The sequence below is a fragment of the Marmota flaviventris genome, chromosome 9, assembly GCF_047511675.1.
Source record: "Marmota flaviventris isolate mMarFla1 chromosome 9, mMarFla1.hap1, whole genome shotgun sequence".
Classification (NCBI taxonomy): domain Eukaryota; kingdom Metazoa; phylum Chordata; class Mammalia; order Rodentia; family Sciuridae; genus Marmota; species Marmota flaviventris.
Genome location: NC_092506.1, coordinates 9,052,284 through 9,122,259, shown reverse-complemented (window position 1 = coordinate 9,122,259; position 69,976 = coordinate 9,052,284). Strand labels below are relative to the sequence as shown.

Genomic DNA, 69,976 nt, shown 5'->3' with positions numbered 1-69,976 from the left:
AAAAATTGATAAGAGACAATTATGAAGAAATTCTGCTATGACACCTGCAGGATTTGTTAGTAATATTTTAACTTATAGTGAAGGTGGTGTTCAAAAGGATGTTTGGCGATTAATTGCTGCCTCAGAATTCTTACATTTTACAGACAAACCTTTACCAAAATTTGTTGGCAAGAACTGTAAAGAGGGATCTTGCTATGGCTTATGAGCCTGTGTCCAATCTCCTTATGTTTTAATTATTGGAAATGTAAAGGTTAAATGGATAAATGACAGATATATTGTTACTTGTAATAAATTTAACCTAACCAATCGTATTACTAGGTATAATGGAGGAAAAGGAGTGCTGATACTACATCAGCCCTCTTTCGTTTTATTGCCTGCTAATATTTCAGAGCCATGGTATGCTGATACTGGTTTACAAGTCTTGCAGCAAATTCATGCCCAGTTAGCAAGACCTAAACGTGCTATTGGAGTTATAATTGTTGGTGTTTTGGCGCTAGTCTCCTTTATTGCCTCAACTGTCTGCGTCTCTGTCATTGTCTCAAAATATTCAGCATGCAAAATTTCTTAATAATTTAGCTCAAAATACTTCCAAGGCTCTGCGTAATCAAGTAAATATTGATGAAAGGATTGAGACTAAATTAAACGCCTTAGAGGTGACTGTTATAGACATAGGTAATGAACTTTCAGCCTTAAAATTTAAGGAAAGGCTTAAATGCCATGCTAATTATAAGTATGTTTGTGTTACAGCTGCCAAGTACAATGCTTCTCTCTGGGATTGGGAGAAGGTTAAAAACCATTTGTTAGGTATTTGGCAAAATAGTAATAATAGCTTGGATACTCTGGAACTTCATCACCATATCCAAGACATTCAAAATTATAGAGCTGATTTTTCATATCCTTCTTCTTTGGCAAACCAAATATTGAAGGAGTTGAATGGATTCAACCCTGGAAATATTCTTAAACACTCGGCCTGGTACATTATTGGATTATTCTCCTTGCTGTTAATTCTCTTTTGTGTTATAATTATAGGATGGCGAGTCTTCGGAACAAGAATACAGAAACTCCAAAGAGTGAACCGCTGCCTCATTTTTAAGAATAGAAAGGGGGAATATGTGGAGAGCCATCCTCTTGTGTGACTGGGCGACTCCCGGTTTGGGTCTGAGGCTTTTGGCTGTGTCGGAACTTTCCCGGCCCTCTCCTGATGAGAGAACCCGTCCGTGTGGGGGTGTGACTGACCACTGACCCCAGGAGCCCAATCACTGACCCTGACCTTGGAGTGTGGCCCCCCTCAACCTTCATTGGATGGAATTCTCCCCTGAATTTCTTGTTCCCCAATAAAAGGCTACTCCCTGGTGTGCTCGCTCTCTCTCTCCTGGTAGCCCTGAGTAATCCTTGCTGCCCTATGGGTGGTTCGAGGTTGGAGCCAGAGAGGGGAGCCATCTCGGACCTGGTCATAGAAAAAGGTAACTGAGTCTGTGTGTTTTATTTCGATCTCTGCTAGCTAACTTTTATGCCAAGAACCTCATTAATGAAACCAATGCGCAGGCCGCATGGTGGAGGGTGTATCCTGCTGCCTCAGTATCCTGCTGCCTCAGGCATGCCCGCTCCTTGAGTTCCCGTTGAGTTCTCACAGGATTCAGAGAGTATTTGGGATTCAGAGCCCGGTGGAAGCGTGGATTTTCCTAGAACGTGGATTTTGCCCAGAACGTGTATGTAGAGTGCCAGTGTGAGTTCGGGAATAAAGAGTTGCTGTTTGAATCTACTAGGCTGTGAGTGGCTCGTGATTTTGTATAGTTATATATTCCGGACATTAATCCCTCTAGGAGGAGTAGCTGGCAAAGATTCTCTCCCTTTCTGTAGGCTCTCTTTTCATGCTTTTAATTGTTCCTTTTTGTGAATAACCTTTTTAATTTGATTCCATTCCACTTATTGATTGTTGGATTTGTTTTTTGAGATTTAGGGTTTTGCTAAGGAAGTTGCTGCCTGCTCCAATATATTGGAGTGGTGACTTTATGTATTCCTCCAACAGTTGCAGTTTCTGGTCTAATTCCTAGGCATCAGATCCACTTTGAGTTGACATTTGTCAGGGTGAAAAGTAAGCATGAATATGAATATCCAGTTTTCATCAGCAGCATTTGTTTAAAAGATCATCATTTCTTCAACCTATGTTTTTAGCACTTTTTGAGTATCAGATGACTATACGTCTGTGTGGTTTTGTCTTTATATCTTCTATTCTGTTCCATTGGTGTCTTAGTTAGCTTTTTTTACTACTGTGACTAAAGACCTGACCAGAACAATTGTAGAAGAGGGAAAATTTGTTTAGGGTTCATAGTTTCAGAGGTCTCTGGCTGGACCTTATACAGCAAGGTCCAGTCCTCAGGGCTCCATAAGAGGCAGAACATCATGGTGGAAGAGTGTGATGGAGGGAAGCAGTTCACATGATAATCAGTAAGCAGAGAAAGACTGCACTTGCCAGATACAAAATATATACCCCAAAGACATGGTGTCCCCAATGACCCTCCTCCTCAAGCCACACCCTACCTGTTTCCATTTTCACTCAGATAGTCCCATCAGAGGATTAATCCACTAACTGGATTGAGGCTCTCATACCTTAATAATTTCTCCTCTAAACATGCTTGCATTGTCTTACACATGAGCTTTTGGGGGACAACTAATTTCTAAACCATAACATTCCACACCTGACCCCCAAAAGCTCATGTTCATCTCATCATGAAAAATACATTTAGTCCATTTCCAAGAGTTCCCATAGTCTGAAAAATTCAAGCTGCCCAAAATTGCAAGTCAAAAATCTCCTCTGATACTCAGGGTAAGCTCATATCATGAGCTCCGATAAAAAATTAAAAGCAATGAACAAGTATCCAAAATATAAATGTACAGGGAGTTCAGGAAGTCTGGAATCCAGTTGGGCAAACAAGTCCTGTAGTTCCACATCTGGCATCTGGGGCACATGGCATGGTGTTCTGTCCAAAGGGCTTGTTTAACTCCAATATGTGGCCTTGTTGATTGTAGCCCACGTGGCCTTTCTGGTTGGTTTGACTCACCTCGATTGCTGCAGCCTTTCTCAGTGGATATTCCATAGTGCTGGAATTTCTTATTCTTGATGGTCTCCACTACAGCTTTTGCCTCTTCCTCACATCTTTATGCATTGCTCTCTCAAGGGGTCCTGCAGAGACTGTGACCCTGCTGCACTGTGTCTGGACTCCCAGGCCTTCATTTGAAATCTTTTTTTTTCTTGGAACAGCATATTTATTCTTCTACTTCTTAGTGAAAATATTGCATTGCCCATTATTAGACAGCTTAGCCTTCTTATTAATAAAATATAGAGAACATTTAGAATGAGCTATAATTTTGAAACATAAAATATCAAGACTCTAACAAAAAAGAAATGATGATTCTGAAAACATATAGTTATGTCCAGATTATCATCACAATATAAATAATACTATAAGCCATAAAATTCAGAGGGCAAAAGATATCCAGGCACAAGTGCCCCAAAAACCCTAGGAAAATCTCATTTCCATCAATAAATCTAGTGTGTATTGGGGTCTTTTTATTTTTTTTATTGGTTGTTCAAAACATTACAAAGCTCATGACATATCATCTTTCATACATTTGATTCAAGTGGGTTATGAACTCCCATTTTTACCCCAAATACACATTTGAAATCTTGATGGAGGCTTTCATGACCTTCAGCATGTTACATTCCTGCAGACCCAGGTGGTTGACACCAAGGTCTTCCACCATCTTGAGCAGTAGCCAAGCCTCCAGGGATGCTGGCTGCAGCAGCCTCTGAGTGCCTGGATAGATTAGTCTGTTGAAAAAACTAAGGGAACCCCACTGGTCTCTTCTCAAGAGAATTTTGAGACTTTCTTGAGTCTGAGATGGATATGACCTTGCCAATACCTGAAATTCCCTGAAGCCATATTTCTTATTGTCTCTGGGAAAAGGTTTTAGCATTTCTTTAGTGGAGGTAATATCTTTCACAGCTGTAACTTGTATAGACCCAGTTTTTCCCACCTTTCAAGACAAAAGTTTTTCAAATCTTTCTGCTCTGCTTTATGCTCCTTATTATCACAATAAATTTGTTTAAAAGCCAGCAACATGAATGCCACCACCCAAACTCTATGCTGCCTGGATATTTCTATCACCATATTAGGAAGTCCATTCCTTTTAAATCAGCCTCATAGACATGGGCAAAATGCAGACAACTTCTCGGACAGAACATAACACAAATGGCCTCTACTGCAAATTCCAATACAGCTCTCTTTCTCTGAACCCTCTTGAGCCCTCTCTTTACAATCCATGGTCATATTGGCATTCTGGTGTTCTGAGCTCCCATCAGAATTAGCCATTAAGCTTTGCTTACAACAATCTAAAACATTTCCAGCTTGCACTGTTAAACATCTCAAATTCCTACTCAATAATTTTCTGAAATTTCATAATTTTCAGAAAGTCCCAAAAACTTCCAAATCACATGGTCACAGAAACCGCCCCCCTTCTCAGTACCAATTTTTGTTTTAGCCAACTTTTTTTCTACTGTGACTGAAAGACCTGACAAGAACAAATTTAGAAGAGAAAAAGATTTTCTGGGTCTCACAGTTTCAGAGGTCTCTATCCAAAGATAGCAAGCTCCATTCATCAGGGCTCAAGGTGGGCACAATATCATGGCAGAAGAATATTGTGGAAATAATCAGCACAGATGATAATCAAGAAGCAGAGAGAGACTCCACTTGCCATATACAAAATATATACCCCAAAGGCAGGACCCCAATGTTCCACCTCCTCCAGCGACAAAATACTCACCTTCAGTTTACATTTAGTTAATCCCATCAGGGGATTAATTCACCTATTGGGTTAAGACTCTCATAAATCTTAACTCTATCATTTCTCCTCTAAACGTTCTTACAGTGGGTCACACATGTGCTCTGGGGGGACACATAATATCTAGACCATAATAATTGGTCATCATGTCTGGTTTTTGATGGCAATATTCCTTCATGATAAAAACTCAGAGCAAAGTAGGTATAGATTGAACTTACCCCAATACCATAAGGTCCAGGTGTACAAGCCAACTACTCAGATAAGACTGAATCAGGAAATGTTGAAATCTTTTCCTGTAAGACCTGAAGTAAAAAAAATGTTCAATGTCCAATCCCCACACTTTTATTTAACTAGTGTTCAAATTCAGAATCATAGAAATTATGAGGATATAAGTTGGGAAGTAATACTCAAAATGTGCCTATGTCCTCATAAACAAATATACAGCAAAACCAAGAGTCTACACCAAAAAAAGGTCTTAGAACTGATAAACCAATGCTGTGTATTATGTTTTTTGTTTGTTTGTTTGTTTGGTTATCTTCTGGTACTGAGGATGGAACCCAGGTGCACTTAACCACTAAGTCACATACCCAGCCTGGTTTTTTTAAAGCTTTTTATTTTGAGACAGGATTTCACTAAGCTGATTAGGGCTTTGCTAAGTTGCTGAGGCTGGCTTTGAACTTGTGACGCTCCTGACTCAGCCTCTCAAGTTGCTGGTAATAAACCAGTTTTGTGAATGACAGGAGACACATGATACACACACACACACACACACACACACACACACATATAATGATCGAGATTGGGGGTCTTTGATGACCTCATGGCTGTGACATGCCTGGTACCTGAAAATGTTTCTGTGCATTCTGTGCAAGGGCACAGGGCACAGTTGCTATGGTAACACCCTGCCTAATGAGGCTCTGTGCAAGAGTCTTATCAGCTTTGACCTTGATTTCAGGCACATAGCTCCCTAGGAATAGAGGAATTCCCATGCTAGACAATCACAATGTTTCACCAACTTTGCTACTCCTGAGCTTGCCTGTTTAACAGTAAATTTGAAAAATGGATTTCTTGAGCACTACACAAAGCTTTTAACATTATGCATTGTGGAAAAACTGTATAGGTGTTTCTATTTCTGTAACTTTCCTGAATACAAAGAATAATGCTTGCATAATCTTTAACCTGATAATGAGTTACACATGAATAAAGATTGCTGGTATAATTCTTGAGATCTGCTTCTCCATCAGAGAGCAGCACTCCACCTGACCCCAGCTTTATTTTCAAAATTTTCATGTGTTAGTCTTCATTTTACTAATCCCCCTTTGACCTTCACTAGAACTACAAGTTTATTGTTGCCTATATTCTTGATGATTGCCATTCTGACAGGAGTGAGATAATATCTTAGAGTAGTATTGGTTTGCATTTCTCTAATTGCTAGAGATGTTGAACATCCTTTCATATATTTGTTGACAAATTGTATTTTTCCTTCTGTGAAGTGTCTGTTCAGTTCCTTAGCCCATTTATTGATTGGGTTATTTGTTTTTGTTTTTGGTTGTTTTTGGTTTGTTGTTGTTGTTTGTTTGTTTGTTTGTTTTGTTTTTTGGTGTTAAGTTTTTTGAGTTCTTTATATATCATAGAGATTAATGCTTTATTGGAGGTGCGTGTGGTAAAGATTTTCTCCCAATCTGTAGGCGCTCTCACTATTGATTGTTTCCTTTTTGGAGAAGAAGCTTTTTAATTTTAATTCATCCCACTTATTGATTCTTCATTTTACTTCTTGTGCTTTAGGAGTCTTGTTAAGGAAGTCAGATTGGAGGCCTACATGGTGAAGGTTTGGGCCTATTTTTCCTTCTATTAGGTGCAGGGACTCTGTTCTAGTGCTTAAGTCTTTGATCCACTTTGAGTTCACTTCTGTGCAGGATTACGGTTAGAGGTTTAATTTCATTTTGCTAAGTATGGATTTCCAGTTTTCCCAGCACCATTTGTTGAATAGGCTCTCTTTTCTCCAGTAAATGGTTTTGTCACCTTTGTCTAGTATGACATAACCATATTTATGTGGGTTTGTCTCTGTGTTCTCTATTCTGTACCATTGGCCTACAACTCTATTTTGGTGCCAATACCATGCCATTTTTGTTACTGTAGCTCTGTAGTATAGTTTAAGTTCTGGTATTGTGATGTCTCCTGCCTCACTTTTCTTGCTCAGGATTGCTTTACTCTTCTGGGTCTCTTATTTTTCTAAATGAATTTCATGATTGATTTTTCTATTTCTACGAGGAATGACACTGGGATTTTAATAGGAATTGCATTGAGTCTGTTTAACACTTTTGGTAGTATGGCCATTTTGGCAATATTAATTTTGTCTATCCAGGAGTATGGGAGATCTTTCCATCTCCTGAAGTTTTCTTCAATTCTTTTCTTTAATGTTCTGTAGTTTTCATTGGAGAGGTCTTTCACCTCTTTTGTTAGATTGATTCCCAGGTTTTGTTTGTTTGTTTTAGGCTATTGTGAATGGAGCAGTTTTCCTAATTTTTTTCCAGTGGATTCATTGTCCTCCTATTCTCTATCACTGCTCCACACCCCCCACACACACACACACACAATACATATATATGTATGTATTCTGTGTGTGTCTCCTGTCATTTACAAAACTGGTTTATTACCAGCAACTTGAGAGGATGAGTCAGGAGGGTCACAAGTTCAAAGCCAGCCTCAGCAAATTAGCAAAGCCTTAATCAGCTGTTGTATATAAATGTGTTTGATTTATGGGTATTGATTTTATATACTGCTACTTTGTTGAATTTATGTATTAGTTTTAGAAGTTTTCTGGTAGAAATTTTTAGATTTTCTATATATAGAATCATGTCATCAGCAAATGGTGATTGTTTGGGTTCTTCTTTATCTATTTGTATTCCTTTAATTTCTTTCTTCTGTCTAATTGATCTGGCTAGATTTTCAAGGATGATATTGAAGAGAAGTGGTGAAAGAGGACATCCTGTTACAGTTTGAGACTACACTTTTGAACAAGAAATAGAAATTAGAAAAAATGAGAGGAAATATTAAAAACTCCTAGAACCAAACAAGAATAATGATACAACATATCAACTATCTGGGACAATTAGAATGCAGTTCTACAAATATATATGTATATGTATTAAGTGCCTACATTTAAAATACAGAAATATCCCAATAAGAAAAATCTAATGTTATATCTGAAGGCCATAGACAATGAGGATTAAACCAATTCTATATCCACTAGATGATAGGAAATAATTAAAATATAAATCAATGAAGTAGAAAAATGGGGAAAAAAAGTAATTCAATAGATCAATGTAACATAGAGTTGGTTCTTTGAAAAAATAAACAAGACTGATAAAATCTTAGCCAATTTAAGTATAAGAAAAAAAGAAAAGAGCCATATCAACAAAACTAGAGCAGAATGCAGAGATGTAAATACAGACATTTCTGAAATACAGAGGACTATTAGGGACTATTTTGAAAACATATTTTTCTATTCAGAAATCTAAAAGGTTTTGACCAATTTCTAGAAATATGTGACTTACCCAAATCAAGCCAAGACTGCATAGAAAAGCTAATTTAAAAAAACAAGGAGATTGAAGCAACAAGAAAAACCTTTGTGACAAAATTTTTAGACCATTTGGACTTGGGGCTGAAATCTATGAGATCTTTAAAGAAGAAATATTCTCAATTCTCTCCAAATTGTTTCATGAAGTAGAAAAGTGGGTAACATTTACAAATTTATTCCATGAATCCAGTATCACCCTAATACCAAAATCAGATAAGAATAAATCAAAGAACAAAAACTGTAGACCTACATCCTTGATGTATCTCATAGCAGATAAGATGAACTTCAAGCCAAAATTAACCAGAAGAGACAGAGAATTTTATTTCATACTCCTTAAGGGATGTACAGATTCAATGCAATCTCAATCAAAACGCCAATGACATTCTTCACAGAACTAGAGAAAACAGTCCTAAAATTCATATGGAAATAAAAGACCAAGAATGGCCAAAGCAATTTTGAACAATAAGAGCAATGCTGGAAGCATCACAATGCCCTTCAAATTATATTACAAAGGTATAGTAACAATACCAGCATGGAACTGGCAAAGAAATAGACATGAAAACAAATTAGACAAAATAGAAGACACAGTGACAAATCCACATATAGTCATGATCCTTGTTCAAAAATGCTGAACACATACAGTGGAGAAAAGATAGCCTTTTGAATAAGTGGTGCTGGGAAACGTGGATGTTCATATGTAGAAGAATGAAATTAGATTGCTACTTCTCATTCATAATAGTCAACTCAAAGTGACTCAAGGATACCGAAATTAGACCAGAAACTCAGTAACTGCTTGAAGAAAACATGAGGTCAACATGCCAATATATTGACTCCTACAGCATAAGGGGAAAAAAAGAATCAATAAAAGGGTTGGTATGAAATTTAAAAAGTTTTGCAGAGCCACATGAAACAATAATATGAATAGAGAGATTTTAAAATGGGAGAAAGTATTTGCCAGATACTCTTGTGACAGGGAATTAATATTCATAATACATAAAGTTTCAAGGATGATATTGAAGAAAAGTGGTGAAAAAGAACAAAAAAACTTAACATCAGAAAAATGTATAATCAATAAATGAGCAAAAAACCTCAACAGACATTTCTCAAAAGAAGAAATACAAATACATAAAAAAATCAATATCCTTAGCAATTATGGCAATGCAAATCAATACTACACTGGGATTTCATCTCATTCCACTTAGAATGGAAATCATCAGTATACAAATAATAATGAATGTTGATGATGATATGGGGGAAATGTACACTTATACAATGTAGGTATAACTGCAAATTCATACAATCACTATGGACAGCAGTGTGGAAATTCCTCAAAAGACTTGAAATGGAATCACCAGGTGACTCAGATATTCCACTCTTTGGTATGTACCCACAAGAACTAAAGTCAGCATACTATAGTAATACATGCATACCCATATTTATGGCAACACAATTCATAAAATTCATAATATCCAAGTTATGGAACCATCCTAGGTGTCATCAACAGATAAATAGATAATGAAAATATGGTATGTATGTGTATATATATATATATATATATATATATATATATATATATATATATATATAGAGAGAGAGAGAGAGAGAGAGAGAGAGAGAGAGAGAGAGAGAGCAATCACTATGCCATATATTTGTATGTATAGATTCTCAAAGAAATGCCCAAAAGAAAAGATTTGGGTGATTTTCAACTTTGGAGATGATATTGGATGAGACAAAAGAAATTTCCTCCACAGCTATTTAGTGAAGGAGGAGTACTAATTATCATGTTGAAATGACTCTCAGGCTGAAATGTAGGCAACCTGGACACCTTACAGCATTTGTTCCATGGCTCTTCTCCCGTTCTTCTCTTTAGAAAACCTTAACACACACACACACACACACACACACACACACACACACACTATATATATATATATATATATATATATATATATATATATATATATATATATATTTTTTTTTTTTTTTTTTTTACTTAGACAAAATAAGTGAATTATGTTCTTTGCTGATAAATGAATGGAACTGAAGAGCATCAAGCTAGTGAAATAAACCAGACTTAGATGACCAGGGGTCAAATGTTTTCTGTCAAATACAGAAATGGGAGAGGAAAAAAAAGGAATAGAAAGGGGATCTCACATAAATATAAACAATCCCAATAGAGCAGTGGAAGGAAATCTAAAAGTAAAGCAAGGGGAGGTGGGTACTAGGAAATGAAATCAACCAAATTATGGTATTGCCATGATAAAGGCACCACAATTAATCCATTTTATATATATAATTATAATCATTGATTAAAATACAATTAAAGAAAGCTGGGGCTGTAGCTTAGGGGCAGAATGCTTGAATGGCATGTGTGGGGCACTGGGTTCGACCCTGAGCACTGCATAAGAAATAAATAAAGGCATGTTGTCCATCTACAACTATAAAATAATTTTTTTAAAAAAATACAATTGAAGAGAGATCAGTAGAGAAGAGAAAGGGGAACAGGGTGATGGAATAGGGAATGGAGAGGAGGAGAAACTGGGAAAAAATACTGATCAAATTATGCTCTGTGCATGTATGTGTATGTCACAATGAATCCCAGTATTGTATATAATTATAATTAATTTTAAAAAAATTAAAATTGTACATTTTAGTTTGACCCTGCCAGTTTCTATTTTAGGGACCTGAGAAATTAATATTATTTTTAGTACAATTTATGGTAACCACCCACTGTTATCTCTATGCCTGTACTTTTTTGAAGATTGAAATTACATAGTGACTATGAAGTTGCTTAGTGAAAATTGAAAGTATTGAATAAATATAAAACAATGAAACAATAAAAACACTTTCCATCACACAGGAAAGAATTTGAAGTTTAGATAGCAATAACTATGCCATGTACTTGTGTGTATAACTTTGCAAAGAAATGCTCAAAGATAATATTTGGGTGATTTTCAAATTTGGAGGTGATATTCGATGGGACAAAGAAAAATTTCCATCCATAGCTATTTAATGAAGGAGCATCACTGTTCATCATGTTAAAAATGAAGGCAGCCTGGACACCTTACACCATTTGTTCCATGAATCTTCTTCCTTTCCTCTCTTTAGAAAGCCTTAAAACAGGCTTTGATATTCCTCCTCCCAAAAGGCTGGCTCAGTGGAGGAGACCTATTTAGTGAGGAATGTCTCTCAGAGAGATGATTACAGAGAGTGAGATGAGTTCAGGCCGACAAGAGGGTGTACCCTGTGGTGCACTCATACATAATGTCATTCATCCTCATAACAAATTTGCAAACTGGTGATGTTACTGTACCCATTACATAGATGAGAGTGTCCAGGCAGACTGAGCTGCTTGTGTATCCAGATTCCATCACAATGACAGGAGCAGGAGTGCTTCCAGTCTGCATGGATCCTTCAGTAAGCAAAACTATTTTGGGGATGCTTAAGTTAGGAAAATAACACTTTATGAACAAGCATTTCTTATGCCTCACAAGGAACTTGGAAAGTTTTGAAAAGCCAAGTTTTCCTCCTGCTCCAGTGCTGAGTGTCATAGTCAATGTGTATCCAACCAAGAGGGGAGTTAATAGGACTCCATGTCTGTCACCCCAGCTGTACAGTGGTACTGCATGAAAGTATCATTTCCCATTTGCCCAGGTATCATACTAGGCAACGTGACAGTAGGTTTCTTGCCTTAATTGAGCAAGTGGTAGGTATCAGATTGAAGGACAATGAAGGTGATGTGGAAAATACCATGTGAGAATTGACTACATTTCCATCATCTTTGATCAGGTGGGTGTCAGAGTCAGCTCAGTGGCTCATTACCAACAACAAAGCTGAGAAGGGCTTACAGGAATTTTAAAAGGTTGCACAGAAATGGAATGAAGACTTCTGCAGATGCCCTAACCATGGAGGTGAGCAGGATGGAAGGTGCTTATGAGACAGGGAAGACATAGCTGGACATACTATTAATTTGTATCTAAAGAAGCAATGTGCTGTTGCTGAAAAGACTGGACATGATTTTATTCAGAGGCAAAGGGCCCCAATTTTTTCTTCCTTGCTCCTCAAATCTGTATTTGAAAGTGTTCCAGGTGATTTTGAAGATTGTCTTCCCATTTTAAAATCAAATTGGTTTTATTATTTTTTGTTGTTGTTGTTTTTCCATTCATTGTTGGTTATTGAATCATTTGAGTGATCATACATGTTGGAGAATTGCTGCCACGGACCAGCATGGGCAGCTGAACTTAAGGTCACTCATGTGAATTTCCAGGGACACCAAATAAAACATAGACACATACTTTACCTTTAAACAAGCTTCAGGACAACTTCTTCACTCTCAGCCTCAGGCCCCCCAAATGGGAGAGCAAGAGAAAGTCATGAGAGGCTGGCAAGGGAGAGCGAGCATGTTCAGCAGTGGGCTTTTATTGGGGGGACCCTTGTTCTTAGAAAGTTCCACCCAAAAAAAGGCCAGAAGGGGCAAGGTTACAAGGGACAGGTGAGTGTAATTCAACCCAAGGGGCATCACCTACATCTGAAGACACACCCTCAACTTCCTGAACCAGAACAATGCCCAGATCTCTACAAAAGGTAGTGATAGTCAAAGCCTCTCCCTTCAGGATGGAAGGCACATGTCATTTAGAATGGCTCCCCACATTCCCCTTTTCTTTGAAAAAGCAGGAGATGGGTCACTCAAGTCCCCAAATCCTTGTTTTGAAGGCTTTTGATTACAACATAAGAGAGAATTAGTAGCAAAAAGGACAATACAAGGATCTAACATGCAGAATGCTTAAGCATGTTTCCAGGATTAAAGCTATTCAATTCTTTAAGTATTAGATCAGCTAAAGAAGTAGGATCTGAAAAATCAATCTTACTTTTTTGTATATCTTGAATATGATGATGGAGCTCCAAAAGATCCAAGCTGTTATTATTATTTTGCCAAATGCCCAACAAATGGTTTTTAACCTTCTACCAATTCCATTGGGAAGCATGGTATTTGGCAGCAGTAACACACACATACTTATAGCTAGCGTGACTTAAGCCTCTCCTTGAACTTCAAACCTGAAAGTTCATTACCAATATTTATGACAGTTGCCTCTAAGGCATTTAGCTTAGTCTCAATCCTTTCAATATTTATTTGATTATGAAGAGCCCTGGAAGTATTCTGAGCCAAATTATTAAGAAAATTTGCGTGCTGAATATTTTGAGATATGGCCACTGATGCTGTGACCATTGAAGCAATAAAGGAAACTGAGGCAACAACTCCCACTATTACAAGTCCAAGAGCACACTTAAGTCTCACTAGCTGGGCGTGTATTTGCTGTAAGACTTGAAAACTGGCATCAGCATACCATGGCTCTGAAATATTAGCTGGCAATAAGGCAAAAGAGTGCTGATGAAGTATCAGCATTCCTTTCCCTCTATTATATCTGGTGATACAGTAAGTTAATTTACATTTATTACACGTTACAAGATACCTATCATCTTTCCTTTTAACTTTTACATTTCCAGTAATTAAAACATAAGGAGATTGAACACAGGCCTGTAAGCCATAACAAGAATGTTTCTTACAGTTTTTGCCTACAAAGTCTGGTAAAGGTTTGTCAGTAAAATGTAGAATTCTAAGGCAGCAATTAAGCACCAGACATGTTTCTGAATGCCACGTTTGCTGAAGGTCAACATGTTACTAACAAATCCTCCAGAGGTCATGGCAACACCTTTGCATAATTGCTTTTTGTCAATTCTAGGAGATCAGTCCAAAAAGTACCCACCATTTCTAGACACCTTATGCTGTACTGGGAAAGTATTTATACAATACATCCACTTAGGAAAGGTGCCAATTTCTATTGCAGAATGATTAGGACAATAAGGTATTAGTGGACATTCTGCTGAAAGGACTGGCTTGTTATGATACAGTCCCATTTTAATAACTGATCTGATGTAAGGCTTTGAGTTCCCAGCAACAGTAAAATTTGCTGATCTAGGTCCCCCAATTGCTGTCTTTTCCTTAAAGGACACTTTTAGACAGCCAGAATGTTTATCTTTAGACCAACACAAAGGTAATTGAATAATTATAGCCAGAATAATTAAATGCAGTCACATGGATGGGAGTAATATGGGTGTGTGTAAATCTTCCCACATATATAAGTCATTAATAAATACTGAGATGAATTCTCTAGTCCACACTGCTGAGTGTACTAAAGGTGTATCTGGAAAATATGTCCAAAAGTTTCTCCCTGATTCCATTTACCTGACAGCTCAATAGAGCTAATACTGCAGCAAGTATCATTGTTGGAGTAACAACATTTGTGCAGCCTGCAGCATAAATCTCCTCAGGTCCTTCCATGTTGGTTGCTTCCTCATTTGGCCTCTCTGGGCCATCTTTCTTCTTCTCTTCCTTCAAGAGTTCTTTTTGAGGGAAGTCAGGTCTGGCATCTCTGGGTCGATCTTCAGTCATTTGAATCTTGGTTCTATTTCCTCCATGCCTGATGAAGCATTCAGGTACCCAAATGGGATGAAAAGCACCTTCTGGCAAAATACAAGCATGACCTCTACCCCACATAATCACTGGATCTGGTCTTTTCCATTGACCAGATCTGCACAGTCATACAAAGACATTTGTTGACAAACAGCAACCAATTTATCAATCTTATCATTGCCTGATGTTAGAGGCCCTGGAAGATTAGTGTGGACCCATATGTGGCCTATAAAACATTGGTGCTTTCACATTTGCACCATGCTTTGTAGGGTATGAAACAAATTGAATAACTTTTGTGGTGCTGTATACCCAATAATTGAAGTTTCAATATATTTTGTAATTCCAATTTCATATAAGCTGTCAGAATAAATATTGATGGGTTGATTTGTAAAATGACTTAAAGCATAAATTAGAGCTTGTAGTTCTGCTCACTGGGTAGAAGCATATGAGGTTTATATTACCTCTGTATGAGCATGACTATAAAACATGTTTTACCTGAGCTTAGATCAGTGAATTCTGTTAGTGCACTATCTATTGATTGTGCATGTACAATCCTTGGAAATATAAATGAGTTACCAATGCAAATTGAATAATTTCATCATGAGGATAATGATTCTCTGACTAGGAAAATTAGCAAATTTGCCAAAAATTAGAAGTTTGAAAAATCCAATCATTCTGTTGAACAGAAAATTGAATGATTATAATATTAGGTTCTGCTCCAACTAGCTGTAAAACTCTTGTTCTGCCCTTTATCACTAATTGAGAAACAAAATCATAAAAATGAGTTGATGACTTTTGAGGAGAGTGGGCTAAATGAATCCACTCAATAACTCCCAATGTTTGCCATATCTCCCCTGTAGGAGCATAAACAGTTGGAAATATTAATAAATATATCAGCTCGTGTGAATTAATTCTAGTAATTTGAGCATTCTTATTGCAATTTTAACTTTCCTTAAAGCCATTCTCACTTCTTCTGTGAGCTAACAAGAAGTTGGAAAAGGATCTCCCTGTAATGTCTGGAATAAAGGACTTAAATCTGAAGAAGTTAGCTAAAGATGGCCTCAGCCAATCAATATCTCCTAATAATTTTTTTAAATCCTTAAAGGTGTGTAGCTCCTTGACTCTCATTTGTAAGTTTTGAGGACGGATGGTATGTCCTTCAATCACATGACCTAGATATTGAAAAGGAAATGTCTTTTGCAACTTCTGATATGCAATGCACAAACCCATTGCTGTGAATGAAGTCTCTAATTGGGCAGAAATTTTTAAGAGTACATTTGAATTAGCATCAGCTAAAAGTATGTCATCCATAAAATGAATAATATATGCATCAGGGAATTTTTTTATCACAGGCATAATACCCTGTGCCACAAAATTTTGACATAGGGCAGTACTATTATACATTCCCTGAGGCAACAATTTCCAGCAATGTCTTTTAACTGGTTCTTTAAAATTAATTGCTGGGACACTAAACGCAAACTCTTTACACCCATCTGGGTGCAAAGGAAAAAACAATCTTGTAAATCTACTACTGTCAAATAATAATCTAAAGGAATAGCTGCAGGAGAAGGCAGCCCAGATTTAAGGCTCCCATGGGCTTTATAACAAGATTAATAGCTCTAAGGTCTTATAATAATCTCCAATTACCAGATTGTTTTCTTAATTACAAAGATGGACGTGTTTCAAGGGCTGAGTGTAGGCTCTAAATGACCAGCCTGAAGTTGTTCCTCAACTAACATGTGAGCTATTTAAGTTTTTACTCTGTTAGGGGACACTGACTCATACAGATTGGCTCTTCTGTGAGCCAGTTAATTTTTTCTGTTGTTGTTTAGGACAGGGAAAATATCAGGGGCCCTACCAAAAATTTTGGCTGGGGGCATTAATTAATCTCTGTTGGGGAGATTTATTTATAGGTAGGTACACTATCTGTTAATTTCCTCACTTCCCTAGGAATAAAACTTTGATTAAGACCCTCAAATGACATGATAGAATTTGGAGTTACTGATAATAATATAACCCCCCTCTTTGTCATTAAAGAGAGTGGGTGTCGACTCATTCTGGCTGCTTCCTGCTGAGATGGGGCAGTATGGGAGAAAGAGAGGAGGGAAGTAAAGAGCCCCCACAGGAGGTCAGAGAAGACCAATATCAATGAAGGTTCCTAGCCACCACAGATCCATGATATTGTCAGTCCATTTGGCATAGGTCTCAACTGGAGGTATCATCAGTAGCCAGGAGTTGGTAATTTCTGAGAAGAAGCTGGTTAAAAGCTTGACTTGAAATTTTACCCACCTGAATCTGAATGAACTTTATGATAGGGGGAAGGAACAGGCACAGGGAGTTTTTGTTCTTATAGCCCAAATCCAATGGGGTCTCTGGGTCTGCAAGCTGCCTTGTTGGCCCAAGGGGGGTTAAGTGTTCAAGCCTGAGTGGGGTGTACAGTGTTCAGCCTTGAGCAGGGGCTTGGGCATTTGGGCTTGAAGCAAACAGGTGATATAGAACCAGACAGAGGGTTTGAGAAGCCAGGTCATTCTGCAGCTAACTTTGTTTGGCATGACCTGCAGACCAGCCTGTCCTGCACCTAACACCCTCAATTCAACTCTTCATTACTAGTCCAATCTAGCTCCCTCCCCTCTCTATTAAGGCTGCTCTTCAAACTTTTTCCTGAGTGTACCAACTTGCTTCTCTCTTTGCTTTTCTGGAAGGCAGCCAAGGGAGGACAGTGGTCCATTGTTACCATATTTCCCTTTGAGAGCAGTCAGATCTCTCCAGGTTTTATGTGAAACACCTCAACTTTAAATACTGATACTTGAAATTCTTACAAAACTGGGAGGGTAAACAAAACACCCATGTTCCTCCTTAGGCCCAAAAGGCAACTGGTAAAGTGCTCTCTTATGATCACACTTATTCAGGGGTCACCATGCTCTGGACACCTAAGTGGTTTGTCAGAAGGACAACACACAATGGTCCCACTACTGGCCAGACAAGCAAGTAGGGGGTCTGTAAGGAGGAGAAGGGGGTCTGGCTGGAGGGGGCCCTTAGGGTCACTTGCCTTGAATCTTCAGACACAGGGCAAAGAGAGGACCCAAGAGGGGCCAGAAATGAGGGGGAGCATTTACAAGAGTACTTGATGACAGGTGATGATCGTTGGCTCTTCTGATGAAGGTGTAGGAGTGCCAGGCTTAAGCCTGGAAATGTGAATCCATGGGGTAAGTTGGTTATTAGATAGCTTGAGTTTGGCTGCCAAGGGAGTGCACATCACCTGAGCAGGACACTCACATTTTGGTTTTAGAGGGGGGCTTTTCCCCCGGTGGGCAATAGTAAACAAGTTGACCAGGTGTTAAGGAGGTAGAGTTTTGAAAGAGACTGGGATCAGGAAGGAACCAGTCTTGATAGCACCAGAGTTCAGAGCGAAGATGGAAGAGGAGGGGCAGGGCATAGGCTTTGGAGATGGGTAGGCGTTCTGTAGACAGTTCGGGAGGAACGAGGGGATGGCCATACATGACTTCGTAAGATGAGAGATTAGAAGGCTTCTTTGGCAAGGATCTAATGCTCAATAAAGCAAGGGGAGAGCAAGGGGAGCATCTTTACCCAGTGAACTTGGTGAGCTTGGTGAGGGTCTCTTTAAGGGACTGATTGGTCCTTTCAACTTTTCCAGAAGCCTGGGGGTGGTAAGGGCAATGGAAATGCCAAGGGAGTGATAGCGTGTGAGCCAGTCCCTGAGTTACCTGCGAGGTGAATTCTGGGCCATTGTCTGATTGGATAGAAGTGGGCATCCCTAAACGGGGGATTATGTGAGTTAACTGCCATGGAGGCCTGCTTGTTAGAAGTGGGAAAGGCTTGTTTTTTACTCAGGGAATGTTGGTGAAATCAATCTGCCAGTCTGCAGCTGGGGTATGACCGCGGCCTGATGAGAAGGGAAAGGTTTAGGTTTTAATGGAGTATTGGTATTGGTTCTCTGGCAGTCTGACAAGCGGAAGTGATCTGTTGTAGGAGGGTCTTATCGCATGGGGAAAGGGTGAAAAAGGAGGCAAGGAAAGTTAGTGAGACTCTGTGGACTAGAATGGAATAGAGAGTGAAGAAACTGGAAGAGTTGTTGGGGATCTTTGAGCCAATCCCCAGTGGTAATGAAGAGTAGCGGAGAGGAGGTAAAGCTCTGTAGGGCGGCTGATTGAGCCGCTTGATTTGCCTTGGAATTCCCCATAGTAGTAAGGGAGGAGTCAGTTTGATGGGCCTTGCAATGGATTATTCCCAGTTGAGAAGGCAGCCTGGAGACTCGTAGTAGGCCAGAAATAAGTGTGGAATTAATGACTGCCATCCCTCTGGTGGTCAATAGCCCTCTTTCTTCCAAATGGCTGCATGGGAGATCTGTATATAGGGAGAGGGTTTTTCCCTCTGCTAGCTCGCATGCTCTTGTGGCAGCTATGAGTTCAGCTTGTTGGTTGGTGGTATTGGGTGGGAGAGGTTTTGCCTCTATGACGGATGAGAGGAAAACGACAGCATACCCCACCACTTTAACCCCTTCGTGTATAATGGAGCTACCATCTGAGAACCAGACGATGCCCAAAGAGGGTAAGGGTCCCGCAGAAATGGTGGTAGGGCAGGGTAAAATTGTCTCTGATACCTCCAGGCATTTGTGGATGGGATCTTGTGAGGGAGAAGATGGGAGGAGGGATGCAGGGTTTAATGGAGAGCAGGGCTGAAAAGATATGGAGGGATTTTCAAGGAGAGAAAAGGAGGGATAGAACCCTGGAAGGGGGAAGTGACTGTAGCCCCTTGTAAATTAGAAAATCCTTTAGATGGTGAGGAGATTAGATGGTTATCAGGGAGCCAAAGGTAAGCTTGTGAGCTTCTTTCTGGAGGTCATGGGCCGCTGCTAGGGCTCTGAGGCATGGGGGCCAGCCCCTGTTGGTGGGGTCAAACTGTTTGGATAGGTAGGCCACTAGTGCAAATGTGGGGCCATATTCCTGACCCAGAATGCCCAGACTTTGTCCCTGTTTTTACATAGAGGTGAAGGGTTGGGAGAGGTCGGAGAGATGCAGGGTGGGTGCCCAGAGGAGAGCCTTTTTAAAGGGCTTCCCTACTGCTGAGAGTAGGGGTTCATCTTGGGGGCCCTTGGCCAGATTATATAGAAATCCAGGCCCTGAAGTACCCAGCCAAACCCAAGAAGGAGAGTCATCTTTAGTCTTTGGTGTAGGTATAGACACAATAAGCTGTTTTCTGCCTACTGTAATGGCCTTTTTCCCTTGAGAGATAGAGAACCCTAGATACATGCTATTTGGGCCTTTTGTGAAGAGGCCCGATATCCCTTTAAGGCCAAGAAATTAAGTAGGAGAACTGTGTCATCTGTTGAGCGCCCTTTGTCAGGCTAGAAGAATTTGTAGAGGTTTGCAAGAAGTGCAGAGAGCAGGATTGGATTGGAGCAAGAAGAAAGCCTAGAAGAGATCCCTTAGAATGGAGGGATCCAGGGACCCAAAAAAGGGCCATCTGCTTTGGTTGTCTAAGGTATAAGTGGGCCAGGCCGGGGTGCTATATTTGATCCAAGAGGCATTGTAGGGGAGAGTCAACCAGCAGAAAGGACACATTATCCTTGTAAGGAGGAGGGAAGAGGACACAGAGAAGGAGGAAACTGATTTATTGGCAAAGAGGTGTCCCCGCTAGAGCCAAAAAATCAGGAGTGCCTAAGTGGCAGGTTCGCGCTACAGAGATTGGTCGTCACCGAATCCTGACAGTCGAAGCTCTCATCCTGGACAGAGCCGGAGCTGTGGGAGACCTTAGCCAAGGCTTTTCGGGACCCCTCCTGGAGAGGCAGGATACTCCCAGGGCTGGAAAGAGGGGAGAGGAAGGGATGGGTAAGTGTCTCTCTAGCTGCCGAGTTTTAAAGGTGAGAGGACTAGGACTTTCAATCTGCCCAAGGAAGGAGTCCCTGAGGACCACCATAGCCTTAAAGGCTATGGTGGGGTGCTTTCCTCCCTGCAGGTGGGCAAAGAGATTTGCTGGATGATAAAGGCTGTGGTGGGGTGCTTTTCTCTCTGCAGGTGGGCAAAGATATTTGCTGCATGATAATCAACATATTGCAAGAGGGTGGATTCAGAGCACTGGGGGTGAAAAGATTGGAGGTCGGAGGCCAAGGTTTGTCCAAAGAGGTGTGGACTATCTCAAAATCCCTGAGAAAGGACAGTCCAGGTTAAAGGCAAAAAGATATCCTTTAAATCTATGACCGAGAAGTGGGTGGCAGTGTGGGGGATCTGAGCAGCAGGGGTATGGTTTGGGAACCAAAGGATGTATGGGCCTAATGGAGGTGTTGATGCGTAGTAGATAGGATCCATTGGGCTTTTCTACTGCTAGTATGGGAGTAAGGGGAATGAGCAGCATGGAGGTACCCCTTGCTAAGAAGGTCCTGAATAATAGGTTGTAGGCTCAGAAGAGCTTTTGTGGACAGGGCGTATTGAGCCTGATTGGGAAATGTGTTAGGATCTTTGAGATGAATGTTAACTGGTGGGCAGGAAATGGTGGAGGGGGTGTGGGTATCCCATACAATCTGGTCAACCAGGTTAGTATGGTATTTCATGTCAGCCTCACAAGTGGAGCAGAATGGCCAGTCTTCTGCCAAAAGGGCCAGAAAAGATAAACAGGCTGATTCTGGGGCCTGAATGATGCCAGGAGCCTGGATGTTGATTGTTGTATTGAATTTAGAGAGAATATCTCGTCCGAGCAAAGGAACTGGACATTGGGGCATAACTAGGAACGTCTGACAGAATGGGAAGTTGTCTATGGAACAGAGTAATAGGGGAGTCTTTCTTGGATATATGGTCTTTCCTCCTACCCCGACAATAGGAGTGGTGGACGGCACTGTTTGCTCCCAGAATTCTGTCAGGACTGAGAAGGTAGCCCGGGTGTCAAGGAGAAAGTCAACCTTGTGTCCATCCACCTGAATTCGCACCCTGGGTTTCTGTCTATTGACCATTTATGGCTGGCGACAAGGACCCAAGGCTCCATCAATTGATTGCCATGCCCAGAAGGTCGGAGGGTTCCCTGGCCATAGGCCTCCTATGGGATCTAGGACAGTCAGAGCCCCAATGACTTGTTGTTGACATTTAGGGCATGGAGTACGTGGAGTGCATGGTGCAGGGCATGCCCTGGCCCAATGTCCCTCCTTGCCACACTTGAAGCAGGCACCCACGGGAGTTTTCAGTGATGGGCGGTGACCCAAGGAAGCACCCTGAAGGACCTGGGCGAGCATAAAAACCTTAAAGGCTACCGCCGAGATCTCAGTCTGGGGGGCATGGGGGTGGCAGGGCCTTGTTTGAGCTTTTTTAGTTTGGCCCAGATGTCAGGGTGGCTCTGCAAGACAAAATATGTCATAAGGACATGATGGCCATCTGGGGCTTTGGGAGTTTGATCTGGGGCAGCAAGTGGCCCCAGAGGGTGATTGAGATTAACTTGGTGAGTTTCATCCACATGGGCTCTGGCAAGTTCCCAGACTCTGGTATGTTCCTCAAGAAGGAGAGTATTAGCCAATAACATATAAGTGAGGCTATAAGCCTGGAGGACCCACTGAAACTCTCTTATGTAAGTGGTGGGATTTGTGGTGAATGAGCCCAACATTCGCTTGAGTTGCATGGGGTCATTCATAGAGAATGGGACATGTACCAGGATAATGCCCTCAGGTACAGCAACCTCTCTTAAAAGGGCCATGGTTTGTGGGACTAGGGGCGGGACCTAGTTTGGGGGGAGATAAAGGTGTTGGCCGAGTCAGGGGGGGCACCTGAGGGGCTGGATGGAGCTGACAAGGGAGGTCTGAAGGGAGGGGGTTCATCTGCCTAATAGGTAGGGGTGAGAATGAAGAAGAGAAAAAGCCTCAACATCTCCTTCCACTTTTTTGAGCACTCACAGAAGGTAAACAGATCTCTGAGAATTGTTGGATCTAGGGATCCTCCTGGGGGCCATTGACTTTGATTGTCTAATTGATAGTAAGGCCAATCTTGTGTGCAGAATTTAATAAGGGGGAGTCTGCAGGGAGGGAAGAAGAGGCCCCCATAGGTCAGGAGAGGGACAAGCGTGGTTGAGAGAGAGAGAGAGAGAGGAGAGTGCTTGTTCTTCCACCCCTCAGGACCCCTCACTCATGAACCGGGTTCCAGAGAGTCCACTGTGACCATGAAGGTCATGGTGAGGTGCATTCTCTCCTCCAGATTGGGCGTCAAAAGTTTGCCAGACAATCACGGTCAAAGCCACTGCGTAGCCCACCTGAAGTTGGATACACCCAGTTAGGAGAAAGTTTGAAGAGCAGCCTTAATAGAGAGGGGAGGGAGCTAGATTGGACTAGTAATGAAGAGTGGAATTGAGGGTGTTAGGTGCAGGACAGGCTGGTCTGCAGGTCATGCCAAACAAAGTTAGCTGCAGAATGACCTGGCTTCTCAAACCCTCTGTCTGGTTCTATATCACCTGTTTGCTTCAAGCCCAAATGCCCAAGCCCCTGCTCAAGGCTGAACACTGTACCCCCCGCTCAGGGTTGAACACTTAACCCCCTTGGGCCAACAAGGCAGCTTGCAGACCCAGAGACCCCATTGGATTTGGGCTATAAAAACAAAAACTCCCTGTGCCTGTTCCTTCCCCCGATCATAAAGTTCATTCAGATTCAGGTGGGTAAAATTTCAAATCAAGCTTTTAACCAGCTTCTCCTCAGAAATTACCAACTCCTGGCTACTGATGATACCTCCAGTTGAGACCTATGCCAAATGGACTGACAATATCATGGATCTGTGGTGGCTAGGAACCTTCATTGATATTGGTCTTCTCTGCCCTCCTGTGGGGGCTCCTTACTTCCCTCCTCTCTTTCTCCCATACTGCCCCATCTCAGCAGGAAGCAGCCAGAATGAGTCGACACCCACTCTCATTTAATAACAAAGAGGGGGGAATGTTGGGAGTCGCCCCTGCTCCAAAGACTATCTTTCCCATCCCCCAAGAAGAGCCATCCAATGGTGAGCCCTGCTGGCTCACATGATCCTGCTGTCCAATGGTGAGCCCTGCTGGCTCACATGATCCTGCTGTCCAATGGTGAGCCCTGCTGGATCACATGATCCTGCCATCCAATTGTGAGCCCTGCTGGCTCAACATGATCCTTACCCACCAATCAGACTAGCCCTGCTGGCTCACCTGATCCTTACCCACCAATCAAAAAGCACCCCATGCCAACTGTCAAACCACCCCTGGCTCTATAAATATGCAGAGCTGTTCCTCAATAAACGGGCATTTTCTCCGACAATGAGCCTTGTTCGTTCTTTCAGCAGGTGCAATATATAAAGGCCAGCTTTGGGGCCAAAATATACAAGAAAAAACAGATTTATCTGCCCCAGTATCTACAATACCTCAAAATTTTTTATAATTGATTTTAAGTTCTAGTAAGGGGTGCTCCTGCTGGATTAACTGAGTCTAGTACACTTGGTCTGGGGACTGGGAAGTTAAGGTCTAAGCAGGCTGTCTGCAGAATGGCAAGGCAAATGTACTAACTGTGCCAGTACGTCTTTTGCAGAGAGCCAAATGGCATTTTCTGATTGCACAGTGATTTTTAATCTCATCTCTAAAATCTGAATCAATAGCCTCTGGCATTACCTGGATTCCATCTTTTAAATTATTTTTGTCCCAAAATTACCTGGGGGTAATGGTCCATGGACTCAAGTAGGAACTCCCTGTGGTCCCATTTCAGGTGTTAAATTTACCACCATGGCTGGTCATAAAAGTACCATCTGGAGGAAGCTGGTTGGTAATAGTGAATATCCGCCATGACCCCTCTTCCTGTGCATACTCCAGAGCCCCCATTGTTTGTTGGGCCGGGGGTAGCCCCTGCCCCACCCCATTTTTTGGCCCTGAAGGACTCAGGCTGCTGCCATATCTGTTCCCATCCCCCCTCACCATGCAGCTTTCTGTCTGGGAGCACCACCAGCGCAAACTGGGAGAGGTCTTTGCCCTACTGTGCCAAATGCCCAGTCCTGCCACAATTGAAACACTGCCCTCAAGAACAGGGTCTCTGGGATTGGGGCTGGAGTAACTGTTTTAAAGCCGCAGCGAGCATAAAACCTTGTAATTGTGTGGGACCAACATCTGCACAAAGGCGAATGAACTCAAAAACTGTCCCTTTCTTCTGATGGGGTTGGAGGATGTCCTGACAAACTTTATTGACATCTTCAAATGCTAGCTATTTGTCTGTGAACTCACAGGTGTCTGAGTCTCCAATGGATTTGTTTGCTGCCCAGTACAGGCGTGCTATGAAATCAGAGAATTGTTGTTCTGATCCCTGTTTAATCTGACTAAAATCCAATTTAGACTGATCCCAGGAAGATATTTGGTGCCACGCCCTTTTGGCACATGCAGTGATCTGATCAAAAATGGCTAGATGATAATTCAATCATATTTTTAGGTCTGTAAATTGCCCAGTTACCATTAACATCTCTAAAGGGGCATCAAAAGCCTTGCCTCCTATTCCTCTCAGCCTGTTTGGTGCAATCATCAGTTCAGTGAGATCACCAAAGGAGATAATCACTCCCGGAAAGGCAAGCTTTTGCCATACAAAACCAGTCATTTTGGGGTAAAGGCTCGTGGAATAATGAATCAAGCAGACTTGCTCCTGCCATAGGTGTTGAACAAGCATGATTACAGAAGAAGAATCCAGCAGGTTGCAGCTATTAACAGAGATAAAAAGAAACATCTTAGGAAGGAGTTGCTGCTCCACAGCCACTGTGGAAATCACCATGGAAATTACTCAAAAGACTAGTGATGGAACCATCACCACAGATTCAGCTACCACTCCTCGGTATTTATCCTGAAGAATTAAAGTCATCATGCTACAGTGAGACTTGCATACCTATGTTTATAGCAGCACAATTCACAATAACCAAACAACGGGACCAGCCTAGGTGTCCATCAAGAGATGAATGAATAATGAAAATATGGTAGGGAGAGAGAGAAAGAGAGAGGGAGGGAGGGAGGAGTAAAGAAGAGTAGAGGTTTATTCAGCCATAAAGAAAAATGAAATTATGTTATTTTCAGGAAAATGAATGGAACTTAAAGACACCATTGTGTCAGAAGGTCAAGGGTCCTATGTTTTCTGTCATATAAGGAAGATAGAGAGGAAAAAGGAAAAGAAAGTTGTAAGGGAAGGATGGGGGTACCATGAAAACTGAACAGAGATCAGTAGAATAGAGGAAAGGGGCCAGGGGAGTGAGGAAAAGAGAGAAAGGGGAAACACTGGGAAATTATATTGGCCAAATTATATTGTTATATCGTGTGCATGTATGAATATGCAAAAAAAAACCATCGTTATGTGCAACTATAATTCACCAATAAAAATATGGAAAAAATAAATTAAAAAAATAAAGTGTCATGTCAATGGTATAGTTTAGTAGCTATCTAAACATAACTTTTGTTCATGTTTCTTTTTCTTTAATTTACTCACTAAACAATTAGTCACATAAAATATTATTATGTTAGGCTGTAACCAAAGGATCAAAGTTCAAACTGTAAAGTAGAATAAAAACTGTTGATTAAATAGCTGCACTTTGTAAAATATTTGTTTTATTTTTTACTGGCAATATGTCTACAAAATTAATTTAAAAGACTTTTCTTCACTGTCTACTGATTTTATTATTATTATTTATTTCACCTCATGATGAGTACTGGAAATAATTTTGTCACATAGAGGATTAAAATATGAAGTACTTCAGGAGGCAGATGCACTAGCTGCCCCTGTAAAATTGATTAATTAATAACAGAAGGGACCTGAGCATGATTCCCGGCAGCACTCTGGCTTAAACATTTCCCTGCACAAAGGTTAGGGAGCAGCAGAGTACAGCCAGCCAGCCCTGTACTGGAGAGAGCGTGACAACAAACCCAAACCACCAAGGCATCCAGTAAGTCAAGAGAACTTTTGAAGAAGTGAGGACTGAGAGTTTCTGAATCTTGAGGCCCCCTAGTGGAACACTGTAGGAACTACACCCTTGGCAGTTCAGCCAGATGACGGGTGGACCAACGGAGACCAGACAGAGTGAGTTATACTGAGGCAGGGGGCTAGTGAGGACAGACTCTGCCTTCTTCCTGTGTCCATTAGATACCACCCTCAGGGAAAATAAAGAGAAGGAAATATTCTGGAACGCCTAAATTTAAACTTGAAATAGCTGAGGGTACCAAAACTTGTGTGATGCAGGACTGGGGCTCTAATGAAGGTGAAGCTATATTTTTTCTAAGTTACATGTTTTGTACAGTCTAGTTACTCGTCTTTAAAGAAAATTCCTTCTGCTACTCATAGGCTGTTGAGTAAAATCCAAACACCTCCCAAAATGGAAACTGTCTTCATATGTGCTTCCAGAATCTCATAATAATGTAAATAATGTAGTACTGTCAGTGAAGGACAGGCAACACCATGGTTTTCCCTCATGTGGAAAAGGAGTCTTTTTCATCAGTGAATCCCCAGAAGCTAACAAAGTGCCCAGGGAGTAGTAGGTGTGGACACTGTGGTGTGCTGTGCACATTTGTGGTGAGCTGCCTGCTCCCCACTGCCTTCAGGACTGAAGGAGACTAAGAGGATTAGTAGCTCAGTCCTCTCTGAGAGGGCTGCCCCCCCCCATTCTTTCACTTCCTGCATCAATAGAATAATAAATGGAGGGCTGTCGAGATCTGGGCCTCCTGTCTCCATTCAGGCAACACCACGGAGCCTTCACGATGCTGAGCTCCCGTAGGTTGGCTTAGGCCTTTCTCTGTGCCTGCCTCACAGTTCAGCTTCTCCCTCTACCCAGTCCTGCCATTTTCTCCAGTAAACTTCCTGCTCACAAAACTTAGGATCCAAGTCTGCTTCCCAGGGAGCCTGATCTGAAATAACAAGTTATCTATAATGCTGAATTGAACTGAAATGGCAAAAAAAAACATGAACCTCAAAAAGTGTATTTCCTATAAAATAACCTAAGTGGGAAAAATCTGTTAATAAGTGATACCTACTTGTCTCATTACTATGAAGCTTCTCTAAGGAATCCCAGCCATGAGTCTGAACAGAACGAAAAGGACTAGTTTTCATGAGTCACAGCATATGGCAGGTCCTGCTGGAAGCCAAAGTGAGAGGCCCAAAATCATGAGGTATACTGTGGTCTTGTGCTGGCTCCATCCGCCACCTCCACCAGCTTCTCCTCAACCATCACATGGTTCCAGAGGCCTGACCCACCATGTGATTTTAAAGCCAGTACCATGAAGCCCTAAATCCAATTGCACTGTCTTCTACTCCAGGATTTGACAGTCACTTAAACCAGTAAATTCCTCACTTTGCTTAAGCTATTTTGTTGAGTTTTCTGTCCTTTGCAACCAAGACAATCTTAACTCAGTTCTACTTGAGCTTCAGGAATGCCCAGAGAGACAAGACCAGCTGAAGGCTTTTTTCCCATATTTAGGGATTGGCAGATCAATGCTGCCATATGCTCCTTTTCTTTCCACCACTTTTCTTTAATATCATGTCTGCCAGGATCCTCATGTGTGAAGTATGGGTTCTTGATAGACAAGATGAACCTCCCCAGCCATCCCACCCTTCCTGAGCCCATCCTTGCAGTGGAATAGCCTTGAATGTGTGTCCCCAGAAGGCTACTTCATCAATGACTTATAAACAGCTACTACAGTACTATTTTTCCATTGCCCTGTGACATTCCAGGGCTCTGGGGGAGGTGCCTTCCTGCTTCCTTGGACATTCACCAATGGGGTATAGAGGTATGGGAGCACAGAGCCCTCGGCATCTGCTTTTGAATGAGTCCCAAAGAAACGTCTTACTATAACCCCTTGAGCTGAGGGGTGGTGGAGACTGATCCTACTATAGTTGGTCCAGAGTGGGCTCCATCAGGCTCCAAAGCTGCCCTCCTGATAGGTGTCACTGTCCTGGTGAGCTCTGCCATAGTCACAAGGTTGGTGGTCTCTGTGTGGCATCAAGCTACTAAAGAGGTTTAGATGTTCCGTGGCCCCCTGGTTACTCCAGACTAAAATGTCTTGTTATTTCCACTCTCATGAGCAGACACTGAATGTGGATAATCCTAACTCAGCATCTGTGTGAGTTTTCTGGCACCATGACACAACACTTGAGGTAATTAACTTATAAGGAGGAAAGGTTTATTTTGGCTCATAATTTCAGAGGTTTAAAGTCCATGGTCAGTTGGCTCCCCTGCTTTTGGGTCTGTGGCAAGGCAAAAGAGCATCATGGTGGGAGCACTGCTTACTTTATGGCAGCCAAGAGGCAAAGAAAGAGACAGAAAGGGGCCAGGATCACATTAGCACTTTAAGACCATGCCCCCCCCCCATGACCTAACATCCTTCCGTGAGGTCCCACCATATAAAGATGACACCACCTCCCAGTAGCACCAGAAACTTGGCAACCAAGCCTTTTAAGACATTTATCCAAAACAGAGCAGTATCTGCACCCTGCAGAGACCCCCCCCCATCCCAAAGGTGCCATAAATCAGTTTTCAAAATGTATCCTACTCACTAATATCCACTACTACTCACCAAATAGCCAAGACCTGATTTAGGATTATCTGAACTTGACTCTGTCCTGCTACTGAGATGCATGGATAGCACAGCCCTTTGCCCCTGGCCAAATTGTCCCTATAGTGATACATCTCTGGCCCCTACCTACCTTCTTCTCTGCGTTTGTTATAAATAGGCTCTTTGTTTCAATTTATTTATTTCACCAAGGGGACATGACCACTCTAAATGTTTACCTGGGTAAGTCACAGATCAAGTTGGTTCAGTGGGGTAGCATGTTTGGGGGAGGGGGGGCACCAAGTCTATAAGGAAATAATGAAAAAAGTCCACAGAGCCATGGAGTGAGTGAAGGGACTCGTAGGGATGTTTCTAAAACATGTAAGACAGCACCTGGAACAGCATGAACACTCAGATGCCATTGTTAGTCATCATCTGAGAGCAGAAACTGTCAATAAGAGCCTCCAGTGTAGCCCAGCGCACTGGTGAACACCTGTAATCCCAGCAGCTCCAGAAGCTGAGGCAGGAGGATTGCGGGTCCAAAACCAGCCTCAGCAACAGCGAGGCACTAAGCAACTCAGTGAGACCCTGTCTCTAAATAAAATACAAAATAGGGCTGGGGATGTGGCTCAGTGGTCGAGTGCCCCTGAGTTCAATACCCAGTGCCAAAAAAAAAAAAAATCTTCCAGTCTAGCAGAGGCCCCTCTAGCTGCCTACTCAAAGTGACAGGCCCTGTTTTAATCCCTCCTTTACACTGGGCAGAAATGTTATGCCTGAAGAGAAGATCCTGCTGCTAAAGAAAAGTGTGAATTACTGCTCTGGGAAAAACAGTCAAGGCCACATTGTTCTTCTCTTTCTGACTCAGGATCCACCTGACCACCGCTCATGGGTTCAGCAAAAGACAGGGAATACACTGTTCATCAAGACCAAAAGACTAGAAACCTGTGGTCTCCAGGATTTTTTTTCCAAAAGCTCTTCTTAGAACTAGAAATGCTGGAAACTAATCATTTACAAAGCACTCCCCACACTGCTATATAAACTCAGCAATGCTTTGGCTTTAAACTTTAAGCCATCTTTTTAAAAACAAACATAAAAACTTTTTTTATATCTCTCCTGGCAAACAGAATAATCTGAGTCAGCAAAAATATTTTTTATAAAATGCACACATAAAAGACCATCAGACTCAAGCAAAGAAAAAAAATCAGTTGGTTTCCATTAAAGGTGCTGCCAGGTGAAAGTTGGTTTCAAAGGCACTGGAAATAGAAACTTTGAGAACATAATTTCAATTGGCTCAAACAGCCTTCTTAGAATTTGTGCAGTCATTAGTTACTCTGCTGAAGTAAAAGAGGTTTCTATAGGAACAACATGAGGGTGGAAATGGGCTGTGGTCACAAGAATGCTGAGGGTTCAGAGACTCAGGCAAAGGCGTGGATACCCAGGGCTTGCTACATGGCATAAGCTCAAAAATGTTCTTTTAATGAATGAATAAACCCAGCTCCTAATACTCCAGAGTTTTCTGCTCCACAGGGCTCAAACCATACAGAACCCAGAGATGTATTTCTGCTCCAGACATAAGAAAAAGATGGATGAGTTCATTATTTAGAAGTCACTGAATACTTTTTGGTGGGGAGATGTTGTTAATCAAACAACATCCAGTTTATTTGATTAGAGATTAAGATGGTCCATAAATTAAAAACCTTCTTGAGATTAAAGGGTTCGCTAAAACATGACAGAGCTAGTTTAAGGAATAGACTTCATTAAATATTATAAATTCCTGGTACTTGGGTTCCATAACATCTCTAGTAATTAGAGAAATGCAAATCAAAACTAAGATTTCATCTCATGCCATCAGAAGGCAGTTATCAAGAATACAAACAATAAGTACTGGTGAGGATGTGGGGGAAAGGTATACTTATACATTGCTGGTGGAACTGCAAATTGGTGCAACCACTTTGTAAAGCAGTATGGAGATTCCTTAGAAAACCTGGAGTAAAACCACCATTTGACCCAGCTATCCCATTCCTTGGTCTATATCCAAAGGACTTAAAAACAGGATGTTATAGTAATGCAGCCACATCAACGTCTACAGCTGCTCAATTCACAATAGCTAAACTGTGGAACCAACATAGATGCCCTTCAACAGATGAATGGATAAAGACACTGTGATATATATATATACACAATGGAATATAACTCAGCAACAAAAGAGAACAAAATTATGGCATTTGCAGGTAAATGGATGGAGTTGAAGAATATCATGCTAAGCAAATTAAGCCAATCCCAAAAAACCAAAGGCCAAATGTTCTCTCTGATAAGTGGATGCTGATCCATAAGGGGGTGGGGGGGACATGGGAAAAATGGAGGCAAAGGGGAGGGGGGTGGGGCAGGAAGGATGGTGGAATGAAATGGACATCATTATCTCTAGGTACATGTATGACTGCGCATATGATACGACACTACATCCTGTACAACCAGAGAAATGAAAAGTTGTGCTGCAATTGGGTACAATGAATCAATGCATTCTGCTGTCATATATACCTAATTAAAATAAATAAATAATGTTTTTTAAAATGGTAGTCTCAATATAGATCAGATAGTGAGTAAAGAAATGGAAGGAAGGGGTGATTGGGAGTTCACTGCTTTCCCCGGGGGTGGAGAAGATGGGGACAGGAACTAGTCATTAAATGTCATCCTAGTTGTAGTTTGCAGAAATGAGGGCTTGCTCTGTCTACAAGCACCCAGGACTACCCTGCAGGCAAAGAGACAGGCTGCTTGGGAAGGGAAGAGGGAAGACCAACAAAGACACATGCCCAGAGTCCAGCATTCAGGATGGCTAAGAAAAGAGACAAAAAAAACCTCGCGGGTCTCCCTGAGAAAGGCCACCAGGCAATCCTAACAGAGCTTACCTGAACTCTTTCTGGGTTCCACCTTACTGCTCTCTCTTCCACATGCCATTCCAAGCCACAGGGGAACCCATCTCTAGTTTTCTTGGGTGATCAGCCTAAGAAACAAGCACGGCTTCTTTCTCCCCAGAGGGTCAGATTAAATGGTATGTGAAATGCCTCACACAGTGCCTGGCGCATAACAGACACGCAGTAGATATGGGTTCTCCCCATTTTGAGAGTCCGTGGTCACATATATTGGATGTATTTCTGGAGGGGGAACTGGATACATTGTAGATTCTTCCAGAAGCTCACAATTTTCTTATCAGGGCCATTGAGGGAGGGAGGCAAGGGAAGGGAAAGAAGCATACTCTCTTTACTGGTGTCGGTAGTTCTTCCTCCACTGGAGTATCCAGCACCTTCAGGCAGTTAAAGGTTTGGGCCTGATGCTATCAACAACCGCTGAGATGACGGCGCCCACAGCCTTTGCTCCATTCATCAGGGCATGCTCCACCTGCAAAGCACACCAGGCCACAGGGCAGTCAGCACCCATCTAGCCTGGCACCCTCTGCTGCCTCTGCCCCACCATTCCCCTTCAGGAACCAGCCTGCCCGGAGTCTTTTGCCAGAGAAAGAACTAGCCCGTGCTATCATATATTTCCAAAAATTCTAGAGCTGCGAGAGACCAAGAGAGGCCAGGACTGCTGGAGACGGGCACCCAAGGCAGACAGGCTTTCTTTCCCTTGGGAAGCATCCAGGGGTCTTGGTCCTCATCTTCCTGCAGCACAGGGGCTGGCTCCAGGTGGGGCTTAGAGGCCACTGAGCCCTCAAATGGGGAACCTGAGAGCCAAGGAGGGGAATTCACTTGGACAGAATTGCAAAGTAAATGAATATCCAAGGTTAGCCCTTGGCTGGGACCCCCTGACTCCCGGGCCCAGAATTCCTCAGAGGGTTTCAATCATGCCCTGCACCCTCGGGGGCTTTTCTTCACATACAAACGCTCATGGGATGGGAGATCCCTCGTATCAGAGCCCACCAAGACCCTGGGCACTGGTGCACACAGAGTGAAGCACAGGCAAGCAGAGGAGGCAGAGTCCAGAAGAAGGCAACCAGAAAGCACAAAGAGGAGCCGGAGCAGGTTGGAGGCCTGGCAGTGCTCACTGAGGGGCATGAGACAGCAGAGAGACCAACCATAGGATTTGAGCCCAGTCAGTTCAGAGAACAGAAGAAACAGAAGAAGAAAAAATGGAAAAATTATGATCCACCTTTAACCCTTGATTTTTGGCATCCAGTTAAAAGGAAACAATACACGTTCGTCGGTTCATCTCATGAGGTTTTGTCAAGGGTCAGCTACTAACAAGAACCATCCAGATTCTTACAGATACTTGGGCTTTCAAGTCTCTCGCACATGTACTCTATGTACCACAAGACTGATTAATTCATCAATGCCCTGTACGGCAGGGGGTGGGAGCGTCACACAGCCAAATGCAACAAGAGGCAGGCAGGTAGGTAATGAAGAGGAGCAGGGAACACCAACTCCCACACACCCCTCAGAGCCACAACCAGGTCCTGCAGAGGCTCACTACGCAAGAACACTGGCCCAATGGCCTGATCAATTGGTTGTTCAAGAAAAGCTGGAATCCAGACCTCTTTATGTAAAATGTCTAGATTTTTAAATGTTGGCAAGTAACTTAAAAAACATGTGATAACAACAGATCCAAGATGTGACCAGCAATCTGCAACTTTAACAATTAAGCATCCGCCTCAAGTCTCAGAAACCGAGCAACTAGACAGAGACCACCACCCTGGCTAAGGGCTGAGCTGGGACTCCACTCAGGTGGTGTTCCCATCAACACCAGTGCTTTTTCTCCACCTCCATGGGGGAGCAGAGGTGCACATACTTCCTGAACCACAAGGTCCTGTAAAAACAGAAAGCCCAGCTCGCACAAATAGCATGAGGAAGCCAGTGATGGGCCATACTGATCCCTGATGAGTTGACAGAGCCCAAGAAAGCTCCATGGGAAGCCACCGTCAGACTAAGTGGGACCACACCTGCTGGCTCCTGTGCACGCCGTATCTGAGGTCGTTGACAAAGTGCTCACAGTTCCCTTCGATCAGGCTGTACTGCACGATCTTGTTGATCATGTTCTTCGTGCGCTGGATGATCTTGTCCACCGGCAGGGGCAGGTAGGTCCCGTCCAGCTTGTTGTTGATCTTCCAGGAACACCCGTGCAGCACATTCTGCAGGCGGCTATACTTTACGACTGCACGGTTGCTGAAGACAGAAGTTATGCTACCAACCTCAAATTCCTCACCTGGAGACCAAAAGGAAAAGAAAAAAAAAAAGTGGGAAAGCTGCTAAGGGGTGGGGCGGGGCGCTGGCTCAGCCCAAGGCTTCAGGAGGGTCTTGGATTAAATGAACCTCAAAGGACCAACTTTCTAGAGAAGCCTTTGGCCTGCACACTCCACTCCCACAGGAATCTTTTAATATGCACTCCAGAAGCTCCTTAGGCTGTGGCCCTGGACTGGCCAGTACTGACCTGACCAAGCCTGAGGACTTGAGTCTTGTTTCCTAACCAGAGTTCACTCACCTCTACCCTCTGGATAAGTGTCAGCTCTGGGTAAAGGGTGGTCATATTCACAATTACATGCCCCCGTCAGGTGAGGACAAGCGGTCACAGCTCTGAATGTCCACTTCCACCAGTGCCCACCTACATCCCCTGGGACTTCATCTCTACTCAAATACAGGGATTTTTATGAAGGGTTTTTTTTTTTTTTTGCAAATGGGCTGCATGTCTTTGAAAAAAGGAGAGAGATTTGAAAGCTGCTGCCTTATGTTAATCCTCGGAGGAGACAGAGACTCAGAGAGGTTGAAGAACCTACTGAAGCCAGTGCATGGTCATTTAAAACCAGCTAGAAGAGAGGATTTTGAATGCTCTTACCAAAAACAAATGATAAATGTTTGAGGCATTGGATATGCTAATTACCCCCAATACATAACTACACCTTGTGTATCAAGACACCACACTGTACCCCATAAGTATCTATCATTAATGTGGCATATACAAATAAAACTGGGGGGGGAGATTGTTTTTTCACTGCAACTACTTTGATAGGCAAATCCATGTTCCCCCACCACCACCTCTTTGTAAGGTGTCCAAGAGCATGAACTGTTCCTCGTTCTTCTCCTCAGAGAAGAGCAAACTTAATAAGAGCAGGCAGTAGACAACTGAACATTTGGGAACAGAGATGGCAGAATTCATTTTTACAGAAAGATCTGAGGCGGGTGCATAGTGTTGACCATTTCTTTGCTTATGCAAGAGGGGAGCTCATGGACTGCCTGTGGAAAGGGGAGGTGGAGAGGAGTTTTTACATTTTTCAATTAGGCTCTAGACAGGAAATGCAGACAGGAAGTGGGTGGGGCTGAGAAGAGAAGTGGCAGGAAAGGGGCTCTGCTCAGTGGTAAGGTCCCAGCAAGGTGAGAGACTGGGCCAAAGCAAAAGGACCACACATGGGGATAAGTGTTGACAACAGGCTGCGGCCACAGGCCTGTGGCATGTTATTCTTTGGTAATTTCATTCTGAACAGTCAATGGGATACTAAAGTCAAATGTCCTCAGAGAGTAGTGACCAGTGACTTCTTCCCCCACCTCCAACCCTGCCCCCCAGGCACCATCTCCTGAGGCCACCCTGAGCTATATTCAGTTTTAATTGTTTCCCCTTCTGTTCCAGTCCCTCTCCACAGTCACCACCTGGTCCCCTAAAATCTCCACTAAACTTCCATTCACCCAAGTTCAACGTGAGGCTGGAGTTAATGCTGCTTTGAGAACAGATGAGCCCTGGGTCTACATTTAGGGTAAAGCAGCAAGAATGAGGATGAAGGTGTCACAGGAGAGCTCAGGAGCAGGAAGCAGCATTTGGAGATAACGGGAAGGAAGTGACATGTAAGCATCCACCACCACCCCCTCAGGGGTATCTGCAGAAATATGAAGAAGGACGCTGAACTGCTGTCAGTACAGAATGGAGGCTCGTGTTTTTCTCTGTAAAAGTGCTCTAGAGGGCCAGGGAACTCAGGGGACACTCTGCATTTGTGTCACTCTCAGGCTGGACACTCAGTGGAGACCAGGCTCTACTTCACAGTTAATGAAAGTCCAGGAATGTTCAAGGGTGTTTTATTGCCAGAGAACGGCAGCAGCTGAGGGACATGGTAATTGACTGTACTTCTATTTATACTGATAACTTCAATGTCAGTATTTCAGTCTTGTCTCCTCTCTTACTCGGAGGAGCCAGATGGACCACATAGTCATCTTCTACATAGATGGCCCAGTGCTCATAGCCAATTCGAAAAATCTCAATCAGGTCTCCGGGTCTGGGTCTTGGTTTGACCTGTAATTGGGGAGGAATAAAAAAAGAAGGATAAACTGCACAGACCCAAGGAACTCCCAAGACCCCCTTTGGGGATGAGTGAGCTACAGTTCACATATAGATCCCCTCCCTGTAGTTCATCTCTTAACAGAAAGAAAATGAAACTGGAGGAAGCTTCACAGAGGACTGCAGGACGCCCCTCTCCTGCCACCATCCGCATGATCAAGCCGTCGGGGCCGTCTGTGCAGGGATCACGCACTGCCTCAGCTCCGAGTGCACAGTCTATGCCTGTGATGAGTGGCTGGGCTACTTGAAGCACTTCTCCTTTGAATGAGCATGTTGCACTTTCGGAGGAGAAGGCACTGCAGGGGCACTGAAAGAGGGGGACCCTCCAGAGTTTGGGACCAAGGAAGGCAGGATGCTTGCTGGTCAGTGGTGTGGTATGAGGACCACAGGTAGATCTCTGTCTCATCCCAGAACCCTCAGCCCTATCCACCTTGTAGTCTTGACTTGGTCATCACGTTTCTGGAGTCCACTTAATAGGGAAACCAGGGTCCAAAGCCCTCCTTCCCCTGCCAGCACCCTGATTTCCTCTGCAAGGCCCCTGGATGGGCCACCTCCTCTGCATGCCCACACCACCAGGGGCTGGACCATTCCAGGCCTGCTTGCACAGACTGCACACCAGCTCCAGCCTGGCAAAATCAGTGAATCTGTTATCAAGGGAGTTGAACCACATCTCCCTGACAAAAGGTCTGAGCCTCTTCCAAGTGTGTCCTTCCTTGAGCACTGTCCCTCGGCCCTGGGAGACACTAGAGCGTGTCCTTGTTTCTTTAATCATGGTTTCATAATTCTTTAAATTCCTCCTGTTTAAACTACTATGTGGTTTCTGTCTCCTGATTGGATCCAAACTACTGGTAGACTATCTGTCAAAGAGGCCTGAAGGAGAGAGTGTCCATCTAACAGGCATTGTGTGTGTGCATGTGTGTGCATTTCAGGGAGAGAAGTAGAGAGAGAATGAGGCCATGATGAGCATCCACATTGTTAAAATACTTGTCAAGGGGCTGTGGTTGTGGCTCACTGGTAGAGCGCTTGCTTGGCATGTGAGAGGCACTGGGTTCGATCCTCAGCACCACATAAAAATAAAAAATAAATAAAATAAAGGTATTGTGTCCATCTACAACTAAATTTTTAAAAAAATGTACTTGTCAAGCACTCCATCTGTGTTAGATCCCAGGGCACTAGGAATTTCCCAGAAAAGAAAATGGTACAATCTTTAACGTACACAGTGAGGTGGGTATGTTGGTGAATGTGAGAATGCATGTTTGTGTAACATAAATGTGCCTGCTTGTGTGTATGTGAATGTGTAGGTGAACATAGATGAAGATGCATGAATATCTGAGAGTGGCTAAATGCGTTCACATTACACATATATGTAGCAAAGCCTCAGGTTCCCCTGATAATGGATTTCTTGTAATAATCAGAGTTCTTTTATCCTTGTTATTCTAGTAGTTGTGCTCAAAAGCATAAAATTTCCCCCTAAATTCTTATTCCCAGGCTCCTCCTGCCTCCCAAACTATGGCTGTTTTTCCAGGAGTCGTCCTGGGAGGAAGCCTCTGCTCACCAAGGCCTGCCTGGGCAGCAGGTCAGAGGTATGAACTACCCCAACCCGCCTATCTGCTTTCCAATTGCATTGCTCCTTACCCAGGGCTTCAATGAGTTTCTCACTTAGTCTAATTTCCTCAGGGCTGTTTCTCTCCTCTCACTTCCCAGCCTGATTTTTCCTGGCTGAGGACAGTCATTTGCCAGAGGAAGAATTTGCAGAAGTAAAAGTGTCTCTTGTACTTATTTCTTTAAAAGCTTTTCTATCATTTACATTCCATAAGGTGTATGCATTTTAAGTGTACAGTTTGATAGCTTTTATAATTTATAGTTTGTGCAACTATCACCACAATCCAGTTTCAGAACTGACCACTATACCCTGAAGATGCCCCATGCCCATTTCCAGTCCTTCCTAGTTCCTACCCCACCCCCAGACACAACCTGTCCCCATACCTGTCACTTCCCTTTCTCTCTACCATCCCCAACCCCAGCCCCAGGCAACCACTAAGCTACTTTCTGTCTCTGTAGATTTGCCTTCTCTGGACATTTCATATAAATGAGATCAGTCACACAACAGGTGGCTTTTTGTGTCTGGCTTCTTTCACCCACAGTAATGTGTTGTCCCATCCACATCATGTCAGATATATCAGGGCTCCATTATTTGGAGGCACCACATTCTCCTTCACTGATTTTGTTCTTTGTTTTTGTCAATATTATTTTAAGTATTCTAGGTTCTTTGCTTTTCCATACAAATTTTAGGATCACTTAGTGTTGGGCACCACAAATCAAGTCAAGATGGCGCCTGGCAGTTTGCCAGGAGGAGTGGTTTGTGAGGCAATGCTACCGAGCCATTAAGATGATAGGGATTCCTTATTGGCTGATTACTGTAACTGGATGATGCTAATAGAGTCAAGCTGTGTGTAATCAGTTAGGTATATATACCTCTGCTGCTTTGCAATAAAGCAGCTCCCGCTACCTTGGGTGCCCGCTACCTTGAGTTCCCGCTCAGTTCCCGCTGAGTTTCCCCACAATAAAGCAGTTCCCGCCTCAACTTTCAAGTTGCTTGTCACCTCCTGGTTATTTTGCCCAGCCGGACTGCGGCAACTTAGTAGATCTATATTTTTTAAAAATACTTGTATTTCAGGAGAGTTTGCATTTAATTTATGCATGGACTTGGTAAGGGGTTTTCCAACCCAGACATGGACTGTCCTTGCATTTATTTACATGTTTTTTACTCTTCCTCACCAATAGTTTATGGTCATATTTTATGTGTGTTCAATTTATTTCTGAGTATTTTTATGCCATTATGAATAGTTATTTTCTTAATTTCTTTTTCAGATGTTTTATAGCTGAAATATAGAAACACCCAGTGGTGTTTTTGTGCATTAATCTTGTATCCTGCAATGTTACCAAAAGTATTTATTCATTTTAATTGCTTTGTAAGTGTGTTTTTATACATGCATCGATTAGAAGTGATGAGACTGAACATCCTCATCCTCACTCCTCATCTACTCACTTGCCATTCAATATGCTAGTTGCGTGTTTTCATAGGTCCTATTTTTCAGGTTAAGAAAGATCCTTTTTTAAGAGGATTTTTAATTTTTTAAGAGAATTTTTATCACGAATGGCAGCTAGATTTAGTCAAATGCTTCTCCTGGGTGTTTTAGTCAGATTTTGCATTGCGGTAACCAAAACATCTGACAAGAATGACTTTGAGAAGGATAAGTTTATTTGTGGCACATGGTTTCAGAGGTCTCAGCCCATTAACAGCTGACTCGGGGTCCAAGGTGAGGCAGAACGTCCTGGGGGAAGGGCCCAGTGGAGGAAAGCCGCTCAGCTCACCTGAGTCAAGAAGCAAGGGCCAGTGGGAGTGAGGAGAAGAGGCCAAGGGGAAGATGAATACTTCCAGGGCACATGCCCCCTCCGCAGTGACCCACCTCCTCCGGCCACGCCCCACCTGTCTACAGTTACCACCCAGTCAGTCCATTCAAACTAGGATGAACTAATTAGATTACAGCACTCATAATCTAACCATTCCACTTCTGAATATTCCTGCATTAAACAGGTGATTTGGGGGGAACACCTCATATCCAAACAATAACACCGGGGACATTGAGAGGATCCTATGATTATGGTCCTTTCGCCCATTAATGGTGTTTTACATTAATAGATTTTGGAGTGTCACACCAAACTTGCATTCCTAGGATAAATCTCACATTGCCACTGTGCACAACCTTTTCATGTGTTGCTGAATTCAGTTTGCTACAATTTTTCTGAGGATGTTTGCATCTATATTCTTAAGAGATAATAGTGTCCAGTTTTCTTTTCTCTGTGTATCTTTGTCCTTCTTTGGTATCAGGATAATTACTGTCTTCATAGAATGAGTAGGAAAGCATTTACTTTGTCTGTTTTCATCGAGAGTTTCTGAAGGATTGGTAACTTTTCCTCTTTATACATATGGAAGAATTCTCCAGTGAAGTCATCTGAGCCAAGCCTATTGCTCCACCCTCTGTGCTAGAGATTGAACCTAGGGCCTCAGGCAGGCTAGGCAAGCACTCTACCAAGTGCTACATCCCCAGCCCTGTACAATTCCTTTCTGATGTATGTAAGATTGGTGGTGAGCCCCTTCTTTCATTCCTGATTTTGTAAATTTGAGTTACCTCCCTCCACCCACCCTCTCTCCCTCTCTCCCTCTGAATCTAAAAGTTTGTCAATTTTATCTTTTTGAAGAACCTGTTTTTGGCTCTGTTGATCTTTCTCTATTCCTTGTTTTATATTTCATTGATTTTTTGCTTCAATAATTATTTTCTTCTTTGTGGTTTCTTTGGGTTTAGTTTACTTTGTTTCTTTGCTATTTTCTGAAGGCAGGAGATTAGATTGCTGATTTGGGATCTTCTTTTCTAATGAGGGTTTACAGCTATAAATATTCTTCTAAACACTGTTTTAGCTGCATCTCATAAAACTTCAAATGCTTTGTTTGCATTTGCATTCAGCTCAAAGTATTTTCTAATGTCTCTGCTTCTTTTCTGACACATGAGTTATTTAGAACTGTTTTAATTTCTAAATACTATGATTTCCCAAACTGTTATGATGTTATTTCATGTGATCAAATGAAATATTTCATATTATTTCAATCTCTTTAAACTTATAGACACTTGCTTTAGGTCTTAAAATAGGGTCTACCCTGAAAAACATTCATGTACACTTGAGATGAAGATATATTCTGCTGTTGTCAAGAAGTGTCAGGACAAGCTGGACTGTTGTTCAAATTTTCTATAGTCTCATTGATTTCTTGTTTAGTTGTTCTGTCCATTTTCGGGAGTAAGATATTGAAGTTTCCAAACTATTATTTATGAATTGCCTGTTTCTTCTTTCAATTCTATCACGTTTTGCTTCATACATTATAGGGTTATGTTGCTGGGTGAGCATGTGTTTTCATAATTGTTATATTTTTCCAATGAATTAATTTTATGTCACTATAAACTGTCCCTTTTTTCTTATAATATTCTGACACTCCTGCTATTGCTACTATTTACCATCTTTTTGTATCCTTTTACTTTGAACCCATCTCTAACTTTGGATTTAAACTTTGGATGGGATATGACTCAACCTTATGCTACCAAATCAGATGACCTCTGCCTTTTTTGAAACATTTAATCCATTCACATTTAATCAAGTTGGATTTATGTTTGTCATTTTGCTATTGGTTTTCTACAAATTGCATGTCTTTTTTTGTTTGTTTGTTTGTTTGTTCCTCCAATACTCTTTTACCAATTTCTTTTGTATTAAATACATACATAACTTCCAATGTATCATTTTCATCCCATTGTTGAGTTTCTATATTTTTAATTATCTTCTTGTGCTGATTGCTCTGTGGTTTTCACAATATGCATCTTTACTCATCACTATCCACTTTAGGGTAATGTTAACTGAATTCCAGGAAAATATGGAAACTTTGCTTAACTTTGTTTAACTCCCTTCCCTCCCCTCTCCCTTATCCTATTATTGTCAGACATATCTACATAAGTTGTAAATTCAATATCATGTAAGAAATATTATTTTATACAAACTTCCATTTTTAAATTAACTAAGGGAGGAAGAACATACATGTATAATATAGAGAGAATTTTATATTAACTACGTATCTATCATTTCTGGTGCTATTTCTTTCTGTCTAGTTTCATATCCTGATTTGATGGAGCTTTTTTTTATTGCACTATTGTTATCATATTTATAACATCTTTGCATGCCAGAAGACCAAGGACAGAACTGAAAATTATTATTTCATCCAATTATCTTTTAAATGAGCTTCATGCTCTCTTTTATAATGTAATAACCTTCCTGGTACTGTGATGGCTTGGATCTGGAATGTCCCCCAAAGGCTCCTGTGTTGAAGTGTGGTCCCCAGTGCAGCAGTGTTCAAAGGTGAGGCTTTGGGGAGGCGATTGGCTCCTGAGTGCTCTGACTTCAAGAATGGATTCCTCCATTGGTGATTTCACAGCTGAATGGACTATCAGGAAGTAGAATCAGTTGGAAGATATAGGTCTCTGGGGCATGTCCTGGAGGGGTACATCTTATCCAAAGCAGTGGGGACAGCAAATCATGGACTAAAACCCTAAGCCAAAATAATCTTTTCTCCTTTAAATAGTTTCTATTAAGTATTTTGAGAGACAGAAAACTAAGCAGGTGCTTCACATTTCCTCGTGTGGATTAGAATTACTCACCTCGGGCAGCCTGCAATCTTGGCCTTCCATGGTCATGTGCCACTGAGATGACCATTGTTATCAACATGATCTCCGGGCCATGGCACTTCCCAACTGTGCTCCTAACAAAGTTGGTTTACTCGGCTGCCACTGTCAGGGCTCCCGGGCGGCCCAAACTGCAGCCCGCAGGTCTTCCTGACGTTCTGAGTTCCTTAGACCTTCTCGAGCTGACACTTATCAAGCACTGTACATATGCCTCTGATCGAATTTCCAGACCCTTTAAGTAGCGTCTTGAGCAGTTCTGTCAGACCTTATTTTTGCTTTTTGGGGAGAGGATGTGCTAGAATCTGAACTTAGCTATTCCAGAAATCCTGCTCACTGTGGGAGAATGACTTTTTATGGGAACAAAGCAGACGGTGTAAACCACAATACTTTTTTTTTTTACTCATAAATCCAACATTTTCTTTCCTTTATTCTTTTTTTTTTAATTTTTTATTGTGGGTTGTTCAAAACATTACAAATTTCTTGACATATCATATTCCACACTTTGATTCAAGTGGGTTATGAACTCCCACCTTCACCCCATACACAGATTGCAGAATCACATCAGTTACACATCCATTGATTTACATATTGTCATACTAGTGTCTGTTGTGCTCCGCTGCCTTTCCCATCTTCCCCCCTCCCCCCTCCCCACCTCTCCCCTCCCCTCCCCTCCTCTCTCTCTACCCCCTCCACTGTATAACCCTGAGGGTCTCCTTCCATTACCATGCAATTTCCCTTCTCTCTCCCTTTCCCTCCCACCTCTCATCACTGTTAAATGTTAATCTTCTTCTCCTGCTCTCCGTCCCTACTCTGATCTTAGTTACTCTCCTTATATCAAAGAAGACATTTGGCATTTGTTTTTTAGGGATTGGCTAGCTTCACTTAGCATAATCTGCTCTAATGCCATCCATTTCCCTGTAAATTCTATGATTTTGTCATTTTTTAATGCAGAGTAATACTCCATTGTGTATAAATGCCACATTCTTTTATCCATTCGTCTATTGAAGGGCATCTAGGTTGGTTCCACAGTCTTGCTATTGTGAACTGTGCTGCTATGAACATCGATGTAGCAGTGTCCCTGTAGCAGGCTCTTTTTAGGTCTTTAGGGAATAGACCAAGAAGGGGAAAAGCTGGGTCAAATGGTGGCTCCATTCCCAGCTTTCCAAGAAATCTCCATACTGCTTTCCAAATTGGCTGCACCAATCTGCAGTCCCACCAGCAATGTACAAGTGTACCCTTTTCCCCACATCCTCGCCAGCACTTGTTGTTGTTTGACTTCATAATGGCTGCCAATCTTACTGGAGTGAGATGGTATCTTAGGGTGGTTTTGATTTGCATTTCTCTGACAGCTAGAGATGGTGAGCATTTTTTCATGTACTTGTTGATTGATTATGTCCTCCTCTGAGAAGTGTCTGTTCAGGTCCTTGGCCCATTTGTTGATTGGGTTGTTTGTTCTCTTATTGTCTAATTCTTGGAGTTCTTTGTATACTCTGGATATTAGGGCTCTATCTGAAGTGTGAGGAGTAAAGATTTGTTCGCAGGGTGTAGGCTCCCTATTTACCTCTCTTATTGTTTCTTTTGCTGAGAAAAAACTTTTTAGTTTGAGTAAGTCCCATTTGTTGATTCTAGTTATTAACTTTTGTGCTATGGGTGTCCTATTGAGGAATTTGGAGCCAGACCCCACCAACTGTAGATCGTAGCCAACTTTTTCTTCTATCAGACAGCGTGTCTCTGATTTGATATCAAGCTCTTGATCCATTTTGAATTCACTTTTGTGCATGGTGAGAGAAAGGGATTCAGTTTCATTTTGTTGCATATGGATTTCCAGTTTTCCCAGCACCATTTGTTGAAGATGCTATCCTTCCTCCATTGCATGCTTTTAGCCCCTTTATCAAATATAAGATAGTTGTAGTTTTGTGGATTGGTTTCTGTGTCCTCTATTCTGTACCATTGGTCCACCCGCCTGCTTTGGTACCAGTACCATGCTGTTTTTGTTACTATTGCTCTGTAGTATAGTTTGAAGTCTGGTATCGCTATACCGCCTGATTCACACTTCCTGCTTAGCATTGTTTTTGCTATTCTGGGTCTTTTATTTTTCCATATGAATTTCATGATTGCTTTCTCTATTTCTACAAGAAATGCCGTTGGGATTTTGATTGGCATTGCATTAAACCTATAGAGAACTTTTGGTAATATCGCCATTTTGATGATGTTAGTTCTGCCTATCCATGAACAGGGTATATTTTTCCATCTTCTAAGATCTTCTTCTATTTCTCTCTTTAGGGTTCTGTAGTTTTCATTGTATAAGTCTTTCACCTCTTTTGTTAGGTTGATTCCCAAGTATTTTTTTTTTTTTGAAGATATTTTGAATGGAGTGGTTGTCCTCATTTCCATTTCAGAGGATTTGTCGCTGATATACACGAATGCCTTTGATTTATGCGTGTTGATTTTATATCCTGCCACTTTGCTGAATTCATTTATTAGCTCTAATAGTTTCTTTGTAGAGCCTTTTGGGTCTGCTAGGTATAGAATCATATCATCTGCAAATAGTGATAATTTAAGTTCTTCTTTTCCTATGTTTATGCCTTTAATTTCTTTCGTCTGTCTAATTGCTCTGGCCAGTGTTTCGAGAACTATGTTGAACAGAAGTGGAGAGAGAGGGCATCCCTGTCTTGTTCCAGATTTTAGAGGGAATGCCTTCAGTTTTTCTCCATTCAGAATGATGCTAGCCTGAGGCTTAGCATAGATTGCTTTTACAATATTGAGGTATGTTCCTGTTATCCCTAGTTTTTCTAGAGTTTTGAACATAAAGGGATGCTGTACTTTGTCGAATGCTTTTTCCGCATCTATCGAGATGATCATATGGTTCTTATTTTTAAGTCTATTGATGTGGTGAATAACATTTATTGATTTCCGTATATTGAACCAGCCTTGCATCCCAGGGATGAATCCTACTTGATCATGGTGTACAATTTTTTTGATATGTTTTTGTATCCGATTCGCCAGAATTTTATTGAGGATTTTTGCATCTAGGTTCATTAGAGATATTGGTCTGTAGTTTTCTTTCTTTGAAGTGTCTTTGTCTGGTTTAGGTATCAGGGTGATGTTGGCCTCATAGAATGAATTTGGAAGTTCTCCCTCTTTTTCTATTTCCTGAAGTAGCTTGAAAAGTATTGGTATTAGTTCTTCTTTAAAGGTTTTGTAAAATTCTGCTGTATACCCATCCGGTCCTGGGCTTTTCTTAGTTGGTAGTCTTTTTATGGTTTCTTCTATTTCCTCAATTGATATTGGTCTGTTTAGGTTGTCTATATCCTCCTGACTCAATCTGGGCAGACCATATGACTTAAGAAATTTATCTATGCCTTCACTATCTTCTAATTTATTGAAGTATAAGGATTCAAAATAGTTTTTGATTATCTTCTGTATTTCTGAAGTGTCTGTTGTGATATTGCCTTTTTCATCCCGTATGCTAGTAATTTGAGTTCTCTCTCTTCTTCTCTTCGCTAGCATCGCTAAGGGTCTGTCGATTTTGTTTATTTTTTCAAAGAACCAACTTTTAGTTTTGTCAATTTTTTCAATTGTTTCGATTTCATTAATTTCAGCTCTGATTTTAATTATTTCTTGCCTTCTACTTCTTTTGCTGTTGTTTTGCTCTTCTTTTTCAAGGATTTTGAGATGAAGTATGAGATCATTTATTTGTTGGTTTTTTCTTTTTTTAAGGAATGAACTCCAAGCAATGAATTTTCCTCTTAGAACTGCTTTCAATGTGTCCCATAGATTCCGATATGTTGTGTCTGTGTTTTCATTTATCTCTAAGAATTTTTTAATTTCCTCCTTGATGTCTTCTATAACCCATTGATCATTCAGTAACCTATTGTTCATTCTCCAAGTGATGTATGCTTTTTCCTTCCTTCTTTTATCGTTGATTTTCAGTTTCATTCCATTATGATCAGATAAGATGCATGGTATTATCTCTACTCCTTTATATTGTCTAAGAGTTGCCCTGTGACATAATATATGATCTATTTTTGAGAAGGATCCATGTGCTGCTGAGAAAAAAGTGTAACTGCTTGATGTTGGGTGGTATACTCTATATATGTCAATTAAGTCTAGGTTATTAATAGTGTTATTGAGTTCTATAGTTTCCTTATTCAACTTTTGTTTGGAAGATCTGTCCAGTGGCGAGAGAGGTGTGTTGAAGTCTCCCATGATTATTGTATGGTGGTCTATTAGACTCTTGAACTTGAGAAGAGTTTGTTTGACGAACATAGCTGCACCATTGTTTGGGGCATAAATATTTATGATTGTTATGTCTTGTTGGTGTATGGTTCCCTTAAGCAGTATGTAGTGTCCCTCTTTATCCCTTTTGATTAACTTTGGCTTGAAATCTATTTTATTTGATATGAGTATGGACACTCCTGCTTGTTTCCGAAGTCCATATGAGTGATATGATTTTTCCCAACCTTTCACCTTCAGCCTATGTATGTCTTTTCCTATCAAATGCGTCTCCTGCAGGCAGCATATTGTTGGGTCTTGTTTTGTGATCCATTCTACTAGCCTGTGTCTCTTAAATGGTGAGTTTAAGCCATTAACATTTAGGGTTATTATTGAGATATGGGTTGTTCTTCCAGCCATATTTGTTTATTTCTGTTACTAAACATGGTTTGTTTTCCTCTTTGATTATTTTCCCCCCCTTTACTGTCCTACCTCCCACTGTTGGTTTTCATTGTTATTTTCCATTTCCTCTTCCTGTAATGCTTTGGCGAGGATGTTTTGAAGAGATGGTTTTCTAGCTGCGAATTCTTTAAACTTTTGTTTATCGTGGAAGGTTTTAATTTCATCTTCCATCCTGAAGCTTAATTTCGCTGGATACACAATTCTTGGTTGGAACCCATTTTCTTTCAGTGTTTGAAATATGTTATTCCAGGATCTTCTAGCTTTCAGAGTCTGTGTTGAAAGATCAGCTGTTATCCTGATTGGCTTACCCCTAAATGTAATCTGCTTCCTTTCTCTTGTAGCTTTTAAAATTCTCTCCTTATTCTGTATGTTGGGCATCTTCATTATAATGTGTCTAGGTGTGGATCTCTTATGATTTTGCACATTCGGCGTCCTGTAGGCTTCTAGGATTTGGGATTCTGTCTCATTCTTCAAGTCTGGGAAGTTTTCTCATATTATTTCATTGAATAGACTTCTCATTCCTTTGGTTTGGAGCTCTGTACCTTCCTGTATCCCAATGACTCTTAAGTTTGGTCTCTTAATGTTATCCCATATTTCTTGGATGTTCTGCTCATGGTTTCTTAACAGTCTTGCTGAGCTGTCTATGTTCTTTTCCAGTTGAAATACTTTGTCTTCATTGTCTGATGTTCTATCTTCTAAGTGTTCTACTCTGCTGGTAGTATTCTCCATTGAGTTTTTAAGTTGGTTTATTGCTTCCTGCATTTCTAGGATTTCTGTTTGTTTGTTTTTTATAACCTCTATCTCCCTGTATAGTTGATCCTTTGCTTCCTGGATTTGTTTGCGTAATTCATTGTCGAAGTGATCTTTCATTGTCTGATTTTGCTGTTTAATGTCTTCCTTGATACTCCAGATCATCTGAAGCATGTATATCCTGAATTCTTTATCTGACATTCCATCTGCTGCAGCTGTTACCTCTTCTAAAGTTGCATTGACCTGCATTGCTTGTGGTCCTTTCTTTCCTTGTCTTTTCATACTGCTTGCGTATCTTTCCTGCAGGCGCGGGCGGCGGCTCTGCTCTCTCCTTATTCCAATTGGGGTGTCGTGGCTACCACGCCAGCAGGTCACTGGGCCTGTTCTGGGCGCTGGCGGCGGCTCTGTTCTGCCCCTACTCCAATTGGGGTGACGAGTGTACCACGCCGGGTCGGTTGCAGGTTTGTCTACCCTGCAGGCGCGGGCGGCGGCTCTACTCTGCCCCTACTCCAAATGGGGTGACGTGTCTGTCGTACCGGCAGGCCACTGGGCCTGTCCCGCTGGTCGGTCGCAGATCTGCCCACCTTTCGGGCACGGGTGGAGGCTCTGCTCTGCCCCTACTCCAATTGGGGTGTCGTGACTACCCCGCTTGCAGGACACTGGGCCTGTTCCTGGCACGGGCGGCGACTCTGCTCTGCCCCTACTCCAATTAGGGTGGTGTGTGTACCACGCCGGCAGGCTCCTGGGCCTGATCCGCCGGTCTGTCGCAGGTCTGCCTACCTTGGAGGCGCAGGCGGCGGATCTGCCCTGCCCCTCCTACCACGCCTGCAGACCCCTGGGCCTGATCTGCATGTTGGTCACAGGTCTGCTCACCCTGCGGGCACGGGTGGCAGTTCCGCTCCACCCCCACTCCAATTGGGGTCACGTGGCCACCACACCGGCAGGGCCTGATCCGGGCGTGGGAGAAGGATCTGCTCTGCCCCTACTCCAGTTGGGGTGACATGTGTACCACACTGGCAGGCCACTGGGCCTGACCCGCCAGGCTGTCACAGGTCTGTTTACCTTGCAAGCGCAAACGGCGGCTCTGCCCTGCCCCTCCTACCACGCCCATCTACCACTGGGTCGTGGGTCTGCCCACCTTGCGGGTGCGGGTGGCGGCTCCGCTCCGCCCCCTCTCCAATTGGGGTCACGCGGTCACCACGCTGGCGAGCCAGTGGGCCTGCTCCGGGCGATGGTGGCGGCCCGGCTCGTCCCTCTGGCTCGATGACAAATTGAGGAGACTCGGGTGTCTGTGCCTCATCCCCCCTACCAGGAGACCAACTGTTTATGTCGCTGCTGGTATTGATGAAGTTCTCTCCTCCGCCGCTTTCTGATGACATCAGATCTCTGCCATGTTGGTATCCTATGCGAATGGCAGCATTTCGTTCCCCTTGCCAGGCAACCAAAGCAACGGGTGAGTCCTGACTGGCCCTCAGCAGGACCCGGACCGAGAAGCAGTTTCCGCGGGCTCCTAGCCCTGGGCCAGGAAAGTTCCGGGAGCCGGAACTCGGCCGCTCCATGCTCGGTGTAAGCTCCTATAAGAGTAGGCTCCAAGAAGCAGTCCCCGCGGGCTCAGTTCCGGGAGCCGGAATTCGGCCGCTTAGTGCTTGGTGTATGCTCTGATAGGAGCAGGGTCCAAGAAGCAGCCTCCGCAGGCTCCGCAGCCCTGGGCCAGGGTGGTTCCGGGAGCCGGAACTCGGCCGCCCCGCGCTCGGTGTTCGCTCCGATAAGATCAGGTTCTAAGAAGCACCCAGGCACTGAACCCTAGCAATCTGTCTGCAAGCCGCAGGCAAATGGCAGCCTGAAATTACCTGTTCTATGGCTGAATGAGCTGCGGTCAGTCGAAAACAGGGATGGTGACGTCAGCTTTCCAACATGGTGGCTGCTGGCCTCCTCTGTGGTCTGACCGGTGTGGAGAACCGAGATGGACAGCTTCCTTCCCCGTCTCGAACCCAGAATTCAGCCCTGAGTACAGTGCTTGCACGGCTGGCAGAAACTGCAGCGCTGTATCCCTGCGTGGCTATCTCCTCGTTTCCCAGCGCGCGCTGCAGACTCTAGCCGCGGGGCGATTTGCTGAATAAGCAGTGTTACCCTCCGTGCGACAAACCTCTCGCGTTTGAGTCCCCGTAGCCGATCCTCGTGCGATGGAAATCCTTCCTCCAGGTTCCGGAGCACCCCACTATTGCTGGAAATTCCTAACAAGATAGCCTTTAGCCGTCCTGACTTGTCATACTCCCACACAGTGAAGCAGCACACGGGGGCAATGCACTCCCCTCGCCGCCATCTTCTTTCCTTTCACACCACAATACTTCATAAAAGGAATCGAGGCCAAGAGAAATTAAGTGATCTTCCCAAAGCCGCAGAACAAGTCTGTGGGCCACAGCCGGAACCAGAACTAGCTTCTAGCCACACCAATTCTTCTGCCTTAAAGGGCAAGTGCGGTGGCAGTCAGCATCCACTAGAGGGCCCCCCAAGTCAGGCTTCTCACCCAGAAAGCAAAATTACAGGGCAGAACTGAAACTGGATTTCATATTCTTTTGCCCTAGGACCAAGGAAAGAGAAATGAATATAGCCCTCCTTATACCCTGGAAGGTGGTGTGTCTGGGAGCTAAGGGTTGTGAGGACAGCAAGTAATGGTGACACTGATTCAGAAGTGATGCGATTATGGCAGATGGCACGCGATGGATATGGTGAAGCAGGGATGGGGAGAGAGGGAGGGAAGGAAGGGGAAGAGCAGAGAGGATCTTTCTCTTTTGAGAACATTAAAAAGGAGCAATTACCAATTCTCCTTGTGACTCAAATGTTAATAAGAGTGTATCATGTCTCCTTAAGCAAATGCCTCTGCCTTGATAGATGGTGGAGGGATCTAAAAGCAATGTTTCAAAATGTCCACGAGGAAGTCTGAATCCCAAGCATTTTCAAACTCTTTTTTAAAAAATGAACACAAGCCAGGCACAGTGGCTCACACCTGTATTCCCAGCAGCTCAGGAGGCTGAGGCAGAAAGGACCCAAGTTCAAAGCCAGCCTCAGAAACTTAGGGAGGCCCTAAGCAACTTAACTTCTAATTTATCATTTTAATGATAAAATCCTGTCTCTAAATTTAAGAAATAAAAAGGTCTGGGGATGTGGCTCAGTAGTAAAGCGTCCCCCGGGTTCTATCCCTGTACCCCCCCCAAAAAAAATTAACATAGGTTCAAATTTTGCATGTGCTGATACAGGTAAACAGTTGAGTTACCTTTAATTTACAGTTTAAGTATATATGGTCTTTGATTCTCAGATTTTCTAATTAGTTTTTCCTTTTGAGAGAGGGAGATGACTTACTCCCTTTAATGTCTTTAACTGGACACATGCACTAACTAGCTGAGGCCCTTACCACCCTTCTATATGCGTGACACACAAAAGCCCAGAGGCCTGTCCTTACTGATACGGTTACCTAAAGGCCATTAACATCTAAGTCCTGACTCTGGACAGGAAAATAAGAAAGGTCCATGGATAAAGGATGAGCAATAAGTGTAGATGCAGGTGCAGAACTCAAATCCCTCAAAGTCAGCCATGTCTGCCCCTGATCAGGGTGGAGACAGAGATGGCAACAGCAACGCCACAGGGAAGGCTCTGCTGAGTGGGTCCACAGGGACACCCAGGTCAGATGTTGTGTTACCCTGAACCAACCCCTGACTCCATCTCACTCTACCTGAGCGCAAACCCCTGTCCCTGTGAGTCCTGCCCAGTGCCATTCCCCCTCCACCCAGGCCATCAAGCCGGCTGGACAGTCACATCTGTTCTTCCTGGGAACATGTGGTCCCCTATAGACCTACTTCCCTACCAACCACATAGCCAATGACTTCCCACCCCTGACAGCACAACAACAATCAAGCCATCGAAGGATTCTTGTTGTTCTTTCCTGGAATAAATGAACACAGCAAGAATGGGTAGTGGTGCCAGTCTATGCCAGAGGAAAACCCAGTGAAATCTGACTTCCAGCCATCAAGTGATTCCAACCACAAGCTTTGTGGCGCAGGAAACAGAAATCCCAGGACTGTGGGGGGTAGGGGAGAACTGGAGGATTTGAAGGAATTTTCTTTCTTTAACACCTGAGAGATTGCCCCTTGAGGGGACAGTAAGGTCAAAAACTGAATGAGATTCACACAGACCTAAGATTCATCGGAGCTACCCACTTTCAGTTTTCGCCCACTGTAAACTGATTTTATCAGGCATGGTTCTCAGTCTTGATCACACCTTGGGATCACCTGTGGAGTCTTGAGAGGTTCAGAAGAGGCTAGCGCATGGCCTAGGTGCTAGAATTTCAAGCACCACCCAGCGATACTAAATAAGGACAAGGTTACCCTGTTTTGGAGACTCTTCCAAGTTCCCCTCCTTCTCTTTCTTTACTTTTCTGTCTTCCTGGCCTTTTGTGAATCACAGGAACCTGTCTCTGTCCTCCCAGGGGGCCTCCAATCCCACATGATTCTCCAAGCTTCAATTCCAGGGTAAGGTTTTCTTGACTTCTCTCCTTGGAATGAGCTGTTATTTCAAACCCCTCCCTTTGTGAGCTATTTATTTCCTTAGTTCAAGCTGACAGCTCAGCTCTGGCCTTGTCCCAGAAGTGGGTACCCACTTAGAAAAACTGGTCTTACGTAAGGCCTCCTAGGTAAAAGAGGGTTCTGAAAGTACTATAAATTCAAGAGGTGTGGTGCAGGGAAGGCGTGGAGCCTCAAAAGTTGATGACAGAAAAGAGAAAATATCCATGAGAGTCGTTCCCTGCCCCACACCTTCAGTTTCCCTTTCTGCGGTTGTGATCTGTGGTCAACCACAGTCCCAAACTATAGAGGGAAATTTCCAAATTCCACACAATTGAAATTGCACACTGGTCTGAGCAGCACCTCGGGCGAGGCTGTGGGAGAAGAAAGGCGCCTGGCTGTGGTGGGGGCTGAGGCCTTTCTGATGTGGACTCAACAGGAGACAGAAGGTGAGAAACCAGAGACAAGGAGGCAGACAACTCTCATTGTGCTGGCTGTGAAGGGAGGAGACACAGTGGAAAATGCCAGGGCCTGGGGTGGGGGCACCTCCTAGATGGGAAAAACAGCAGTCAGTCGTATAAAGCCTAAAGCCAGGAATGAGGCTCTGACAGAGAGGGAGACGCTGCAGATGGCAGAGAAGGAAAGTTAATCAGCAACCAAAGGAGTCCTGGGAAAGAAAGCAGAGGGGCCAAGACCAGGAGCCCGCTGAGGACTCAGCCTGAAGACAGAGAGGTCAGAGAGGGCCTCCCTGAAGACAGAGGTGTGTCTTCAGGTGATTTGCTCACAGCCTCGCCTGACATTCTCCTCCAGCAGTCTCTGCACTGCCCTCCAGGTGGAATGATCTCCCAGATCTTCACATAATTTTCTCCTTCATGCCTTTGACATCTCAGCCTAGATCTGACTTCATAGAGGTCTCTCCAGACCATGCAGTCCAGAAGCCACGGACTGGGGGGGCTTAAACAGGCATTCTCTTCCCTACTGTTCTGGAAGCTGGGAAGTCCACCATCAAGGTGCAGCAGGCAGGAGTCATTCTGAGGACTCTCGAATAGCTGCTCTCCCACTGTGAGCTCACATGGCCTCTTCATGTGTGGTACAGGGAGTGGGTGGGGAAAAGAGAGAGAGAGCTCCCTGGTGTTTCTTCCCTTTCTCTCTCCCTCCCCCTCCTCTTCCCCTCTTCCCCTGCTCTCCCTCCCCCTCCCCCCTCACCAGTTGTGTTTCTTCTCTTAAAGGCACTAATCCTATCAGCTCGCCACCCCCATGACTACCCTCAACTACTTCCTTACTCCAAATGCAGCCACACTGATGGCTTCGGCTTCACATATGAATCTGGAGGAGACCTACACACCTAGTGCCTAACAACTCCGACGGCTGGCTGGGAAACCAGGGAAGAACAGTGCTGGCAATATGGAAAGACCAAGACAGGAGGAAGGAAAAAGACTGGTTCATCAGAGGAAGGGAGACAAACACACAGCGGGCGGGATGGCTGGTGCACGTGAGCAGGCACATGAAGACAGCGATGACATGTGGACACAGGGAATAGAAAGGGAAAGGGAAAGGATGCTGTCAGGTGGGTGTGGGCCTATGTCCATGTCCAGAAATCGCTAAGGCCTAACTTCTGGAAAACAGCAGGAGTTCCTTACGTACTGGAAGAACAAGATGCATTTATTTCATCTGCTCTCCTCTCTTGGCATGAATTCACCTATTACAAAAGCATTGATTCCATGCATTTTAAAGAGATGTACATGGGTTGGTGACAGCAGCAGAAACAATAGTTTGGTGACTGCAGGGTTGCATCCAGAGCTGCACAGTGGCCTGGGAGAATAAGTAACACTAGAGAAGGTAAAATGAGCATGCCCACCAAAGATACATGCAGAGACACAGACCTCCACCAGTGTCAGGCGAAAACAGAACGGCCTGTCATGGCAGGTGTTAGTCATAACTCTCCACAACAGAGAAAAGTCATGAACCCATGTGTCAGTGTCATAGAAGGTCCCATATGGGGAACTGGTAATGACGTTGCTTTTCCTCTTCTACTATAAGTTTTTACTTTCTTTTGTTTTCACAAATAACCCAGGAGGACCTAAAGAGCAAGAACAAAAATATCCTTCCAGACCTCTGCTGAACTACAAACTACAAAGCAGCAATGCTATGAATACCGTTTCACTGTTCCTGAGTCAGATCCTTACTTTCAACTCTTACTTCATGTTTTGCCAGTAATATGTTGTTCTACAGGTCTACTTTTTGCTTATAATGTTACCAAATGGAATTCCAATGGTGATCCATAAAAATAACAAGTCTAGCAGCTCAATTCACAATAGATAAAATATGGAAGGGTACCTAGGTACCCTTCAACAGATGAATGGATAAAGAAAATGTGGTACACATACACAATGGATACTCATCCTTTAAGAAGAATGAAATTATGACATTTGCAGGTAAATGGATAGAGCTGGAGAATATTATGCCAAACAAAATAAGCCAGGCCCAAAAAAACCAAAGGCTGAATTTTTTTATATATGCAGATGCTAATTCAGGGCAGGCAGGTCCTAGGGAAGAACAGAGGTACTTTGGATTAGGCAGAGGGGCATAAATGGAGGGGAGAGAGTATGGGGATAGGAAGGACAGTAGAATGAATTAGAAACATTGTTAACCTATGTGCACACATGACTACATGACTGGTGTGATTCTACATCATGTACAACCAGAAGAATGAGTACTCTATACATCATGTACAACCAGAAGAATGAGAAGTTATACTTTATGTATGATGTGTCAAAGTGCATTCTGTAATGTATAACTAATTAAAACAAATAAAAAATAACAAGCCTTTACAAAAATTTTGTAAACGAGTTATTAAATATTGAAAAGTAATGGCCACCCTGCATCTATAGTAACTCTCTGCATCATAAAACTTGCTAAAGAAGTTGACGTGATAATGGTGTTAAACTGAAAACGTGTATGAGAACACTGATCTTGTCCTGTGCAATACAGAGGTCTTATGAATGTTCACAACTATTATCAACTTGTTCTGTTCTGTTCATTTAAATCAGTCCTTGGAAGTATAATTTAAACAAATGGTCTTGAAATGTGCTAGAAAGTGTGGTAGTGTCCTGTGAAAATTCCCTTCCCGGAAAACCTGAAATTCTCATTGGTCATTGAGCTTGATAATTCATTAGTTGACAATGATGACGTAACAACTGACATCTCTAAAATCCTAAACAATTGACCTATAGTCTCAACTGATACTTTCCTCTTCTATCATATAATGAGAAATAAAAACCCATGACTGCTAGAATTATTATTTTACCAAACAGATCAAGAGTCTAATATCATTTAAACGGAAACAACCACAGGGTCATGGTGAGCCAGCAGTAACTGTATAGCCAAGTTCTTTAGCATATCCTGAGCCCCTACAATTTGTCTCCGTAAAACTACTGCAAGAAGCCCCCATATAAAACACTGGGTCCAATCTCTTCATTTTCTTCATAATTACAAACCTCTTAAAACCTCTTAAAAACCTCTTTAAAAGATCATATAGATATATCCAAGGGAACTGAAAACATGTCTCCTTAAAAACTTACACATGAACATCAATAGCAGCTTGTTCATAGTAACCAAAAGGTGACACAACCCAAATGTCCATCAACTGATAGGTGGGTAAACTAAATTATATACATATAATGGAATATTATTTGCCAATAAAAATGAATGAAGTATAGGTCCATGCCCAAGCATAAATGAATCTTACGGTATCATGCCAAGTGAAAAAAAACAGTCACCAAAATTCACATATTGAAACCATATTCTGCATGAAATGTCCAAAGTAAGTAAATCTCTAGTACAAAAAAAAAAACTGAGAATTAAAATAATAAAATACAAAAAGTTGTAGCCAATAAGATACAAATGCCATAAAACAGAATCACAAGAAATACAAAAAACATCAAAAATAAGAGAAAACAAAGAAAAACCAATGAAAAAATAGCAAATAAACAAATTATAGACTTTAATCTAACCATATTAATAGTCATATTAAAATACTGGACTTGGGCTGGGATTGTGGCTCAGCGGTAGAGCGCTCGCTAAGCACGGGCGGGACCCGGGTTCAATTCTCAGCAACACATTAAAAAAAATTTTTAAAAAAAGGTATTGTGGGGCTGGGGATGTGGCTCAAGCGGTAGCGAGCTTGCCTGGCATGCGTCCGGCCCGGGTTCGATCCTCAGCACCACATACAAAAAAAAAAAAAACCCAAAGATGTTGTGTCCGCCGATAACTAAAAAATAAATCTCTCTCTCTTTCTCTCTCTCTCTCTAAAAAAAAAAAAAGGTATTGTGTTGTGTCCATCGATAACAAAAAAGATTCTCTCTCTCTCCTCTTTCTCTCCTTTAAAAAAATAGAATAAAATATTGGAATAAATATCCCAATTAAAAGATTTTTGGATTCGGTTAAAAAAAAAAAGTAAAACCAACTTTATGCTATCTACCAAAAATGCATTTTAAACACAAGAGCATGATTCACTTTAGTAAATGCTGATTGAGTACCTGCTGTGCCATACTGAGCATAAACTGGTTAAAAGTAAAAATTTTAAAAAAATTCATATATCATGCTAAGACTCATTAAAGAAAGGTGGCATGATTATGTAAATACCAAGCAAAGTAGATTTCAAAGCAATGACTATTATGAGGAATGAACAAGGTAATGTCATAAAGATAAAAGAGTAAATTCATCAAGAGTAAACAACAATCTTGAATGTTTCCCTGGAGCTTTGGTTTGTGTATGGTTTTATTTGCATATGGTTTGCATATGGTTTATATACCCTTACCAAAAGGTTGGTGTTACTGACGTTCATTCAACAGGGGTAGTGTTCCTGGGAGGAGCTGTGTGTGGCTTGGCAGGGGGCCTGTAGGTCATCGTAGTTTTCTGGAAGCCCTGAGTTCCCAAAAGTTCAAGCCTGGCTCCAGCTCTCTCTGCTTCCCTGGTTTGAGACATGACTACTTGTCCTAAAACACTCCCACCATGATGGGATGCCACCCACCACTTAGTCCCTAGAGGCCAAATCACTGGGAACACCTGCTTTGGAAGTTTGAACCTACCCAACTGTGAGCCAAATAAACCTCTTTTCTTCATCAGTTGGCTGCCTCAAGTACTTCATTGTTGTAAGGCAAAGCTGACTTGTACACATACATATTAACAGTCCATTACAATTAAGAGTTAACTGACAGCACTGCAAGGAGAAATAAAGTGATCCACAATGACAGTCAGAGATTTTAATACTTCTAAATAATAAAATTGATAGAAAATGTAAAAAGAAGATATGAACACTATGAACCAGTTTGCCTTAATTAATATTTATAGAACATTCTCTCCAACAATATAATACAGGTTTTTCTCAAGATCTAACAGAACACTTACCAAATGGACCATAATTGAGGCCATAAAAGAAGACTCAATAAATTTAAATGGATTTAAGGAATTCAAAGTATACTTTCTGACCACAAAAGAACAAATCATAAATTAATAGCAGAAAGATATCTTGAAATTTTTCAAGCCTTTGAAAATTAAATATTTTTCATAACCAACAAGTCAATGAAGAAATCATAAGGGAAAAAAGCAAGCACTTTGAATGGAACAAAAATGAAAACATATATATCAAAATTTGTGAAATTCCACCAAAGGAGTGCTTTGGGGAAAGTTTATGGCAATAAATACCTATAATAGAAAAAGAAGGGAGGTCTCAAATGAATGACCTCTACTTCCACCTTAAAATCTTAGAAAAAAGAAGTACAAGTTCAGCCCAAAGTAAGCAAAATTAAGAAAACAAAATAAAGACCAGAGAAAAGAACAGAAAACAATACAGAAAAATAAAATCAAAAACTGGTTGAGAAAAATCAATAAAACTGATTAAAAACCCTAACCAAATTGATCAGGAAAAACACTAACCAAACTGATGAGAGGGAATTCACAGAACACAAATATCAGAATGAGCGAGGTGACATCACTACAGATTCTATAGATAATAAATTGTAAGACCATTATTGTTACAGTTTGGATCTTGAGTGTCCCTCAAAGGCCCACATGTTGAAAGCTTGGTCCTCAAGCATGGTGCTATTGGGAGGTGGTGGATCCTTTAGTAAATGGGGCTTAGTGAAGTAAGGTCATGGGGTATGCCCTGGAATGGAGATATCAGGACTCCATTCCTGACTTTCTCTTTGCTTTCTGGCCATCATGGCCTCCTCTTCCACCATGATCTACTATGCTGCTGCAAGGCCAAAGCAACAGAGACAAGAGATCATGGGCTAAAATCTCTGAAACCATGAGCCAAATAAACCTTTCCTCCTTTTAAGTTTATTTATCTCAGGTTACTTGTTGCAATAACCAAAAACTGACTAGTGCAATTATGAACCACTTTACACCAGTAAATTTGACAAGTTACTGTGCCGAAGTGGAGAAATTCCTTGAAAGACATAAACTATGAAAGCTCACTTAAGAAGAAATAGATAACACAAATATCCCCATAGCTAATCAAAGAAATTGATTTTACAGTTAGTATCTTTCCCACAAAGAAAACTCTAGGCCTAGATGACTTCACTAGTAAATTCTTCAAAACATTAAAGGAAGAAATCATGCTGGTTGTACACAAGAAAAATCATGAAATAGGAATAATTCCAAATTCATCTTATGAGGTTAGCATTACCATAATAACAAAACCAAACAATTACAAGACAATAAAATTAAAGTCCAATATATTTTATGAATGCAAAAAAAATTCAAACAAAATTTTGTAAATTGAATCAAACATGACATTAAAAGGATAATACATAAAGGTCACATGTGAACTTTCCCCAGTATTACAAGGTTGGTGCAACATCCAAACACCAATCAATGTTATTAAAACTAAAAGGAAAAAATATGTCATCATCTCAACAGGTACATAAAAAGTGTTTTTTAATTGAACATTCATTCTTGATTTGAAAAAAAAAAACTATCAACAAAGTAAATAGTACTCAATCTAGTAAATAGTACCTACCAGAAACCTACAGTTTACCTCATACTGTTTTAAAACTAAATGCTTTCCCTTTTAAAGAAATTAGACAAAGATATTTGTTCTCATAATTTCTAATAAGCATTATACAGAAAGTTCTAGCTAGCATAATTTAAGAAAAATAAATGCATCTAGGGTAGAAAGAAAGGAGTAAAGCTGTCTTTATTTACAGATGATATGATCATCTGTCAAAAAGTCTAATGGAATTCATCAAAGTAAGTTACTAAAGCAAATAAGTCATTCTAGCAAGGTTGAAGAATAAGAGATAAATATACAAAACTAACTATGTTTCCATTTACTAGCAACAACCAAAAATTGAATTTTTATGTTAAATTTAAATGTGGGGTGAGTGGAGTACCAAGGAATGAACCCAGGGGTGTTTAACCACTAAGCCACATCTCTAGCCCTTTTATTTTCAGACAGGGTCTTTCCAAGTTGCTTAGGGCCTCACTAAATTGCTGAGGCTGGCTTTGAACTTGTAATCCTCCTGCCTCAAACTCCCAAACCACTGGGATTATAAGAGTCTGCTTGTTGGCCCAGCTTGAATTTTTAAAAAATTTAATACCATTCCAATAGTATCAAAAACATGAGACACTGCCCAAATATCCACAATATTTCAAAAGATATAAAATATATTTAGAATGAAAATTATAAAACATTGCTAATAAAAATTAAACAAGATCAAAATAAAAGAACACGTTTTTATTGGTAAGAAGTTTCTGTACTTTCATTGACAATTCTCTAAAGATTCAGTGAAATTCCAATCAAAATCTCATACTTTTTGTAGAACCTAGAATGGAAAAAACAACTCTGAAGATTAAAAAAAAAAAAAAGCAGAGTTGGAGGACTAATATTACTTGCCTTCAAAAGTTATTATAAAGCTACAGTAATCAAGATAGTGGGATAGTGGAATATTGGCCTCTCAATAGACACACAGAATCAACAGAACAGAGTAGAGTCCAAAAAGAGACCCAAAGCTATATGGCAAAAATACAAAAGCAATTCAATAAAAAAAAGACGCCCTTTTTATTATTAAAATTTTCATTAGTTATACATGACAGTAGAATGCATTTTGACACATTGTACACAAATGGAACACAACAGCTCATTCCTCTGGCTGCACAAGGTGCTGGGTCACACCAGTGGTGATGTACATAGAGTAATAATATCCATCTCATTCCACTGTCCTTCCCACCCTCATGCCCCCTCCCTTCCCCTTACTCCCCACTGCCCAATCCAAAGTTCCTCCATTCTTTCCTATCTCGCCATCCCCATTATGGCTCAGTATCCGCTTATCAGAAAAAATATCTGGCCTTTGTTTTGGGGGGATTGGTTTATTTCACTTAGCATGATATTCTCCAATTCTATCCATTTACCTGAAAATGCCATAATATTCCATTGTGTGTATATATACCATATTTTCTTTATCCATTCATCTCTTAAAGGGCTGGTTCCATAGTTAGGTATGTGAATTGAGCTGCTATAAACATTGATGTGGCTGTCTCACTGCAATATGCTGATTTTAAGTCCTTTGGGTATAAACCGAGGAGTGGGATAGCTGGATCAGATGGTGGTTCCATTCCAAGCTTTCTGAGGAATCTCCATACTGCTTTCCATAGCAGTTGCACAAATGTGCAATCCAAACACCAATGTATGAGTGTTCCTTTTTCCCCACTTCCTCGCCAACATTTATTGTTGCTTACATTCTTGATAATTGCCATTCTGAGTGAAATAGTTTTGATTTGCATTTCTCTAATTGCTAGAGATGAATATTTTTTTACGTGTTTGTTGATTGATTGTGTTTCTTCTTCTTCTGTGAAGGTCTATTCAGTTCCTTAGCCCATTTTCTTTTTAACAACTGATACCAGAACAATTGTATATTCTTACGGGAAAAAATAAACTTCGATCCATACCTCACAACATATACAAAAATTAATCCTAGATATATCAAAGATGAAAGGGTAAAATATAAAATTATAAAATATTTAGGGAAAAAAAGAGAAATTTTTGTCACTTTGAAGTAAGCCAAGATTTCTTAAATACAATACCAAATGCACAATAAAATTGATAAATTGGATTTCATCAAAATTTTAAGACCTATTCTGAAAAGATAAGCTACAGAGGGCTGGGGTTATGGCTCTGTGTTAGAGTGATTGCCTAGCATGTGTGAGGCACTGGGTTCAATTTTCAGCACCACATATAAATAAAAATTAAGGTCCATTGACAATTATTTAAAGTATTTTTTAAAAAAAGAAAAGCCACAGAGAAAATACTGCAAAGCATCATCTGATGAGGAATTTATATGTAGAAATTATGAAAAATTCAAAAAACATACAAACTGATAGGAAAAAACAGAAACAAAGATTTGAATACTTTGACAAAGAAGATATACGTGGGTATACATGAAAAGATGTTCAACATCATTAGTCATGAGGGAAATGCAAAATAAAACCAGTATGAGAAACTTAACATCTACCAGAATAAAAAAATAAATTAAAAAAAAAACACCAAGTGTTGATGAGGATGTGGAGGAACTGGAACTCACCGACACTGTTGGGGGGAACATGAAATGTCACCTCTTTGGAATTCAGTAATTTAAACAGACTACCTGCCATTCATCTAGCAATTTCATTCCTAGCATCACCTCATAGAAAAGAACATACATGTGTGTACAAATCCTCACACACAAATGTTCACGACTGCTTTATTTATAGAAGCCAAAAATTAGAAACAACCCAAATGCTTATCAACAGTTGAATGGATAGACAAATCATCATACATCCACATCATGAACTAGTGCTCAATAATTTAAAAAAAAGGGGGGGGGGGAATATTGACAACAAAACCACAAGGATATAGCTCAAAATGAATATGTAAAATTCTATAAAGAAGATAGACATAAATAGAGCATATACAACATGATTTCACTCCATAAATCTCTAGAAAATGCATACTAATCCACAAAGACAAAGAGACTGGTTGTTACCTGGGGACAGGGATATCATGGTGGGAAAAGGGAGGGATTACAAAAAGGCATAAAAAACACTTTTGTGCTTTATGGATCTTGCTCATTATCTCAGTTGTGGCAACGGCTTTCACATCACAGCTGTATACATACGTCAAAAGCTATCAAATTGTACATTTTAAATATGTGGAATTAAATATGGGTCAACTATACCTCGTAAGATTTTTTTTAAAAAAGCATAACCGACATCTCAATCGTTGTGGATCTTTAATAGACACAACCTAAATAAAATACAGTGCAATATATAATGCAGTTTCCATAAGGTCAAAATACTCACTCTAAGAATGCTTGCTAGACTTACCTCAACTGCTTGCTTTATTAACTTGCCCTCCCTCTCAGGCTTGGGTGTTGAATCCAACTCTATACTCTTCTGGGTGGGTGTGGTCTCCACGTTAATGATGGACTTCTCTCTAAATGATTGTTCAATCACATCCTTAACAACACTATTTCACAATCATTGGAAAATCTGTATTACCATCACTTCAGATTTGTGATTTAAGACCTTTCAGGTTTGGACTTTGCAGGAGACATTTCCCCAAGCCTTGTTTCTGTGAAGCCAGTTGCTTTCATACAGAACAATTGCTACTTCTTGGTTTTCTGCTGTCTATTTAAAACGTTAGTGATAGCAATGTGTAATGTGAAAGTGGTCAGGTGCAAAATGGAGTCACTGATGTCAAACCCTATGGAAACAGAGCCAGCCAGAGGGAGGCCATGAAGGGTGGGTTTTCATGCATAAATTTCCCAATAATAGGAACTACAGCAAGGAATTCCACAAAAAATCACAAACTTTCATAAAGACCACTGCATCCTAGAAAAAAGAATATTTCCAGCAACTAACTGTTCGACTTGGATTGATGCCACCCTTCTCATTGGTCCTTGAACACCCTTATGGAACAGAGTTTATGTAATCCTCCTCATTTTGCCTTTGAAGTTTCCCTTTACCACACTGCCTTGGAACACCTTCATGATTTCCATAGCGTGTGCAAGAATCCTGACTTATTCCCAAATAAATATCATAAATTCATTATTCTTCAATTTATCCTTCCTACCCTTCCCCTTCCCCTTTCCCTCCCTCTCTTCCCCTCCCTCACGCTCCCTCTCCCCCATCCCCTCTCAATTGACTTTTCAGGGTTTCTTTTTTTATTTGCTAATCTTTTAAAATGTTTATCAAAGTGATACTATAATATGGACTTAGAGGCTGCTTTTGCCAAAAGCATTTTACTTGGGCCTATCTATGATGCAAAAAACTTGGCATCTTGGGCTTCATTTTGTATCTCTCTCCTTTGCAATGAATCAGTGGCCTTGGATTCCAGCAACTGCAGGTCTACACTGAAAGCACCTTGGGATGTGTCAAAACTATCCCCCAAGCAATGGCAACTTTCTTATTGCCACCTACAATGCCCTGCCCAATCTACAATGATCCTGAGATAAAGATCAGATAATGATCAACCAGACCACAGTTTGACCAAGACTATTGGTCTATGCATACTTCTGATACCCCTTGCTATAAAATCTGGATGCTCGTGTCAATTGCCTCAAAGACAGAGCTAGAAATGCTGGTTTCTAGTCTGCCCAGTATGGCCATACTGACGAAGGCTCCTTTCCTGCTTTTCACCATTATTTTTCCATTTGGTTTCTGGGGCAAGTGGGCAGACTTGATTTGGTGGAGCCCCTTAGTCCGCCCTCTGGCCCATTACTCAGGTAACAATACTTGCATACTAACTAAAAGAGGAAGGGAAAAAAAGCACCTAAAATTTTATAATGAATTGTAAAGAGCCTCTGCGCCTTCCCTTCTCATCCCAGGGGAAAGCCTCCTGAACTCTTCAATTGTTTCTTCCAATAATTAGCTCCATATTTCTGGAAATCTTCTTAAGCTACAAAGCACTATAACTGCAAGTAATCTGAAAGAAATCAGTCTATTTTTGCAGAAGAGGACTGAAATGGAAGGCAAGAACATGCCGTTGAGATAATCTATTTGAGTGAAGTATTTCAAAGTCAAAAAAAAAAATTCCAGGTATGAATCCTATTTGTACTGCCCACTCTCCAACCTTGAGTTAGTAAATCCATGTGTCTGAACCTCAGTTTCATCATCTTTAAAGCAGAGGTGATATCTGTCTCACCTCTGCTAGAGAGGGAAATGAGAAAGCATATCTATACATCTGCTATATCACCAACTCAAAAAATGACTTGTTTTACCTTTCCCCTGGATTTAACTCATCTCCAGAACTCAAGGTGTGTTCAGCACAGGTCTTCTCCAAAATTTCAGCCCCTTGGCCTTTTTGTTTAAAGGAGGAAAGTGGCATGCTTTTAATGAAAGTACATTGAGTCAATCTGCAAGAAAAATTCCATCATTCATTGTTAGTGACTGACCAGCAATACCATAAACCTCCTGCTAAAGTGATTCAAATTTTAGAAGTCTGGAGAAAAACCCAGTGACTAGAATCTGTCACAAGGAATGCCACAGCAATAAGGTCCCAAGCCTAGTGCAATCTATTACCAGAAGCACACCAGCCTCCTGCTCACTACTGGTGGTGGTAGGCTGACTCATACAGAAACCCCCTCAAGATGTGTTTTAAGAACTGCCACCAAAGTCAATTTTTCAAAGCCTTTTCCCAGCCAAAGACCCAGTCCTTTCATGCAAAGACTCACCCCTGCTGTATGCATTCACTGAGTTCTGAAGTATCCTGCTGAGGCTGCTTGGGCAGGAACTGGACCAGTGCTTGGGATCCCACAGATTCTTCTAATTCAGAGAAGAGGAGTGTTATTTAAGCCACAATTGCCTTCTCTGCGATTGACACCTACGATAGTGGAGTTGGAGCCAGTACCCTGAGTTATGCAAGGGTGGACGCGGAGCTCAGGTCTAGAACGCTGCCTGTCTCCAGGTTCCTCCTCAATAAATTTTGGGATAAAGGAGGTACTGGAGAGTGCACAGCTTCCCAAAGGGGAGACTTTGGGATTGCTGGGGACAGAACCTGAGAGAGGATGAAGGGGTGCGAAGGGAGTCCCCAGATGTCTGGCTCACTTTGGTTAAATAAAAAATGATCATTTGGAAATACCTCCTTACTAACTTATTTAACACGACCAACAATGTCTACAAGGAAGGGTTTGACGGCACCGACCATGCCCAACGACCTGCTGGGATTCGGAGAGCAACCCAGGAAGGCTTCCAGGCCCCCGCCTCGTGGGGACGGTTGGCGATCCCGAGGCCGACCTGAGTGGGGCACCGCTGAACGTCCTGGCCCAGGCTTATCTTCACGAGGCCGGATACTGGCGAGTCTGCGAATGGCCTTGAGGCGCGGCAGGGGCAACCTAGCGAGGTGGCGCGAGAACCTACTATCCCTCGCAGCCGGGCTCAGGCCCATTCCGTGGCTGCGGCCCCGCCGGCCCCCAGGCCTGCAGGGGACAACGCTCCGGGCGAGTTCCCAATCGGCCAGCCGGGATCCGCGGAGCCGCGGGATGGTGGCACCGGGGCAGGCACGGCGAGGGACAATCGAGGGGGAAAGGCAGAGGAGCGTGGTGCCGGGAACGCAGCGCGCAGTAAACCGCGGCGGCGGAGGCGCGCGGGTACAACGACGCAGGCGGCGAGCGTGTCCGGAACGTGAAAGAGGCGTGAAAGCAGCGCTCGAGACCGGGCGGGGTCTTGCGGGGAGGGGGGGGCGGTGGTGAGGGGACGATCAGGGCGAGGGGCTTAGGTGAAAAGGCTCCCAGGTGGCACCTAATCGAATGTTATGGAGCAATGGGGAGACGCTTGGAGAGGAGTCTGAGAGGAGATTAGGGAGTTAGGGTTTTAATTTTTTTAAAAATAAGATAAATATATAATGTAATATGTAATATATATAAAATCTCATGGAATGCATGTGGTTATTAAAATTGCTCGTGAGAACACCGTCCTGCTTAAGAATTTGAACACATCTGCTATGCATGCTGCATCTAAGCCTTCCTCCTTTACGCTACCTCCCTGCTCCTTGAATCCTGAGTTTTGTGTCTATGGCGTCCTTATTTGGATTTGGTTTTGGTTCACTGGCTTGGTTGGTTTTTTGAAGCAGAATCTCGCTATGATGACCAGGCTGGCCTCGAACTCATAGGCTCCAACCATCCTCCTGCCTCAGCCTCTGGAGGAGTATCTGGGACTAGGGGACTACCAGTGCATTAGTCCTGATGCTCCTGGGTTTGCCCTTTCTCTTTTAAGTTTCTAAATCCCTTCTTTGCATCCCTAATGCACTGTTTTGTTTCTCATATTTGAAACTATAAAAACCAGGGTATGGTGTGGTATTTGTGACCTTCCAAAATTCATAGCCTGAAATCTCAGCCCCTAAGGAGATGGTCTTAGTAGGTGAGGATTTGGGGAAGAAATTAGGTCTTGAAAGCAGACCCCTCATGAAGAGGATGTGAAGAGGATTAGTATACTTACAAAGGAGGCCCCTAGAGAGCATCCACTTCCATCATGTGAGAAAGCAGAAGTGGCTATCTGTGAATCAGGAGTTGGATCCACATCAGACACTGAATCAGCTGTAGAGGTCTCAGGCTTCTCAGCCTCCTGTGAGAAAGAAATCTCTTGTTCATAATATTTTTTAATATCACACCAAAACGGACAAAGAGAATGGTATCATGCTATGTGTTCTCTTCTGCAACTTTCTTCTTTCTATGATATATGTGTATTGTAGTATACAACTGTAATTCTTTAATTCATTTTCTTTTCCTTCTTTCTTTCTTTTCTTTTCTTTTTTTTTTTAAACTAAGGACTGAACCCAGGGTGCTGTACCACTCAGCAACATCTCCAATCCTTTTTGGAGACAGGGTCTCACTAAGTTGCTCAAATTTATGATCCTCCTGCTTCAGCCTCCCCAGTCACTTGGATTAAAGGCATGCACCACTATGCCTGGCTCTGTAAATCATTTTCACTGTTATAAAAATAGTCCCTTATGTGTTTATACTGTTTTTTTATCAATCCAGTGACAAAGCCACTGAGTTGACTAGTTAGCTAGTTGTTTGACTTTCCAATTTGGAGTTGGAAAAAAATGAAAAGATCTCTAATTGTGCAGTGGTGTATGCAAGTAAGAGATTCCAAGGGACTTAATATGTAGGAGGGTATGCAAATAATCAGCCTCATCAATTTCACTTCCACCAACATATTAGAATTCTTTTTTAATTACATCTTCATCAATACTTAGTTCTACAACAATTCTTAATTTTTCCACGTGAGTCTACTTAAAATATTATTTTACTAAAGTTTTAATGTGCATTTTTCTGGTCACTAAAACAGTTAAGACATATATACACACAAATATATATACATACATATCGGCCACTTAGATTTCTTCATTTTATTAAAAAAGGTTAATTAATGAAAACACTATAGGGAACATTAATAGGAAATGGTTGAATAAATTCTAGTAGATCCAGGCAAAGGGCTTCAATGCAGTCACTTTAAAAATGTGCTTTTGAAGCACATTTGTCTATCTGGGATGTTTCTTTTGATATTGTATTAAGAGAAAACCTACAGTACAGTATTAGAAAATACTTGGAAAACATCTTCTTATTGATTTTCAGGAGTTCTTTGTATATTCTTGATATTCATCTTTAGTCAATTATAATTGTTTAGATATACAGTCAGCCCTCCATCTCTGCAGGTTCTGCATACGTGAATTCAGTCAAGCAAAGATTGAAAAAAATTTTAATTATGTGCTGAGGGTACAGCTCAGTGGTAGAGCATTTGCTTACCATGCACAAGGTCCAGGTTGGATCCCCCACATTGCAAAAATCAAAAAATTGTGTCTATATTGAACATTTACAGACTTTATTTCCTGCCATTATTTTCCAAACAATACAACAAGCATCTCCATTTCATCTGCACCTTGATCTTGGACTTCTAGCCCCCAACATTTAGAAAATGGAATTCTGTTGCTTAATCCACCCAAACAGTGTTATTTTGTTATGGGAGTTCTACACATGAATGCCTCTTTATTTCTCAGCAAACAGAAGTGAATCTGGGTGGAGGAAAGGGTGCCACTGACCACAGGTCACAAGATCTGTGTTGCTGGGGCTAGGACCAGGATCCAGGTCTGATTTTCATGCAGGGTTCCATGTTCTTGCTCAACAACTGTCTCTGCACCTTTGGTTTTTTCCTCCCAGTGTATGTAGATACTCTTCCTGAACACACCCATGATCAATTTCCCCACAGAAGCACCTTCTGCTACCCAGCTCCACCTACAGCAGGATCTGAATAAACTCCTGGGCTCAGTACCCAAAGCCCTGTCAGGTGTACCCTAAGCCAGAGCTTCGCAGACATTAGTGTGCTCCAGAATCGCCTGGAGGGCATGCTAACATGTACATTCCTGGGCCTTGCCTCTAGAGAGCCCTCTTCAAGCGGGCTGGGGGAGACCCCCAAACTTTGCATTTCCAACAACTTTCTGAGTACTGTGAAGGCTGCCAAGGAGCACAGGCTCCAGGACCTTGTGAACTCTCATTTCCAGCCCAGGAACTGCTGACTCTTGCCCCATGCACTTGACCCTTTGCCCAGCTGGTCCTGCCAGAAGTTCTCCACTGCCAAGTCAGACACTGTGGTCAGATCCAGGGACCTCCCAACTCAGGCCAGAGTTGTGTTTGTTTGTGTGCGGAATGATGGGTTTCATTGTGGCATATTCACATACGTAAAAACAGTTTGATGAGTTTCACTCCCTGGTGCCCTTCCACCCTCCTGGTCTCCCTCCCCTGCTCTACTCCTTTATTCTATTGGTCATCCTTCTATTTTCTTTTTCTTTTTTTTTTCTTTCCATTATCATTTATTCTCTCATAGGAAGATTTAAAAAAAAAAAAAAAAACTCCAAAAAGCAAAATAACCACACATTGGTCTAGGCCACATTATAAATCCAAGCACTGGTGTGGAATTTCAGTGGAGAGAAGAAAACTTGTAAAAACCCCCAAAGTCATAAGAAAGTCTTCCA

General features: G+C 42.0%; 1 protein-coding gene across 1 annotated transcript; it reads right to left on the bottom strand.

The window, feature by feature from the left end:
• Positions 1-32,696: 32,696 nt before the first annotated feature.
• Positions 32,697-66,394, bottom strand: Plaat5 (phospholipase A and acyltransferase 5). Its single transcript, XM_034636894.2, has 6 exons — positions 66,244-66,394; positions 65,682-65,772; positions 63,334-63,442; positions 36,551-36,659; positions 34,327-34,589; positions 32,697-32,789 (listed from the first exon to the last, which is right to left on the bottom strand). The coding sequence occupies exons 1-6, from the start codon at positions 66,392-66,394 to the stop codon at positions 32,697-32,699; spliced, it is 816 nt and encodes a 271-aa protein (XP_034492785.2).
• Between the last annotated feature and the right edge of the window lie 3,582 nt (positions 66,395-69,976).

Coding starts and splice junctions, on each gene's coding strand:
- Plaat5 (XM_034636894.2), bottom strand. CDS start 66,394: ATGGGCCTGAGCCCGGCTGCGAGGGATAGTAGGTTCTCGCGCCACCTC. Junction 63,443..65,681: donor AGTGAATGCATACAGCAGGG/GTGAGTCTTTGC, acceptor ACAATCATTTAG/AGAGAAGTCCATCATTAACG. Junction 34,590..36,550: donor GGTCCATCTGGCTCCTCCGA/GTAAGAGAGGAG, acceptor TTTGGTCTCCAG/GTGAGGAATTTGAGGTTGGT.